Raw genomic sequence first — 72,089 nt, 5'->3', positions numbered from 1 at the left:
TCCCATATAGAAGAAAAAGGCAAAATGTTCCAGATTTTATCTTTTGCTAGAGAAGGGCTAACACACTGAACCATCTTAGATGATAACCCATGTTAAATAGAGCACATAGCCTGAGTTAGTGGCTAAACTCTTTCCCGTTCTGGGATTTGATTGTATTGGTAATTCAGAAAGAATAGCACACCATAAAACTCAGCCTAAACTTGATTGTTCTTATGATTAGTCTTCAAAGTTCCTATTGTCTTAGGTTCTTTTGGCCAAAAAAGACATGCCTGTTCTTTTGAAATATTGTCTGGAGCTAAATGAACCCACCTGCCAGCATGACTCAGAAATAATCACCCTGAATCCCAGTGCAGGATTTAGCACCCGACAGAGAGGCTACGCAGAACAGCCCAGCATTTCTATACAGAGTCTTAGTCTGCCACCCTTGTGTACAACACACTTTCCCTGGCTCCCAATTCTCTCTTAATGTTCATCCACATTTTCAGTTCAGGAAGTGGACAAATACAACAATCTCCCCAGCCTCTGGTACAATTGGTCCTGCAGTAAAGAGGCTGCAATAACCAGTGAAATGGCTCAAATCGTAGAACTGAGACACATCATTGGCAGAGCTGTGCAGAGTAGCTTGTAGTGTTAAGCAGCAACATGTCTAGCTGTCAATCCTTTACTTCTCTCAGCCTGAAACTCATCAACTATTCATAAAAGGGGCTGAATATCCCCTCCTGAGGAGAACCCACACAGGATAGGCAAAGGAGGAAGAAATCTCAAGATTTTCCTTCTGGAAGTTTTTCCTAAATTGTATCATTTTGGGAGTGGCATTTCTTGCTGCACAGAATAAGTCATGAGGCCAATCCTCAAATCTCCGAGATCTGTGTGCATCCTGGAGGAATAAGAGGAGGCCAGGATCATCCACACAGAAGCCTCATGCCTCCATGCTGACTGTGTCCTGGCACCCATTCTCGTCCCTGGCAGTGTGGGTCCAACGCAACTGTCCTACCACGGTTGCCCGGGATCCCCAATTCAGGGGAGGGAGGCATGGCAAATGAATACAGTTTATATTAAATTTCTTTTTGAGAATCTGCAAAAGGCCAGTGAGGAGCAATGCCCACTTGCTTCTCACTCTGCCCAGTTCACCCACTCCTGCCCCTTTGCTACTTTTAGATCCATGGCCTCCCCTCCCCTTTTCACATGGGCAGGATGTGACCCAAGAGTATGCCTCCTTTCCTCTCATAGAATATGGAAACCAAATAATCTATAAAGGTAAAAATATATATATTTAAAAGGGTTCTTAGACTCTGCCTTATTTGGCTTCCTGTGATTTCCATCCATCATGAGAACAAGGAAATGTTTCTTTTAAAAAGATAAAGAGGATTTATGGTGTTAGTTAACAAATGATTTAATAAATGTTTCAGCAAGTAAAGTGTTTTAACAAGCATTCACTGATTTCATGTACTATTCACTTATGATAACTGAGGTGTAAACAATATGTATTGTTTGGAAAAAAAAATGTAATTTGCTTACGCCAAACCAAAATATCTTTCTCAGGCAGAGCCAGAACACTTTTCTTTGCTACACTCCTGGTTGCAAGAGTGGTGAAACCTGCATTTAGAGCTTATCAACAATAATGGAGGCATGATGAAAAACCCAGGCTTTGACCTTTGTGGTCATTAAAGATCCTGTGGCACTGTTTGCAAGAGTTGTGGTGTTAACTCCAATGTCCTGCCCAAATTCCAATGCAGTAATAAGAATCTGCCTTCCAAACTAACCCCTGTATTTTCAGCTGAATGTGGGGTGAAACACTAGCCCAATTGAAGTCACTGGTACTTTTGCCATTGACTTCAATGGTGCTAGGATTTCGCCTATTGTATTCTAAAGGTGTAGTGTTGTGCAATATTAAACAGTTGTATTACAACCCAGATATAGCTGTGTATCATTGGTGGGTGAAACAATTCCAATACAACATAACTACTTACCTTCCAGGGGCAATGTGAACCTTACGATGGGATTTTCAAAAATACTCAGAGGCAGATTCTCAGTTGGTGTAAATTGTCATCGACCCTTTAACCTCAGTAGGCACATGACTGTTAACATCAGCTGAGAATCTGCCCTGAGCGCTGGAATGGGAGTTAAGCCAATGCTGAGTGATTTTGAAATTTCCACCCTTAATGTTTGTGAAACACTGTGAGATTTGTACATGAGAAGTGCTACACATTTATATTTTGGTGAAACTATTCTCACTGTACAAAAAATGTAAGTTTACATGTACATTGCACTGGAAATGTTATTAAAAATGAGAACTATTGAGAGAACTCATGAAATAGACCTTAAATGAGTGGGCAGTATAGCTTAACTTTTGCCTGAGTGGAGGGGAAGATTAAAAACAAGGAAACGAAGAGAATTTGTAAATATGAAAAGTGTGGCTTTGACACATGAAAAATGAGAACTAAAAAGGTATCACTTTCTACATTTATTCATCAACTGTAGATTAACGTTATGTTGGCAATTTCACAGGCAGCTTACAGTGCTATTCTGTAATAGGGTTTATGTCAAGAATTTTGTTGGAGGTCATTAGGTAGAAACTGGAGAATTATTAGTACTATTACCATAGTGCTTTAGTGCCCTAGTCATGGACAAGGCCTCTGTTGTGCTTGGTGCTGTACAAACACAGAACAAATGTAAAGAGATTCAAATTTCTGCTCTTTCCTTTTTCTTGACACCCCCTTCTCCCCCCCCCCCCCATCATTACTCTATACCAAAACAAGACACTCCATTGTATGCACTTCTCCCCCTGGGAAAAAGATGAGAGAACAAACTTGGGACAATGTTAGTCATATTGTTTAATTCACTACTAGAAAGTATGAGTATCTACAGTGAGGAGTGCAGTATAGGAACTTACAGAGAAAAGAAGAGAGTAGGGTGAAATCCTGGCTCTATAAAGTCAATAGCACAATTCTCATTGACTCCAATGCGGCAAGATTTACACACACACACTTTAAAGTAATTTTCCAAAGTTTAGTTTTGTCTCTGTTCCCAGCCCTTTACTCTGTATACTAGATAACAAGACTTTCAAAGCATTAATGTATTTAGCAAACCCCATAATGCAGTGTAGTTTTATCATTTCTATTTTATACATGATGAAACTAAAGCCCAGAGTTGCCCAAGATTATACATGAAGGGTGATCTAGAACCAGGAATAGAATACAGATCTCCTAACTCCCAGGCTTGTTCTTTAGCTCAAGGTCATCTTTTCCTGGTCCTTTGTTGAGGACTGCTACAAACTCTAAATCGTATTGAGCCTCTTCCATATCTGAGTATAACTGGAAAAAAGCCTTCATCTTTTCAAACACAAGCATCAGCAAGTTCAGTGCCAGTTAGTGTTCTGCAGCAAATCCAGCGGGCTGGCAGAATGCAAAGTACTGTGCTATATCTGCAATGACCTTCTGACTAGAGAAAATGGTGCTAGGGGCATGCTAACAGGAATGTGCCTATAGCTCTGGCTCAGCAAACCAATCTGATGGTGACAACAGCTGTCATTTAAAATGATACACCTCTTCTGCCATACATTTAAAAAACCAATTCAATGCACATAAAATGGGTCATCATCCATCTGCCATTTAAATGTACATGCCTTCCCCCCAGTTTTCATCTATTTTAATAAAAAAAATCTGCTCTTTTTGTTTTGGTACAATCAAACCTTAAAAAAAGGAAATGAGAAATGTAAAAATAAAATTTAAAAAAAAAAAAAAAAAAAAAAAAAAAGCCTCCATCTAACTGAGTACATTAGAAGCAAAGGTAGATTAGGGAATCTCTGTCTATCTCCTGCTAGGGTTTATATTAAGGTTCAACAGTTCAGGTTCGGCTTGACCAGGGATAGGACTTGGGTTTGTATTTAATGGCCCCAAAAACTTGAAGACATGAGATCAGTTTCTGTGAGAGAGTTCCACTGGTCTGGGCCAGAATTTTCTGAGAACACCAGTTCTCCTGAGATTTCTGCCACGGTGGGCTGTGTTCAGATAGGATCTTGGAAGTAGCATCTTCCCAGTCAGATCCAACATGGAACCTAACGCCACAGATTTGAGGTCGGAAATGGGCATTCAAATCTATCTCCTGCACTTCAGAATTTCAATGGGTTCATATCTGAGATTCCTGCTCAGGCCCATCTCTGATTACGAGAATTAGTTTTGTTTTTAAGTCAGGGTCTAAGTTACATGAACAAATTTTGCAGTCACTTAACCAGTTTTGTACACTGAAGTTCAGTGCTCTGCTTAGAAAATGTAACCTCATAATGAAGTACACTCAGTACCATTCCTCTTTCTCTGACAGACGTATCTACGGTTGGATGACCCAGCCCTAAAAACTACTAAATCACTATGTTTAAATCAGCTGTGGAGGAGCAATAACTGTTGCTTGCTTGCGTTTTTTCTGGATAGTATCAAAGCTTTTTGCCTCTATCCTGATATGGGTTCCTCCCAGACCTGAAGCCTCAGAAAGAGACAAGTTCAAACATACTCCTCACATTATTCCCAAAGCACCACTCTCAATCAGCCTATGAAACAATCACTGGAAAGGAGCTGTTTCCCCAACAAGAAAGGAGACCTCTAACTCGGATCAAAACCAAGGTATTTCTTTCTGTAATCAAAGCTGATCCCCTTTCTGAGCCGTGGATATGCTGAAAATTCCAGAAACATTCAAAAGTAGGCTCCAAGTGTCTGTGGGTGAGAGTTTAGGGGGACTATGACTGAAGATGAATATTTATGGTACAATATGGGCTCATTTCCTGTGTGTGCAAGAGACAGAGCTATCTCAGGGACTGATCCAGCACTGTGCAGTGAACTTCTGCGGGTTCTAAGAACCATCTCCGACCTCAGCCCTTTCCATTCCATGTCCAAGCTGCTTTCACTAACCACACACCACAGCAGACAAATACAAATTTGAAAAATTCACAGGCAATTTTCTCCCTAGGAAAGGAAGAGAGAAAGAAAATAAGCCCCACACATGACAAAAGTTAGTCACATCGCTTAATACACTGTTGGAAGGTGCTCAGATACCAGATGGGTGTGGTATAAGAATTCAAAGAGTGCTTTCTCATTTATTTCAATGGAAGCAGGATCAGGCCCTCCATATTACTTTGATAACTGATTATAGTAAAGCAATGTTTTCTTAACACACCACTTTAGGAGCCATCTGCACACTGATTCAAAGGAACGTTTCACATACCTTTCCCTCTAACATTATTTTCATTCCCCCTTTCCGTCAGGGAATTTTTTACATTTGAATAGAACAAAAGCCTCTAAGTGCAGCCTTAATGCTTTTAATCCTGTCATTGCCCATATGTGTTCAGCATACAGAAGTGGTTATCTGAATCATTCTCAGGTGATGATGTAATGCAATTTATGAGTTTCCTACATACTGCAGTGCCCTCAGCTACTATATCCCCAGAAGTGGTGATTCACAAGCATTGCAACTGATCATACTTATGGAGTTATGGTTCCAGATCTCACAGTGATAACAGACTCCGCTCCTGCCAAAAGGCTATTAAACTCTCCTACTCTCCATAAAACATAGTTGTGGCCCTGAAAGGTGTATACAATATATGACTGAAAATCATATACTGTTAATGTTGTAGATAGCAGACATACAGTTTGGCCTGGGTTAGTTTCTAGTAGTTAGGTATTCACATTTAAAAACCACTGTTACAACTGGCAGCCTTGTAAGGCAGCCTCAGAGAGGCTATAGGCTGAATGGCTATGAAGCCCAAGCCAACTTCTTACCCCGACAGGTGATAGCTGTAGTATTTGAGCATTTAGGTATGCTTCGAGCACAGACAGCTACACTCAGATTTTCAAAGAAATCATCTGCTACTGAGTTTATTTGGATAGGAGATTACCTAGTGCCATGAGGTAAGCGTTTATAAGCTAGACCTTCCCTTCTATTGCAGAGTAACACTGGGTGAAGAGACTAGACAGTAAACAAGTTACAGGAACAGTTTGTGTTTTGTAGGTAGAGAAGAGGAAACTCAAATCAATGGGGAGCCAATGGAGCCCTGCGTATATTAGAGACTCTTCAAAAATGTCCCATTACTGCTAAGAGCAGTTCAGATCCCGGGGTGTTAGCAATGTTGGGAGCCCTAGATCAACTGCCAGCTGTGGTCTAACAGCCACTGTTTTTAAGCAATGTGTTGATTTGACCTATCTTTTCATGGGTGCAAGTTCCCACAGGCGTACACATTTCAGGGTGCAAGAGGGAGCCAAAAGAGATTGTGATTTTCAAAGATGATGTCTCTTTGTATTGAAATGGGGTAGGGCAGTGGGATTGGTCTTCAGGCTAAGCACTCGTCTTCCCATCTCTTTTCAGAAATCACACCGAGTTCGCATATGCAAGATTTAATCAGAAAACTAGAGACTATCAAGAAACATTTGCTGCCTTCTAAACCTGTGATTTAAATGAAGAAAGTTACTGAAAAGGATTTTAAAATTCTACCTAGCTTTATAATAGAACACCCACATTCAATCAAGAGCAGTGATACTGCAGTCTGAAGTCTTCACATTTCTTATGCATGCTGTGACATTTCTCCTCAATTTTATGGCATTAATCCTACTTTGGAATTGCCTTAACTTGCTGCTGTGATGCTATTCTGCCCAGACTTTTGCTACAATTGAACATTAATATCTTGTGGTGCACAATGCTTGCAACTGTAGTATTGTTTTCGCTAAGTGCTTTTTAAAAATGAGAATTCTATGAATTGATTCTTTTCTGTTCCATTTTAATCTGTTGCTTTCTCTTGTGGCATGGCATATGCATTTAGGGAAGTGGGTGGGAACTGTGGCATACTTCAGTATGTGCTCCCATTTATTATATAAATTAAACTGCTATAATATATATTACTTAGGGCTGTGTCTGAACAAGTTGGTATGAATCATACATTTTCAGACTTCAGCTGCCCCACTTATCTTTTAGTCATCATTTTAACATCCTGGTCTGCTGGAGGAAAGCTTTCCCTCTTCCCTAACTCCAGGGGAAAGGATGTCAAGAGTAGGCCACATTCTGGTCTTAGTTATACCAGTGTAAATATGGACTTAGTAAAATTACTCCAAGTGCACTCAGTATTTGAGTGCAAGTGAAGGAAGCTGTGTGTGTTTGCTTTTTGGTGGTTTGATAGTGCTAACATTTAATTTCACATTAGCATCCCAATAGGTGCTATCTTGCTATCATTTTAGCCCACAGAACTACAGACTCCACAATATGGAGCATTGAATTAGGGTACGTTGCATAATGGAGACTGTATCTGCAAAACTATGCCAGCACAGCCCCGTAGCATAGACACAGCCTACACAGACAAAAGGAGTTTTTCTGTCAGTGTAGGAACATCATCTCCCTAAATAACATTGGCTATATCAAAGGAAGCGCTTTTCTATGGGCATAGCTTCGTCTACACCAGGGGTTGTCAGAACCACTATGTGGGACAAGAGGGTGGCTTTTCATACCCCTGATCGATGTAGCTATACTGATCTAGCTATACTGATCTTTAAACTTTCAAGTTTAAATCAAGCCCCAGAGCAAATGCCATCTTTCACAGCTATAATGGCTAGAAACCTTATTTTTCTTAGGCCTGGTCTACACTTAAGATTTAGATAGACCTAGCCACATTGCTCAGGGTTGTGAAAAATCCATACCCTGACTCCTGTAATTAAGATGGCCTAATCCCTGGCCTAAATGCAGCTAGGCTGACAGAAGAATTCTTCTGTCGACCGAGCTACTGTAGCTCAGGGAGGTGAATTACATACATTGATGGAAAAACCCTTCTATTACTGTAGAAAATGTTTATGCTATCTGGGCATAGCTGCAGCTGTGTAGCTGTAGCATTGACGTGGCTTAGACAAAAGTTCAGATACTGCAAGATATAGACAATTCTGCACCAAAACTCTGATTTGATTTTCAGAAATGCCCTCCACATTTTCAGCTACAACTTGTTGCAAGACTGTTTAGATTGTAAACTCTTGCGGGCATGGACTGGCTTTTTTATTATATGCTTATAAAGCACCTAACACAATTAAATCCCCATCTTGTTTGGTGCCTCTGTGCACAACATCTATAATAATAATAGCTTTGCAGTTCTAACCAACGGATCTGCAGTTACAGTCAAGTAGTACACGTGTAAATCATTTGAGCCATCAGTTAATAGGAGGCACAAAAGTGCAGACCAAGTTGACATCCTTATAAAAAAAATCAGTCCCTAAATCTGTAGGATTTTCATCTCACCAGTGGCCACTCCAAGGGAATGAATAAAAGCCCTTATTTAAGCAAAATTGCCATTGACTTCAATGAGAACTGCGATTAGGAACCACAGATACTGACAAACATTTCTGAGCTTTTGCTGGAAACAAATACAAGGAACTGATGAAGAAAGGCCAAAGTCTGTTCACTTACACTGGTGAAAATCTGGAGTAACTCCATAGACTTCACTGCATTTAACGTAGCCTTTCACTGGTGAATTGAAAACAGGATTTGGCTCATTGTCTGAGTCTTTCAATTACAAATTATTTTTGAAAATAGGGTCGCTTAATTTGTGCATTAGGAGAACATGGGTGAAAGCTAGTTGGAGCTGACACCTTTTATAAGATTACTTTAAACCATTGCTTCAGCACAGACAATATTTCATGAGGCAGAGTGTGTCAGATGTGTTTGCCTACTTACATGGCATACATCTGGTGAGCTGCACTGCCCTAGTTATCATGACATCCTCCAGTGAAGTTCTCAGTTTCTAAAGTTTGGCTGACAGCCAGTAAATCACTCAGTACAATTTTCTGCCCTTCAGCATTAGTAAATGTCTTAGTATTGTGTAGCTGGTTCCTCTAAAAGCAGCGCACTTTAGTATCAAAAGACCTCACTGGTATGAGACCGGAAGCTTGCTTTCCTGTATATTAGTTTAGTGATTCATTCATAGCAATAGCTGCTGTGTCAAATGACAATATGGAGCTGCATGTACATCCTTTTACTATGCCATGCTTTACACCAAACTGCTAACTGAAGAAGAGCAATATATTTAAGAGTCACATTGGCAAAATCATTGTCTGAATGAAGGAGTTGATTGTGGTAGACAGCAAATAGAGAGCATGATCTTGCAGTGCATTCACCCTTGCAAGGTGCTGAGTGCTCTCAGCCCACACTGATGCCAGTGAGAGCTGAGAGAGCTCAGGACCTTTCATAAAGCACCCAAGGCACTGCAGGTTTAGGCCCAGCCTGTTTTTCCTCCATTCAGGGTACAGGCTGCATTAAATGAATGGCAGATGGCATGCTACTTCCTTTGGTTTCATAAGGCAGAAACAAGTACCGGTCTGGGGGGCTTTATCATGCAAATTAAGGTTCTTGCTCAGACATATGTGGTCATTTTCTTGGACTGAAATGCATGGGCTGGAATCTTTTTGCAGTTTTTCTTGTTTGTTTAAAAAACCAGCCAGTGCTATTTATATTCACTTCTTAGCATAAGCTTCTAGCTCAAAACCACTAGATTTTATGCTCCATCCAAAGAATATACTAATTGCACAAAGTCCTATTTAAAAGATCTAGCAGTGAAAACATTTAAAAGGGCGAGGAAGTTGGTATGGCAAAACACAAGATTTCCTTGCCTGTCCTGATACCTAAAAAAATAATATTTAGCACTTCTATAGCACCTTTCATGTAAGGATCTCAAAGCATGTTATAAATATTAAGCCCTGCAACACTCATGTAAGGTAGATAGTTATACCTATTTACAGTTCAGGAAAATGAGGCATAGAGAGTTTAAGGAGTTAACTTTCAGGTTTTGCCTTCACTGGCAAAAAAAAAAAAAAAGGTGTTTTTATGAGATCATAGCTAACACAAGACCACTAGGATTTTACATTGAGATAGTTGAAACGAGGCACTATAGGTTTTACCTTCATATATGCAGTGTCACTGTAGCTGTCGATCCCAGGATATTAATGAGACAAGGTAGGTGACGTAATATCTTTTATTGGACTAACTTCTGTTGGCGAAGGAGAGCGTTCTCACCCACTTTGTCTCTCTAATTACCTTGTATAGTTAGTCAAAGTAAATACCAGGGAATAGAGAGGAGGGATAGTATAGGGTTGACCTCAGCTAGCTACGCTGAGGGCATGATCATCACTAAATACTACTGCAAGTCTGTCTTTAAGTGATTTTCTTATGGTTTCACAGCAGGTGACCAGCAGAGCTGGGAACAGAATCCTGGAGTCTTGGTTCCCAGTCTCCCTCTCCCCACACTTTAATCACACTCCCTGTGGTCACCTCTTCCCACTGCATTGGTAATTGCTGAGAGATCTGCTGTATGTTACACTTAAAGTAGTTTTCCAAAGCCACAAATTGTAGCACAGTACAAATATGTGGGCAGCTGCAGCTTCTCTTGTGCATAGATCAGAGTAATATCTATTATATAGCCGTTCACACAAATTGAATAGCAAGCTCCTTGCCTGGACATGACATTAATTTCTTTCTGTTCTGTAAAGACAAGAAAGAAAAACAAGAGCTAGAGCTTGATAACAGACATGATGCAGTACGTGTAGCTTTTTTCTTTTTTTAACCCACAGGACAAGGGGTGGGAGGAAGATTTGTGTGTGAATTTAGTGAGCTTAAAGGTGAAGACTAGGTAACTTGATGCAAAGACAATAATTGTAAAGGGCAAACCACTTAGATAAACTTTTCACACTTGATATACTGCTCCACAGAAGTATGTGCCATCCCTGAAGAGGATTAGCTACAACTGTCAGTACTTGTCTTGCGCCTTGAAGTGGGATTTTGCCACCTTCCTGAGTGCTAACGTTAGATCTAACCATGCCTATGAATGATTATTTCTTCAAATTGACAAAATACATCTACAAGCACCAATCTATGTACTGGATGTCCATCCCATAGGTTAAAACACAAAATACAACAGGACTGCCCATGAATATGCAGTAGAACCTCAGAGTTATGAACACCAAAGTTACAAACTGACAGGTCAACTACACACCTTATTTGGAACCAGAAGCACACAATCAGGCAGCTTCAGAGGGAGAGAGAGAGAGAAAAAAGTGAATACACTACAGTACTGTGTTAAACAAACTACTGGAAAAGGGAAAGCAGCATTTTTGTTCAGCATAGTAAAGTTTCAAACCTGTATTAAGTCAATATTCAGTAGTAAACTTTTGAAAGAACAACGATAATGTTTTGTTCAGAGTTACGAACATTTCAGAGTTACGACCAGCCTCCATTCCAAAGGTGTTCATAACTCTGAGGTTCTACTGTAACTAGTCTAACCCTCAGCCAGCTTCCTCCTCAAGAGCCTGACAAAATATGTTTTTTTGTAGCATGTTCAGAAGGTTAAAATTAAAAAGTTTAAATTGGTCCAAAGCAACACCCCAGACCAGAATGCCTTCCTGCTTTTTCTCTCAGACTTCCACCTCTTTAATTATTTACTATTATTGTTGTCAAGCAGCAGAAATACAGATGTGGTAGGCATAAGCCACTATACCTCTTAATCTGAGCACACTGATCTGTTTTTAAATGCCACCTTTGTGGTTGTAAAATTAAGGGGACAAACCAAAGTAGTGGCTTTCACTGGCAAGTGTGCACGTTATTGTCTGACAACTTGCATACTGTGCCTGGTGCTGTACAAACACCTATGACGAAGGAACAGTCACTGATCTGAAGAGTTCACAATCTTAAAAAAATACACCTGTGATGAAAATTATTTTCATTTTGGTGCCCAATATGACCGTTTGATTTGAGATCCCCACAGGCCAGACCTTAGTCTTCAGGAAATCATTTTAACTGATAAATAAATAATTCTCAGCATTTATATCATTTTACAAACGTTAACTAATTCACATATCATGTTAACCTTAGCAAACTGACCACAAATTTAGCACAACGTGGAATTGAACAGAAAGAAAAATCTTTTGCTTCTTCTCTGGTAAAGGAGCTCCTGTTAGTCTGGTATTTCCTGCAGTGAAACTCAAAGTGAAGCACTCTTTGACCTTTTTCAGTAGAACAAGCCACTTAGGTCATGTCTAAACTACAGAGTTAAGTTGACTTAAGTTATGTCGACGATCATATGTCGCTTTAATAACATAGATTGACCATATTCACACATCGCTCCTTTTGTTGGCTGAGCACATCCACAGTTGTTACTCTTGCATCAACAGAGACAGTGTTGCATCGTGGGTAGCTATCCCATTGTGCAACTCACCACCCTCTGCTGCTGGGAGGTATGGGAATGGATCAAGGTGAATCACGGGGATGTGCTTGCCATCCTCCAATGCAGTTTTTCTATCCCATCATTCCATGGGTTTCTGACTTAGTTTCTTGCCATTTTTCAGCAGCCCCTGTAAACTGTGTGTCTGCCATCTCTGCCTGACAACATGGCATGAATCCTAAGTGGCTGATCATTGTGGTGATGAGCGTTATGAAAACAATATGGCTGGTCCTGAAGTATTTCAGGAGCTGTGAGACAGAGAGTGATTTGGTGTTGCTTGCCCTGCTGTCTACCATGGAGACAAATAATTCAAGATTGCTGCTGGCATTCACACAACAGCTTGCCATGATGGACCGTCAGTACTGGGCTTGGGAAACAAGCATTAAGTGGAGATATTGCATCATGATGCATGTATGGAATGACGAATAGTGGCTGCAGAACTTTTGGATGTGCAAATCCACCTTCCTGGAACTGTGTGTGGCGCTCACCCCAGCACTACTGCACAAGGACACCAGAATGAGAGTTGTCCTCACTGTGGAAAGGTGAGTGGCAATTGCTGTGGGGAAGCTGGCAACTCCAGACTGCTACTGTTCAGTCATGAATCAGTTGGAGTTGGAAAGTCCACCGTGGGGGTTGCCATGATGCAACTGTGCAGGGCCATTAATTGCTTCCTGCTGCGAAGGACTGTGACTTTCAGTAATGTGCAGGAAATAATTGATGACTTTGAGGCAATGGGATTCCTTAACTGCAGAAGGGTAATAGATGGAACACATATCCCAATTTTGGCCCCTCATCATCTTGGGATGGAGTACATCAACTGAAAGGGCTACTTCTCCATGGTCTTGCAAGCAGCGGTGGATCACCAGGGCTGATTCATTGACATCAATGCTGAGTGGTCAGGGAAGGCATGCCTCCTTCAGAACACTGGACTGTATAGAAAGCTGCATGCTGGGCCTTTCTTTCCAGACCAGAAGATTCCAATGGGGGTTGTGGAAATGCCCATAGTGATCCTTGGGGACCATGCCTACCCTTGTTCCTGTGGCTCATGAAGCCTTACATCGGGAACCTAGACAGCAGCAAGGAGTGCTTCCACAACAGGCTCAGCAGGTGTCAAATGACGGTTGAATATGCTTTTGGGCGATCAAAAGGGCGCTGCTGTTACAAAAAATACTAACTAATTCTTGGATTCGGACCCCTTTCCTGCATCTAATCATCGGAGACAGGCTGGTCATTAAAACATTAGAACATTTATTGAGGGGAAACTAACAGTAAGGAAAGGGTCGCTCAGGATTAACAATAGCAGTAGGTATTAAACCAAGGTCCCATACCAAAACATAAACCAGGGATTAAGGATGAGAGCTGTACATCACCATTGGACCTTCTCCCCTGCACGGGGTGTTGGCTTTGACCAGACCAGCGAGGGTGGATCATGTAAGGACCTCGGAACCTGGAGGACGACAGTATCCAGTGAGCAATGGAAGATAGGTGGATCAGCCGGTACCGGTGAATGACAGAGGGTAGGTGTCAGCTAACACCATTACTGGAAGTACTGCAATGCCAGGCTGATGCGTGGAGTGGATGGAGCAAGCCCCTATTTCGTCTCCCTGTTTAAAAAATCCACTTAATAGAAAGTTCTCAAATCAAGAACATAGCAGATATTAAACTGATAAGAACAACAGACAGAGGGTCTCAGGCGGGTGAGTCTTCTTCAAATGACCGGAGGAGGTGTAGCCCTGAAGAGGACAGGAGTGTCCAAGTGTTTTATCAGCTCATAAATGATTTCAGCAAGTGATTTTGGCTTAGCTTGAGTGTTCCTCAGCTCTCTCTCTTCTTCTTCAGCTCCTCTCAACGATCCATGAAATTTGCCCTGCTTGCTGACTTTCTTCTGCCTTATATACAATTCTGTCTCTAGCCAGATTTTCATGTATCAATTTAGTTTTCCCGCTCCCAGCCTGAAAAGGCTGGAAAAGTGCCCAAGAAGAAGAGACATCGAGATGGAAGTGCTGGCACTCTGCCAAATAAAATGGCCTTTGCTCCTTCATAAGACACACTTAAAACTTTACAATTCAACACTGGTACTGTCTTTTTGGCCTGTTAGACCCCAATGAGAAAAATATTCCCATGGCCTTCTGCACTCTCCATAATATTTGCAAATCAAAGGTGGAAAAGTTGCCCCAGGGATGGACCACTGAGGCTGATCAGCTGGCTGAGTAGCCAGATACAAAGGCAATTACAGGGGTGCAGCAGGAGGCTATTCGAATCAGGGAGGCTTTGAAGGAGCATTTTGACAATGTCTTTCTGTGAGTCATTGGGCCATGCAGTGTTTACTTGCTGCCTCGATTTACCCCTGTAGTGCTTGCTTCCCGAGCATTAATTGTAATGAGTAAACATTCATACTATAGCCACTGTGTTTCAATGTTAGCACCGAGCGATGTATGTATCTCACACAGACTCATTTAGTTTCAAAGACTCACGTTTAATAACAGGGTCAAATAGGGGACATAACAAAGAAGAACAGTCTTGTGGTTAGGGCTCTCACAGCTGGGTGAGACTGCTGCTTACATTAGGAAACCCATCCTTAGGTGTGGAGTGCCCCGGGTACTGTGAGGGACTGGGAATACATGAGGAATGAGGTGGGGGAGTTTGATGAGGGCATGGGCTGGAGTTCTGGAGGGGCAGTCTGGAACAGATGTGCTCAGAGTGAGGAATAATGAGGGACTTGAGCATCTCTGTCTGGCCCTCCAGGAGCTTTATCATCCACTCCTGCCCCTGTGTTTTTTCCTGGCTATCCAGCCTGCATCTCTCATTGATTGTCTCCCTCCACGTTCTTGTTTCGCTTTGTGCTGCAGCTGTTGACTGCAGCACTTCATGAAACATATCTTCCTGATTCCTCCTGGTCTGTGCCTCATCTGTCGGAGGCGCTTCGCCAGTGTGGAGGAGTGGGTCTTCAAGGGCACATCTGCAGAAGGCAAAGTAAAACAATGGAACAGAGACAATATTCTGAGTGTGCTCACAGCTGTGAATCACAAAAGTTACACACACCTGACCCAGGGACCCTGTGAGGAGTAACCTCAAACTGTTTAGTCTGTGAGAGCTACTACCTTTCCTGGGTCACCTATCCTTGGCCCCACCGCTCATGGTCTGCTTCCTGGAACCGGGGCAAGGGCTCCCCCCTCACCGTGGGTCTTTCAGTTGCTGTGATCTTCCCCTGTTTGGGTGAGGTCACCCCACCTCAACTCCATTACTCAGTTGTTTGGGCAGCCAGGTCCTCCTTCAGGCCTCTGTGCCTATGACCCTTGGCCCTGCCCAGATGGGCTTCTCCTGAACTCCTGTACCTTGTGTTGTGGTAGCAACAGCAATCATTCCAAGTTGTTGTTTGTTTGTTTGTTTGTTTGTTTGTTTGTTTGTTTGTTTGTTTGTTGCATTGCACAGCAGCACCTCCTCTCAACTCCCTTTCAGCTGCCCCTATCTGCCTGACAGGGTGGCTTTTAACTGCTGGAGGCAAGCCCCTTGATTGGCCTCAGCTGGCTTAATGGCCTAATTGCCCTGGAGTAACCCCAGCTGAATCACCCAGGGAACAAGGATTTGTTGATCCTGAGGCTAATATATATACCCTCCAACACTCTCCTATAGCCATCAGGTCTGGTCCTGTCACAGTGGCTAGGGAGCCAATTCTGAATATTGGTACCCTTTTCCATGGGCTAGAGCAATCAAACCTTAAATCTCACTTCTAAGGGTAACCCAGGATACAAAAGTTCATCTCTTGCATGCATGTGGCTTCAGACCAGCTCCATTAGCTTAGGCTGACCATATTTCCCAAAGGGAATATGGGACATCACATGGGACTAGCATGTGTCATCTCCCCTCCTGGCTAGCCTGAGTCGCCTTCCCTCCTGGGTGGGGTTGACCCAAGCCACTTGCCCAATGACCTCCCCGCAGGGCTGGCCCTTGCCGCTCACCCAAACCCTGCCCCTGTCTCCCTGCACGGGGCTGGTGTTGCTTTTCATCCAAGCACTGCCTGCCCACCCCCCACACTGTTAACCCGAGGAGGGGTTAGAGAGTTTGGACCCCCACCATATCTATCACCAGACTTGTTCAGTGGTAAAACATAACAAATTTATTTAAGAAACCAAACACAACAGACTTAAATCACTAATTCAATTAACAATTAGGGATAAGTTGCTCGGGGTTTAACTACCATAAGAATCTGAAAGTCATTAACAAAAGTTTATCATGTCACCATTGTTCTTCTCCCCACGGGGTGCAGAGCACAGATTCCTGATGATGGAAGAGAACTACAGGAGCTGGATTTGATCGTGAAGCCGGACTGGATTGGAAACCATGACAGCCGGAACCAGGATTGTTGACCAGGTAAGTAGTGTTACTTGTCTTTGGTGGTGTGGCTGGATTGTTTCTTTACTTCAGGAGGCTGGAGATGTCTACGTGTGCATACACTGCCTCTCAGATGGACGCACCCACTGTCCTGCGCTGAGTACTTAAATAGCCTCACCCGGACCCAATCTTAGCCAATCATACACCTGGATTTTTCCCGCCTTTTGTCTGTTGCACACAGTACACGTTTTGCACTGCACATCTGCACACGGTACCAAAAGTCCAGTTCAAACTGGTTATCAGTTGTTTACCTCAGAAACCAAACAAAGGGGAGGGGCCACATCCAAGGAAGGATGTGTCTGAAATGCATCAGGTCTTAACAGAATGGGGCTGGCATTGTTGCTCACTTGAGCCCTGCCTGCCCCCCACGCGAGGCTGGGGCTGGCATCGCTGCTTATCCCCCTGCATGTTTCTCTGCACCCCACTTTTTTGACAAAAGGGGGCATTTGTCCTATTGTCCTCAAATAGGACAAATGCCCACTTTTGCCAAGAAAGTCGGGATCACCAGGACAGGGCTTCAAAAAGGTACCGTCCTAGCCAAAACAGGATGTATGGTCACCCTACAGATGTTACTCGCCTGTGTGCTGCTCTGGTCCCTGCAGAAATAATTGCTGGGTGGCACAGCAAAGTGTCCTACAGCGGGGAAGAGAAACAAGGCAGCTCTGCCAAGGAACCTTGGGCAGAGGATTGCAGAATACCTACAGGAAAGTTCCCTAGAGATCTCTATGGAGGATTCCCGGGACATCCCCATGTATTAACTAACTTTTCTGCCATGGCCCTACTGAATAGATGGACAGGCCCTGTTCTTAATTTCTGTCTCTTATCCTTCCTGTGCCATATAACAAAGTACATGAAAGCTCAAACTCCTCTCACCATGCAGTATCAAAGCAAAATGAGCACTTACTGGAGCGCCTCTCTCCTGCATCCTGCGCACTAGAGCCAGAGTGCTGGGACTGGGTAGACCCCTCTGGAGTAGAAAATGACCCTGACATGCTGTGCCACTGGGCGACTCTGCTATGTGTTCCACGTTGTCCTCCAGCTCCACTTCCTCATCCACCATGTCCATGTCTGGGTTGAGTCCACTGGTCACTGCCTCCAGTCCCCCCAAAGTATCCACAGGGCTCTAGGATGGCATGCAGCTCCTTATAGGAGTGGCATGTCTTCGCCGCCGCACCAGAGCGATGGTTGGCCTCCTTGCTCTGGTATGCCCGCCTCAGCTCCTTGATTTTAGCACGACACTGCTGAGTGTCTCTCTGATGCTCCTTCTCTTGCATGCCACTTGCAATCAGTCCACAGGTATCAAAATTCCTATGGCTGATGCAAAGCCATGACTGCACAGCCTCCTCTCCCCACATAGTCAGCAGATCCAAGAGGTCCGGTGTGTTCTATGCGGGAGGGTGTCGGGTGTGTACAGCTGACATGGTCAGCTGGGAAGATGCTGTGTGAACTGTGCACCCCAAGCAAACAGGAAGAAGAATTTCAAAAATTCCCAGGCCTTTAAACAGGAGAGGGGCACATACCTGTGTGCCTTCAGGGCAGCAGAGTTCAAACTGCTGACCAGAGCAGTCATGATGGGCGTTGTAGGACACCTCCTGGAATGGGTAGCACGTGACTCTTGTCTTTGGGGAGGCTGGGGAGTGCACTGGCACTCAGACCATGGCTCCACAGCCTATTCCACCCCTTCCCCAAAGGTCCCACCCACGTCCCCCCACTCTCTATATACCAACCCCCCACCTGCCACTGGCACCTCTGCCCCATTGTCAGCTCCTCAAGCCAATGCCTTGTCCCAGCTGAGTCAGGCTCATCCCTGCCCGGCTCCACTCAGCAGCCCAGCCTAGCAGCCAACAGGAACATGTTTTCCATTGGGGTCAGGCCAATGCATTGGCCCATCCACCAGCCGCAGCTCCGATCCCTCCCTAGCAGCAGCCGGGGGCTTGCCGGGGTTTAGCCCCCAGGCAATTGGGGGGTGGGGAAATCCCATGAAACTCCCCCTCTCACCTGGAAAGTTGAGGCATGGTTGGCCCCTTGGTGCGAGGGGAGCTGGGGGTGAGGATGGACTCTCCATGTGGGCAGCTCAGCCTACACGTCCTGGGAGAGGGGGAAGAGCTGCCCTCTCCACACTCCCAGGCCCCTGTGGGGCAGTGAGTCACGGGTAGGTCAAGACCGTGTGGGGTAGGGCGGGGTGGGGGGTGAGTGGGGGGGAGAGGCGGGGAGCCGAGACCAAGCCAAGCCACCAGCTGATTCACTGCTGGGACCTGCCACAGAAACAGGAGAGGTGCCGAAGGAAGTGCTCCAGGAGCAACAGCACTGCTGGGGAGTGACCTGAAGGCAGAGGTGCCAGCGCTGAATGCTTCCCTCAGCACCTCTCTTGCTCCTGCGGTGACTCCCAGCAGTAAATCGGGTGGTGGCCTCGGCTCCTCCCGCCCCGCCCTGTCTTGCCCTGCTCTGCCCAGCCACACCCCACAAGGTCCTGACCCGCTCCTGAGTCACCACCTCCCAGGGTCCTGTGAGCACGGAGCGCGGAGGGGGCAGCGCTTCACCATCTCCCTGGTGGCAGGCTGGGCTGGCTGCACTGCCTGCCCAGGTGGAGAGCCACTCCTCACCCCATAGCTCCATCCCTCCTCCCCTGCCCCAACTCTCGGCAGGGGAGGGCAAAGAGATGCAAGTGAGGAGGGTGAAGAATAGGCGGGGGAGCCTGGGCTGAAAGGGAATGGGACCTGGATCAGAGTGGAGGGTGGAGCGTGGGCGGAGTGGAAGCATCTAGCAGCAGTCTTAGCCTCCCCAGTCTTATTATACCCACCACCTATGCCTCCTGGAGGCCCATTAGGGCAACATAACCAAGTGCAATGTCTACACTAACAATGTGTTACTCTAACTGTTGCAAAAAGCTCTATGCTGCTTGTTGAGGTGGTTTTATTTTGTTGGTGTAGCAGGGGGAGTTACATCGGTGGGAGGACATTTCAGTGTGTACACCTCCCGTTTTGTCGACAAAAGCTGACTTCGGTTGACAAAACTGTTGCGTAGACAAAGCCTTATTCTGTTGCATATTCTTCCAAGTCTCAACTGCTTCTTGGAAGTGGGTTGAGGAGAAAAGTGGGGAAGAACTGATAGTAGTTAAGGTTAATGTTTTTCCTACCAAATATAGTTTTTCCAATATGCTAGACCATTAGATTACCCACCCGAAATGGATATGAATAAGATGTACAGGGGCCGAATTTTAAGACCAGGATGCCAAACATGGGGTCAACATCTGCATGTAGGAACTAAGAATACTGAAATACTGTACCCGCTTTATGTGCCCAAAAGCAGGACTTAGATGTCTTATGAAGACACCAGCATTAGAAAGCTGGCCTGCAGCAACCAGTTCATGATCACTGCCAAACATGGGCGATGAGTATAATAAGCTTGGAGAGGCTAAGCCTTCCCAAACAGTCGCTGCTGGAAGCTCCCCCTTCACCTCTCTGCCCTGCCCACGCTCCACCCCTGCTTTTCCCAAGCCCCCTCCCCTGAGAGGCATGAGTGGTTGGTGGGAAGGTCTTGGGGGAGGGGTCTCGAGACCCTCTGACCAAAGGTGCCTGGAGCCCGGCTTGCACCTGGCCTTAGTGGGGACTGGCGCTGGACGCTGAGGGATCACAAGGTGCCAACTGGCTGTGCAGGACCAGAGGAGCGTCCCACATGCTGCACACACACAAATGGAGAGAAAATAACTTCATGAAACGTAATATAGGAGTAACACATTTTGCATTATTAACTGCGTCTTTTCATTTAGGTTTTGGATTAGTCCCTGGGAGATTCATTGTAAAATAACTGATGTTGTGAACAAGGCAGCCGATTTCAGGATCGTGGCACTAATGGAGCTGATTGCAGAACTTGGCCTTTAGGACCTAATGCAAAAACCAATGATTCCAATGGAAGGTTTTTCAATGGACTTTGATTCTGCAATGTGATGTGCGCACATAGACTTGTGCGCCTGTGTAGAGCCCCACTGGGGGTCTACACAACAACTAGACACTTGCGGCTGGCCTATGCTCTGACTCAGGCTCGCGGGGCTCAGACTGCAGAGCTGTTTCATTGCTGTGTAGATTTCCAGGTTCAGGATGCAGCCTAAGCTCTGGGACCCTCCCCACCTTTCAGGGGGAGGTTACTCAAAATGAGCTATTTTGCATTTTTGCAACTAATGTGAATATAACCCTGAACTCTGTGGTTGGTTTTTTTTCAAATGGTGTGGATTTTGGGCTGGTCAGAGGCAGCCATGACTGAAGCTTTGGTTTATCTACAGGACCACAAGCTTCCCACACACAATGCCCTGCCAGCTTTGCCAGCTTTGATCTGGAGAGGAATTTCCCCTGGAGTAACAGGGGGAGTTCAGTCTCTGTGGCCCATGAAGTTCTTGGGCCATCTGCTGAGTCCTACCAATTAATGCAAAGTCACAGTGGGGCACATGTGATGTGTGAGCTGCAACCAAGACCCAAACTCCCATTTCCTACAGGAGCTGCCAAATATCCCTGAGATGGAACTACTTTGAATCCCTATTGAACTGGGTTAGATTCATAGTACTGACCTACCAGCAAAAGCTCTGAAGCTCATTAGCAATGTTTGACATCCAGTCCGCTACTAAGCACTGAAGTTACACCTTCCAGAGTGAAGTTTGTTTTCCTTGAAAGACAAGTTTATTAAATCATGCTTTGATGTCTCTATAGCTTATATAGGGAGGGTCTTCCAATCACTGGAGATAGGCAAAATCTCTCACACACTTCACTCAGGGCTTGTCTACCTTTGAAACGTTACAGTGGCACAGCTGCATCTGCTCCGCTGTTGCACTTCAACATCGACACATGGGAGGGACTCTCCCATGGGTAATCCATAAGTAATCCATCTCCCTGAGTGGTGGTAGTTAGAAGAATTCCTCCATCAACCTAGATCTGTCTACAGTGGGGGGGTAGGTCGACATAGCTACATCTCTCAGGGGTGTGGATTATTCACACCCTGGAGAGACAGTTTTGTCTATGTAAATTCCCAACCCATAATTAAGATGACCTCACCCTTAGTATAGACAGCAGCTATTGCCTCTTGAGGAAGTGGATTATCTACAGCACCAGGAGAACCCCTCCCATTGCTGTAGTGTCTACAATGAAGCACTATAGGAGGCCTAGCTGCGGCTGTAGCATTTTAAGTGTAGATACAGCCTCAGTCATAGTAACTATCCCGCCCTACTGAGCAATATCTAAAGTGTTTACCCCCAGTCTAACACCACATTGAAAGTCTATGGTATCATCTACTTGCAGAAGTGTCATTTCCTTGATGGAAAAGCAAAAGCAGTCTGTGTGTGGTGTGTGCATACAGACATCCAGAGCCTCAGCTGGTGCAAATCAGTGTAGCGCCATTGAAGTCCACATTGGATGACATGGCATGTGTAACATGATGGTCCAGATTGTGTGATGTATACAGAGCCTGTAGTGGTTGCACTGCCCTCAGCAGAGTCCTGGGAAAGATTGTACCTCAGGTGATACAATTCCCGCTGGATCTCGGCAGTGCACAGAGGGAGTGTGAGGTAGCGTAATCATCCTTGGCCACGCACCTTGCAGCTGTGTGTAATGTCTCTGGTATCCTTGACTGCAGTGCCTCCTGTGGCCAGTCTGCCTCTCACCAGGTCTTCCATGGCTCAGTCCTCCAGCCAAGTCATATGAAGCTCAAACCCCTTCCGGGGGCAACAGCAAGGGCCACACGAAAATCCAAACACCTCCAAATAATTCTTCTGCCCCTTTGGGCTACTGAAGTCTATTGTTTCCACTTACCAACCCTATCTCAGGACTCCTGCCCAGAGGAGCCTACTGTGTTCCCTGTGAGTCTCTTCCATCTGTTGTAGGCCCTAACTGAGGGCTTCCGCCCCAGAAGCCTACTCTGCCCTCTATGGATTTGTCTCCATAGAAGAGTCCTCCTTCCTCTGCGGTCTTCCTGTAGATCTTGCCTCCTTTCCAGAGCCTGCCACAGGGAACAATTCTGCCCCTATGACCTTCCTCACTCTGCCTATGCCAGGCTCTTCCTCCTTTCTCCTGGGTCTTCTCTCTCCACACCTGGGCTCCATCAGCTCCTTAGATAAAGCCTACCTCTGCCCCCTTTGGCCTGGAGGCAATCAATCAATCACTCCCCATGTGTGAAGCATGACTAACTGGGGTTCTTTGTCTTGCTTTGCAGATGATGGGGCTTAATCCCTTTCACAGGGAGGGACAGCTTTGCTGGTTGGTTCAGAGAGGAAGGGCAATGGACTGGTGGTCTGCCTCCTCCCTGCCTTTCCTCACTTCAGAGGGCACTACCAAGAAGCTGTCCCTGTGCTCATGGGAACACAAGGAGTGCAACTGCAGCTAGCCCCTGAGCGGGGGGTACAAGGAAGAGGGGAATCATCTTACTACTTCCCTGCCTGCCCACCCATGCAGAAGTCAAGCACAATCTAGGCTAAGAGGCCTACACTCCATGGAATGCTTTAGTCTAATGAATCACTGGTTTAAGCAGCATGAACTGAGGAGCTGCTAGCCCCCCCAAGGCTTCTTCTTGAATATTCACCCACTGTATGGTTATGTCAGTGAAATAGTTTCCTCTGCGTTACTAAGGAAACTGAGGTGCCATGCAGTTAATAAAGCCAACACCCACCACACCCTGCACAGTGGCTTTTTGTTTCCACTTCTTCTGCCAAGTTCTGAAAGACTTTGTACTATTTTTTTCTTCTTCGCAGTGGCATGACGTGCTCACTCTGATCACTGCAGAACTGGTCAGCGTGACTCACTGGCACTGCCTGAAGAGAAAACCTCCCGGCTCATGCTGTAACTCATGCTGTAAGGCAGGTAACTTGCAGGGAAGTCCTGCAAATGCTGATGCAGAAAGAAAGTATCAGCAGCACAAGGCTGTTTTCATTCTATAAACTGGCTGTTTAGTATTTTTAGAACTGACAGTTCAGAAAATAAGGACCAAAAGCTGAGAAAAATCAAACCTATCCATGGGTGAAACTGTAAAACAAAAGCAAGCTGGATTTGAATTATGGCACAATTATTTCTACAGTATTTTCAATCAAATATTTTTAAACTCTTCATTTCATTGCTGACGTGGAAACTACCAATGCACAGAAAGGCTTGGCCCCGGGCCCTGGGAAACCACTTGTCATGTACCTAATCAGAGTTTGCTCGTAACCCATCTTTCATCCTTTGTTTTTCTCTGGTCAAAAAGCGTTCCCAGCCCTTGATTTCCCCCAGCTCTGATTCTTGTGGTATTTACCCAGTTCCATGTATCAAGTCAACCTTGAAAGGTAGCCCAGAACACCTGCCTCCAATTTCACATGTCGAACACATCAATCATTTGGGAAGGATCCTTCGGATGGTGTATTCAGAGTTAGTAGCATAGGCCCAAGTTCAGTGTAATCATACTGGTATAAATAAGGACAGAATCTGGCCCTTCCTGATTAGTGTAGCTCTTATGAATGGGCAAATAGTTTGGAAATGCTGCCTTGGCCTAACTAGCCTTGTTTGAGGGCTGATCTACATTACAGACCTCTCTCAGTGTAACTACGTTGCTCTGGGGTGTGAAAAATCACAGCTGTACCGATGCAGGGTTTAAGTGTAGACTTGCCCTGAGCCTCCTGAACCAAATGAACCTGAGTTTGGGTGTGACAAACATAGCATTGCATATGCCATTATGTCACAATGTCACCATTAGAAGAACTTGCCCTTTTCATTCTTCCAGGGAAGGATATGAGATTTTAACTCTTCCCTCTTCTATTTTCTAACAAAAAGAGCATTATATTTGGCTACATACTCCTGATTTTAAAATGTGTGGGTGTCTTCTTGCCTAGTGTTGAAAAGAAGACATAAGCCAGTGGAAGCAGATTTATGGCCTTTTAGTAGATTTTTAAATTCAATTTTTATCTTCTCAGATTCAAGCAAAATAATTGTGTTTGTATGTATATGCACAGTATTATCTGCAAAGGGTGAGTTATGGTCAAATATCTCTCATTTGATTAACTGTGTCAGTGACAGATGTCTGGCCAAGAGGCTTTTGGGAACTACTGTCTATTGCTAGGTGTCTCAACACCATCTAATCTCTAACGTTTCATATATCTGCTAACTTCATCTATTGAATTTACTAGTCGCCATTACTTTCTTCTAGCCTCGCCACCACATTCACTGTCACATAGAAGTTTCTCAAAAGTCTAGAGAGTGAATTTTTTTTCCCCCTCCAAAACTTCCCAGAATAATTCTACCCAGAGCTCAGATGCAACCTGTACAATTTCAGAGGCACTGATTTCTTTTGAGAGAAGTGAGGGGTTACATGTATAGTGGAAGTTCCTTTGTATTTAATTGATTTCTCCTGGTGTAAAAATTGACACAATGTTTATATTAGTATAATTTTTCCCATTGTCCTATTTTGTACCTCTTCAACCACCCCCAACATCTGTCTGAGCTACTATTAGTAAATACCAGCTACTGACTCAGTGATGCGTGAAGAAGCTGGAAAGGACACCACCACCAAGATCCCATGGCCCTTACAGGTATGGAAAGGACTTGGTCAACTGTACTAACAATCTGAAAAAAGTAGTGTGTATAGTGATCCGCTTGAAATCTATGCAACACATCCTTATGAAACTTGGGTTACTTGGCTGGCAAGAGGAACCAAAAGGGTATGACATCCCTGGTGTTCCACCTTTTCTCTTCCACTCCTGCCCAAATCATTGTAATGTTCCAAGTACAGAGGCATTCTAACCTTCAAAGATTTCTGCTACTAGAATTTCTCCACTCTTTGCTCCATCTTTCTTCATTTTCAAAGACACGAAAACCAAGATTTGTTCTAATAAAATTTACATCCCTGAACATTGGATGACGACTTGCATCATATGCAAGTGCTCTCATTCAAAACGAGATGGATAGCAAACCCAAAATAATGTGTTAATATCAACTTAAACCTTGGGGAAGATGTGACTAGATGGCTACTAGAAACATGTGCTTTTATTTTTCCTAGCAAGATGTCCGCACATACTGGCAAAGAAGTGTCACCACTAGGTTGTAAGCTCTCTGGGGCAGAGATGTGCATGGGTTTGGTAAGTGATGTGACAGATAAAACCAGTTAAGTTTGATAAGTGATAATCTTTTTATTTAAGATGTAGCATTTTACATCATTCATATCTTTCAAGTAGCCACTTGTAACCACAATTTACCCAGTCCAGGGTTAGGATGCAGATGCTGCCTCAATTCCTCCTCATCTCCAATCAGAGCTGGCTTTCCCTTTGTGGAAAGAGTGATTTGACCCTCAAACCAAATCAATAACCTACTTTTCCAGGGTAAAACAAGAGTCCAGTTAAAACAGTCTTTCAGCCCCCTTTAGGCTGACCAGTCTCTTTCCTGTGGTCATCCTGGTCTTCCCAGCTTGATACAGGGGAGTGATGGGGAGCTTTCCCCCACCCTCTCCAGACCCCCTGGTCTTCTGCCCCTAATTAAAAACTGGTACTTTTCCCCCTCCTCTAGTTTTACCCCTCCCCAGGTACTTCTCTGTTCCACTTTTTCAAAGGCCTTTTTCACAGCCCCTGCTGAGCCTAGTGCTTCTCCAGCTTTCTTAGTAGAGAGACAGTGTTACCAACTCCCGTGATATTATTGCAAATCTCACACTATTGAATATATTTTTTAAAAACCCTAATTCTTGTAGGATGTTGATTATATGAGCTTGCATTAAAAAACCCAAGCAATTTTTAGCCCTCATGATTGCTGAGAAATTTGCAAATGTGATCCAAAGGCAACCTAAAGGCTCAGTGAACGGAGGTGAATAAAAAGAACCCAGAGAGTTTTGGGTTTTTTTTAATCTCATGATTTTCAAATGCTAGGGCTTGGCAATCCTGAGACCTCTGGTCCTCGCTGGTCTTTCACTGGGGCTCTGTGTAGAGTCATTTCTGCAACTTAACCAGCTCTCCAGGGATACAGCTGCACACCAATAAAAAACCCAGGGCACCAAGTCTCACAGCCTGAGTCAATTGACCCAGGCTTGCAGAGCTTGGGACGTGGGGCTGAAAATTGCAGTGCAGCCTTTCAGGCTCCGGCTGGCGCTCAGGCTCCAACATCCTCCTCCCCCAGGGAGTTTCTGGCCCTGGGCTCCAGCCCCAGCCTGAAGGTCTACACTGCCATTTTTAGCCCCACATCCTGAGCCCTGCGAGCCCACATCAGCTGACCGGGGACAGCCATAGCCATGCGGCAGATCTTTTATTGTGGTGTAGATTTAGCCCGTGAATCTCTCCCAGCCTGAGGCACAACCAGCTCTTTTGTAGATCTGCAGTCACATGACCTTCTAGAGACTTCAACTGCCTTAAATGGTCAGACTTATAATGGGCTGAGTTGGGCCCAGGCCTGCATTTAAATGGACAGCTCACCTTCCAACACCAATCCACAACAACTTCATGGGTAATGTTAACTTTTATTATAGTTCTTTACAGAATTGTTATATTGCACTAACAAATCCAGACTAGGGCGCCCCTTTGTATTTGTACAGCACCTAGCACAATGGGGCTTCAATCCTGATTGGTGCTCCCATAAGCACTGAATGAACAGAATCTTCCAACTTGTAGTGTAGTCAGTGACCCATTGAATGATGCTCAAACAGAGCCAGGATCTCAGCAGACCCTGTGTGAAAATGCTGTGCAGCGTAAACGGTCTTCTCCAGTCTGTGAGCCAGAGAGCTACGTGGGCCCACACCACAAATAAAGAATCCTTGTGTTTAGTTATCAAATGAGCTGCTATAAATGTTACATTAAAATAAGGTGAGATAAAAACCCACATTATAACTGGATTGAAGTTTGAGTTATTTCTTTTTGCCTGGCAGTAACATTCATTGGATCAATCTAACACAGCATCTCCCCAGCCAGCAGCAGTGATTATAGTGTTCTGAGCTCTTTTAGTCCAATTAAAAAAGAAACATTATGTTACGGAAGATGCAGTGCAAGCAAAGCAAAGCTCAATCAACTGGCTCATAAAATTGCACTTCTGGGCTCAAAAAGACCACTCAGATGTCAATTAAGGGTCTCAGGCGGGGGAAAGAAAAGGGAGACGAAAGTAAGGTCATAAAAGTCAGCTTGCAAGAGTGATTCCTGGTGATCAGTTACCAGCATTTCCAATAGAGCAGGTGTACTTTGTCATCACTGGACAGCAGGCAGGACACCTCAGCTTACAGGCACATTTAGTTCACTCATTTTTGGATAATAAATGCACCAGTTTATTGGTCAATTTATTGTGATATATTGGTTATTGCTCAGCACCATTGTCAGTGATATGAATCTATTTCACAACAATCAAATTTGCAGCATAAATATAATCTATACATGAAAATGGAGAAATGTGTGAGTAGTGGCATGCTGACATTTGGAAGCTCACTCACAGATTTCACATTTATTTGGGAACATCACATTTGTGGACAAATAACCAAAGCACGATTGCATCTAGGGGAAGAAAATACATTCTGTAATCAGCAGAGTAGTGGTGGTACATAGAGCTGAGATAATTATTCTCTTTGACCAATTTATTTGATGAATTTAGCTCCTTTTATTTCTCTCTCATTATCTGCAAATGGACTTTGATTTCTACAAATAGGTTTGTTATTAAAAATTATTTGGTGAATTGTTTGGGTGAATATTTCATCCTACTGTTGCTCACAAGTTATTCCTCATGACTATTGGCTATTCACACTGCAGGATTGGTCACCTACATCATATGGCATAATTTCTTCTCACTGATTAGATGATTACCAAATCCACAGATTTCAAATGGGCTGTGCAAATAGTTTCTGCAGCTCATGTGATGAATATACATTCACATGAGTATTCATGACACTTTCTGCAAATGTTTTTGCAAAAATATAATTAGTTTGTAGGAATGTTCATGGAAAAGGAATAAAGATCTTGAATATTATCTAAGCAAATCTGAAAGCTAAGAGTGGGATATAATGTGAGCATGTATATACATGGCAAAGCTTTTAAAGCTTGCCACCATTACAAAGCAAAGATTCAGTGAACACATGGTACTTGTGCACATAATTCTGGGACTAACCTATCAGAATTAAAAGCCGTAACAGTTGTCCGTAGAACAATAAAACTCTGAACCCAGGATTGCTGACCAGATCAAACTGATTCCTCAGTTCCAAAGATGCTTTTTGTAGCAGCATCGCATATAAAAAGACTTTAAAAACTAAAATTCAAAATGCTTTTCCAGTGTGCAAACTAACTTATTACCATATCTAATATGAATACTAGGCCCCAAACATAAGCCCCCAATTGTTTGTGAACACATCCATAGGAGAATGATGATTTACTCTTGTAAAACTACTGTTATGCTACAGAGGAGTGGTGAAGAAATGTAGTCATCTAAGGGTTAGTCTACACTTAAAACTTACAGCGGCACAGCTGTATTGGTACAACTGTGCCACGGTAAGAGCATTTGTGTAGCCACGTTATGTCGACAGGAGAGACCTCTTCTGCCAACATAATAAAACCACCTACACGAGCGGTGGTAGTGATGTTGGTGGGACATAGCACTGTCCACACAATACTTATGCCAGCAAAATTTATGTCATCCATGGGGTGTTTTTTCACACTCCTGAACCACAAACGTTTTGCCAGCATAAGTGCTAGTGTAAACAAGGCCTTTCAAATGTAAGTAGACAACAGTCTAGTGGCTAGAGCACTGAACGGGGAGCCAGGAACCTCCTGAGCTGTAATCTCAGTTCTGAGTTGACTTTTTGTGGCTTTTTAGCCAGGTCGCTTAACATCTTTGTAAGACAGATTCGACTCTCAGTTGCTTCAATGTAAATCCAGTGTAACTGCTGAATTTACACCATTTCAACTGAGAGCAGAATCCAGCCTAGTATTTAAGTTTCCCCCCTCTTTATAATGGGGATATTATTGCACTATATCAGTTAGCAGAGTACTTTTTGCCAACGTTGTTATGCTGATAAAAGCCTTAGTGTAGATGTGGTTAAACTGGTCTGAGTGCTTTACACAGGTTTAGCTTATTTTGCTTTACTGAATAATCCATACCACCAGTATAAACTTTTTCACACTAGAGGGGTTTTGCTGCTTTAACTATGCCAGCATAGTTGAAACAGCAAAACTTTGAAGTGGAGAGAAAGCCTAAGGGACTTTGCAAAGCTAATTAATATTTTTCACATGCTTTGATGAAGTTAGGTATTTATATTAATTATTATTATGAAAGAAATAAGAATAATCTTTTGGGAATTTATATCTTACTTTAGATTTTAGATAAAGGTTCCAGAATATGCATATAGGGACAATGTCGGTCCTTATTAATCTTTCACTCAGTCATACTCCCACTGAAGTCAACAATTGGACCTCAGTAACAAGGACAAGAAGTGAGGATGAAGAACTGCCACAAGAGACACTGAAGGAGTGGCTAGCGAGGTAGGAGAAGAATCAAGGGAGGAGAGTGGCTGGAAAGCAAGGGAACCCAAGTGGTCAAGAAGGAAGAAGGGATCAACGGTATCCCAAAGCAGTAGAGGAGCCAACAAAAGTGAGGCTAAAGCAGAGTCCCTGATGCCTGGTGAAAGCCTTGATGCTTGGTGAGAGCAGTTCCCTTAGCGAGAAGAGGGATGAAGCCAATTTGAAAGGGACCAAAGAGAAGTCAAAACGTGTGATGTAAATGGCTCGCTCAGTGAACTTAGGCCTGGTCTACACTAGCACTTATGCTGGTAAAACTTTTGTCACTCAGGAGTGTGAAAAAAACCACCCCTTTGAGCGACATAAGTTTTACTAGCACAAGTGCTTGTGTAGCCGCATTATGTCAACGAGAGTGGGCTCTCCCGCTGACATCATAAAACCACCTAAACGAGTGTCAGTAGCGATGTCAGCAGGAGAGCATCTCCCACGGACATAATGCTATCCACACAAGCGCTTATGCCGGCAACATTTATGTCGCTCAGGGTTTGTTTTTTTCATACCCCGGGTGACAGAAGTTTTGCCAGCATAAGTGCTAGTGTAGACAAGGCCTTAGGGGTGAAGAGACATGCACAAAAATAAGGGAGACAAAAAGAAACAGAGAAAGGAATATGAGCAGAAATATAACTGGTCCTAAAATTCAGCATGTTTCCTCACAGTGTGAGACTGAAGACTCTTAAAGTACTGACCAAAGAATCATAGAAGATTAGAGTTGGAAGGGACCTCAGGAGGTCATCTAGTCCAACCCCCTGCTCAAAGCAGGACCAACCCCAACTAAATTATCCCAGCCAGGGCTTTGTCAAGCTGGGCCTTAAAAACCTCTAAGGATGAAATTCCACCACCTCCCTAGGTAACCCAACTAACAATAACTAACAATTAAAGGTCTTGTTACTATTCTGATGCTGGCAGGCCAGTCTGCAGGCATAAGATAAGAACTAAAACTCATTGCTGGAAACCAGATCATTTCAGCTGTAGGTTAATTTTGCTCAAAAGAGGTATAAGTCTTATAAGAATGTGTTTAGACTCTATGAAATGCTTGTAAGTTGCTGCATGCATTAATCTCACTTGTAATGTTTGTATTCCAGGCTATAAGAAATTATGTAAGTCTTGCTTTATAGTTTTGAAAACGTTTGCTTTGGAACTTGTGTACTCAGGCACGGGAACTGTCCCCCACTCCCCATCCAGAAGGGCTATCAAAATCAGATGGGCCATTAAGGAACATTGCAATACAAAGGATTGGTCAATGGCCCGTTGCATGTAGCATTCCCTACATGGGATAGAAGCTCAGCCTGTGGGCTTGGAAGATGAATGAAGGAAATAAAACAAAACCACTGGATAAAGTTGTCCATGTTTTGGTGGTTTGAACTTTGAAGGGCTAGAGACTCCAAAATGAAGCCAGAGATCCCCAGGGGCTGTCTCCTGCGTCCACCCTGAAAGACTCATTGAGTTGACAGATCACTACAACTCTGTCAATTTTAGGATTAGATGGTAACTCATTTGTGTGCATATGTTTGTTTGCTTTAACCTTCAAATAATCTCATTTCTTTTTCCTAGTTAATAAACCTTTAGATTGTTTATTACAGGATTGGCTACGGGCATTGTCTTTGGTGTAAGATTCAGGGTACCAGTTGATCTGAGGTAAGTGACTGATCTCTTGGGACTGGAAGCAACCTGAATATGGTGTGATTTTTGGTGCAAGTGACCATTTATCACTAAGTCTAGTTTGTCTGAGTGGCAAAATGGACTGGAGACTCTAAGGATACTATCTGTAACTCCATGGTAAGACTGTTAGTGATCCAGGAGTTCACCTTTGTCACTGACTTGGTGAAATCTAATCACAGAACACACCACCAGTTTAGGGTGTCTGGCCTGTTTTTGACAGTCTGCCCTGAGCTAGGCATTCGCAGTCATGAGCTGCTTTAGACAGCATGAATGATAACTACAAAAAAGCTATATTCCAACTCTGGCTCTCTGTATCACCACCCTTTGACATCCTTGGGAGTCCTGCTGAGGCTTGAGGGGATCACAGAGTCCTGAATTTATACCGCCCCAACCTACTAACCATACTTCTCCAGTCCTTTCTGCCAAAGGAATTTGATGTCCCTGATGCAGACCTTACTGACTGATACAGCATATCATGCTAGTGATACATAACTATGGTGATAGATACCTCCTTATATTTCCACTGATATATATTTTATACCTAAAATTTCCAGTGGAGGAAACTAACAAATCTTATATTATAGGACAATCAGGGTTTGACTTAAACCCATCAAAATAATGACATAAGGGGCCAGATGTCCAGACTGGCCTCTGTTTTAGAGGCACAAATAACTGCAATTATTTAAGCCTTCCATATAGGATGTCTAGTTACATGTCTAAGGGCTTGTCTGCATAGGGAAAGTTTTGCTGAATCAACTAAAGGTAGGAAGTTAATCAGTATAAATTAAAGTGTGTTAAGCCCCCACCTTGCCTATGGACATGTCAAGTCAGGAGTAAAGTGTCTTTAGTTTGCTTTAACTTAAGCACATTGATTTCACAAATGTAGTTGATTTCCCTTAATTTTCCTAAATGTGCTTGTGTAGACATGGTCTAAGTGTCTGATTTGTAGGTACAAGCAGGGATTTAGACACCTAGAGACTTGTCTACATGGTGGGGTAATGCACTTTACACAGGTGCGGGTGGGATTTCTAAAGCACACTAGTGTGTTGTGCACTAATTGGTCTGTGTAGATGCTGTTGGTATGCTTAACATAGTGTTATTTGAAACAACACTATGTTAAAGCCACTAGGGAACCTTTGGTGCTCACTAGCAGGGTCCACATGGACCAATTAATGCAATACATGTTAGTATGCTTTGGAAATCTACCCCCTCTCCATAGAGCACATTACCCCACCGTGCAGACAACCGCTCAGTGGCCTAACTTGAAGGCACAATACAAAGTGATCACTATACAACAGGGCAAAATGGAGCCCAAAGTTACTTGTACTCACACTGAGGCCTGGTTATATCAGAGTTGAAAATTTCGTCCTTAATTTGCTTGCAATGAAAGTTACCCTGAATTTGCTGTATTGTAAATAGGAATTGTTACACACCTAGTAAATAACATGAAGCACTAATCTCAGACTCTGATGGCAATGCAACTGGGCAAGTTATGCCTCGTGAAGAAGATTTCATTCTCAACTTCCCAGCTTCCATGGATTTAGCTCCAGCTCTTACCAATTAATATAGCGCAAAATAATTTATTTTGATTAAAACAGGCATTATAATGCAAAGTAGCAGGAATTCTATGTTCTGAACAGAGAAACCATGATTGGAATCTCTTGCTTTTGTGCAATTCAGCTAGCTTCTATTATTAGAGAGAGCATGATATCAGCAATCCATTTTATCACACAAGCTTATCAAATAAAGTACTTTTTATGTCACCATTACAACTTCATTTCAAAAAGTGATTGGAACATAAAAGAGGCTGCATCAGTGTCAGTGGTGATCTACATTTTCTTCTTAGATATGTCATTAATCAAAAATACATTAGAAACAGACATGTAGAATGTGAGAGATTCAAAATCACTGAGAAATAAAATCCTCTTCCCTTTATCAAAGTAGTACAATTTCTTTTACATTACCTTAGCAGGAGCATCAGTGACAACCACTACATAGTTAAAGGTGGTCTAAGCATTTCCATTCTAACCCTTTGTTCTCAGTTATTTACAACTTTCAGAAATTTTCAGCCGTAAGGATGACATTTTCTAGCCTCACTCTCCCCTCTAAGGTGTGACTTTCCCAAATATTTGAACCAAAATAGCTCAACTGGTTTTGAGTAGGAGGAGATTAATAAATATTAACAACAACAATCAGGACTTTATAGGTGAGTAAGGGATGCAGAATCTGCTTGAGAATGAGAGGGGACATAGCCCACCAAACCCAGGAATAATTCAAGAGTCACAGATAATTCATGGGGATTTCAAAGCTTTTGGAAAGAACTGTGACAGGTGCATAGAGGGCTACCCCCACTTTGCTACTCTGCAGCTTCTCTGCCTTCCTTAGCAGTATGGACCAATGCTGCCACCACTTCCTTGCCCCAGCTGACCCTTAGCTCCCCTCCCAGTGGGACAGTAAGAGGGAATGATGGCCCTTTAAGGGCAAGACCCGAGTTAAGCACTCCTCTTACTGTCTTGAACCAAGACATTCTGCAGATTGTAATTCCTGGAGGGACTGATTGGAACTGCATGCTGTTCATAGAGTCAGAGTTTTAAGGTCAGAGCAGTCCTTTAGATCATCTAGTTGGCTTTCCTGTGTATCACAGGCCATTCAATTTCATCTGTATTGAACCCAATAACATGTGTTTGGCTAAAACATCAGCTGGTATTGCCAATCTCAAGAGAAAAAAAAAATCATGTCAGACCCTAAAAATCATAAGAGTGGCCCAAGAAATCATGAGATTTTTTTTAAAAAAAAGATTGCTTTTGGTCTGTCTGTTCATTGTTGATCTCCCCCTGCTCATACTCTTTGTGTGCATGTGTGTGTGAGCGAGAGCAAGACAGAATGTTCACTCTCCCAGATTTACTGGGAAAGGTGTCCCCTGCCCAGCTACTAATTCTGCCCCCCCCCATCAGTTTCAGTTCCCGCATCCATTAATTAAACCCCCTTTGAGCACTTCTACACTCACCTCTACTCTTCCTGGGATTCTTCAACTGCCCCTCTCCCATGGCTAGGTGGGAAGAGGGCTGTAAGGTGGTCCCTTCTGCCTCTCCCAGACTGGGGAAGGCAACTGCAGGTCTCTTCATACACACCCTTTCTCAAGCCAGATGCTGTAGTGGAAGAGGGGAGAACCAGAGGAACTGTCCTGCCCCCAATTGCTCACAGGGCTGGAAAGGGGGAGGAAAGCCACCTCAACAGCTTGGCTTTTTAACTCCCTCCTCCTGAGCAAATGGTTTTGGGTTGCTAAGGTAAGGGGGAGGGATAAAGAACTCTTCCTGTGGCAGCTGTGATTGGTTGCTCAACCCAGGGAGATGAGCAAGTGGGGTGGGCAATCAATCAGAGGGCTCAAATTCACTAGGGCTGGAGCTTCATTGCAAGACTAAGCTCTAGCCCTAGAGAAAAATCATGTCACCTGCAAAAAAAAAACAAAAACAAAAAACAAACAAACCAGGAGAGCTGGCCACACTGATTACTTGTTTGGCTAAAGCATATCTCTTAGAAAGATCACCAGCCTTGATTTAAAGACATCAAGGGTTGCAGAATCCATTGCTTCCTTTGGTAATTTGTTCCGGTGATCAATCATCCTCGCTGTTAAAAATGTGCTTTATTTCTAAATTTGAATCTGCCTGCCTTAGCTTCCAGCCTTGCTTCTTGTTATGCCTTTCCTTGCTAGACTGAAGGGCTCCTTAATGTACAAGTACCTTGATGGGGAGAAAATACTGAGTGCTAATCAAGTCACCTCTCAATCTTCTTTTTGATAAACTGAACAGATTGAGCTCTTCACATCTTTCATTTTCAGACATTTTCTCCAGCTCTTGAAAATGCTTTTTTTTTTCTTTTTTGGCATTTTTCTATAGTCTTTCAAAACTTTTTAAAAAATGTGCACACCAGAACTGTACACAGTATTATAGTGCGGGACTCACCAATGCTGTGTACAGAGGTGAAATCACCTCCCTACTCACTACTCCCCAGTTTATATATCCTAATGATCATATTAGCCCTTTTCACTACATCATTGCACCAAAATCTCATGTTGAGTTACTTGTCCACGATGATTCCGGAATTCTTTTCAGTCACTGTTTGCTAGGATACAGTTTCCTCTTCTGTAGGTATGGCGGCATTCCTTGTTCCTAGATGTATAGCTGCCTTTGGCTGTATTAAAATGCATTTGGTTGATTGGACCTAGCTTATGAAGCTATCCAGTTTGCTTTGGATGGCTGCCCTGTCTTTATCATTATTTACCATTCTGCAAATATTTGTGAGACAAGGTGGGTAAGGTAATGTCTTTTATTAGACCAACTTCTGTTGGTGAGAGAGACAAGCTTTTGAGCTACACAGAGCCCTTCTTCAGGTCTGGGAAGGGTACTGAGGCCTGGTCTACACCACAGAGTTAGGTCGATGCAAGGCATCTTATGTTGACCTAGTTGTGGAAGTGTCCACAGTTAAATTTGGCTCCCGCCGACTGTCCTGTTCTGCTGACTTAATAACTCCACCTCCACGAGCGGCATAGAGTCAAGGTCAATGTAGTTAGGTCAATGCAGTGTCCGTGTAAACATTGTGTTGCTTACTTCGACTGTTGCTGGCTTTCAGGAGCCATCCTACAATGTCCCGCACTGACAATACAACTGATACAAGTGCTCCTGGTGACATCATGCACCGCCAACCCAAGAAGCAAAGTGTTGACACGCACAAGTGATGTAATTACTGTGGTGGCTGTATGCTGATGTAAGGTAGGTTGACTTAATTTTGTAGTGTAGACATGGCCGAAATATATTACACCCACAGAACAACCTTTGTCAAGCAAATTTGTACTCTCATCAAAAAAATGAAATCAGATTTGTTTGAGAAGACCTATTTTCCATAAAACTATACTGTCTAGCATTAATTATATCCCTAGCCTTTAATTCTTTCTCAGTTGAATTCTGATTCTCCTTTTATATTATTTTGCCTGAGATTGATGCCAGGCTAACTGGCCTGTAGTTACCTGTTCTAGCTGTTGGCATTAATGCAATGCTCATTTCCACAACCAGAGGAGCAGATGGAGAGCATGGGAGATGGGGGAGGGGAAGGACATCTTGGCAGCTGCTTGTCTCCCTGAGAAGGCTTTGATGAGGTGATCACGCAGGCTGCATGCAGACATGGGGGAGTGGAGACAGCCGATGCAGGTTTTACTAGCTGTGGAATCCCTCTCTGCTGATTGGCAGTTCTGGAGCAGGATCACAAGCACAGCATGATGGGATCACATTGTCATGCAGCTTAAAAGCTTTGGTTTAAACTTCCTGCCTCTTCTTTATTTTCCAGACATGCACACAGCAGTGGACTGTGCGACCAAATACTTGATTAAAAACAAATACAGGCAGCAAATGTTAATAAAAGTGGCAAAAAAAAAAAAAAAGTGGCAAACCAAGAGTAAGGCCAGCCAGTGCAATGTCAAAGGCAATGGTATTGCTCATTACCTGCAGACTTATTCTCCTTCCCCTGCTGTTGTGTGGGGAGTTAGAGTGAACAGGAGTCATCTTCCCACACACACTTCCATTGCAGTGCATCGACTGGCTCATTCCCCATCCCCCGCCAGAACTGTCCAGTGGCTGCATTGGCTACAGGACATGGAACCATGGAGGAGAGACCCTTGGTGATACTGCACTGGGGACCTGGGCGGTCACTGGTGTCTATTTCCTGCTGGCCATCCGGCTAAGCAGCCACTCAAACTGTTCCCACTGCTGCTATTGGTTCAACTCTCTCATCGCCCTGTCATGCTCAATGTTCCGGTACTCTGCTACCATTCTCTCCTCATTCCCTGTCACTTGTCTCCTTCTCCCTGTCCTGCTCCAGCATCTCCCTCTGTGCTTCTAGCTGCTGGTCTCACCTGTGGCCAGAGTTCTTCTGCATGTTCCCCAGCAGATTGTCCCTGGCCCTTTTTCTTTTCCTCTGCTGTTTCAGGATCCCCACCCCAAGAAGTCTGGGTGGATGCCTTGGTCCAATAGAGAAAGAAGGCTCTGCAAGGCAATAAAAGAGCCTATTATGTTTTTATCCAGGGAAAGAAATAAAAGTTTCTGTCCTTTAACATTGCATGTCACAGCAAGGTCACAGGTTGCAACTATTATTTCTTTGGCGTGCCTTTATTCTATCTTTCTACGTTTGCCTGTTCAGAAGCAACTGAATCCCTGGTCACCAGTCCACCAAACAGTGATGGTCTTAATGTTATTGTGACCCATCCATGCCTACGGTAGCCCACCTGAAAATGCCAAGGTCAGGGCAGGTGCAAAAGGAGAGCAGATTCTCTCAAACTGGTGGTTAACACTGCAGTTAGATTCACCAACGAGTCACAAACAGTGCTTCTGTTCCCCTACACTAGTTATCAAGAAGCTAAAAACAAGAAGTTACACAGCCCCCTTTATTTCATTTCAGTCTCCGGTCCCCAAACAGCAGCTAGATCCAGTGAAGAGATAAGTTATTAAAACTCTATTCCCTTTACCAAAAATGTTCTCCTAATCCCTAAAGGGTCAGCCACATTACCAGACCAATATAAGTTTGGCTCTTGCCCAAAATATCATGCTGCCAGCCAATCCTTTGGTAAGTAAACTAAAGGTTTATTATAAAGGAAAGAAACAAATAAGAAGAGAGATGTTAAAATGATTAAAGAAATCAGATACATACAAATGACTTTAAAGTCCACATATATCAGATTCTCAGTAGAATTGTGGAGTTTGCAGGCTTGTAGAGTCGCTCTGGAGTACATCCAATACCTGGATGGGTCTCAGTCTTTTGTTTCAGCTGTAGATTTGTTGATCCAGAGGTAGGAAGCAGGAATGAAGACAAGATGGAGATGGTACAGCTGCCTTTTATGTCCCTTTGCCATGTGGCTTGTCCCAAACACAGCCACACAACACATGGCATGGAAAAGCCTCAGAGTCCCCTGTCCATAGGCATGTTCTTACATGTCCTGGTGACTGGATTCATTGTACATTTGAGTTCCCTTGATGAGCCATTAAGCAGGCTTAGTGCTGCTGCCATCCAGTCTTGGGGTGTCACCCAAAAACACAGCACAGTTTGAAATATAAATATACCATACATATTTAGAACTCATAATACAAAACTGATACATATATACAAACAATATTATTATACTTAGCAAATTATAACCTTTCCAATGGCACCTGACAATGCATATTTTATAAGATTCATTATAATTTTGCAATACTGATATCAATAATATTATAAATGATGTCTTATATTCCAGACAGCATCACAGTTATTTCAGGCAGTGGTGGCACTGAAAGATGTTAATTTGTTGGAGAGTCCAGACTGGAAGAGGGAACAACTTATCTAGGCCTCTGGTCGAAGACCACATCTCTGCGATATTTCATCAGCTGCTAACTGATAAGCAAGTCAATTACTTGAGAGTTAGTAAGCTATAGGGCAAGGCGGTGGGGGAACATGGGAAGTTCAGCCTGCCCAGGAATCTTATGAACCATCTTGGGTTCCTCTGGTACAAAAAATTATCAAGTATCATCAACCAGGATGTGACAAAAATTGGGGTGAACATAAAGCAAATGTTGAACTAGGATGCAGAAGCTTGCTTACAACTGAGATATCTATTGAACACCTCCCTCCCCCGCCCTGGACAGTGAACCAGCTGTACCAAGAGACTTTTCAAAGTGCTCTGCAGGCCATACAAAATGCCACAGGCCATACAGTCTTATAATCTACACAGATTCAGACAATGCTTTAATGCTAGCGCCAGCATGCAAAAAACCCCCAGAATGCAGTATATGTATAGATATGTACGTATGCTTGTGCTGTGTGCATCCCTGAATCTGTGGGCATTGCTTAGCTTTTTATCCCAGCTTTGAACACACATAACAGCGTGTGCTAGAATAAATCAGTATTTGCATGGTTATATCTGCCCTCCTCCACACCCCGTGCTTGGAATCCATTTTGGATTGCATGTGTTGGGGAGGAGGAGAGGAAAGGGAGCCAGGAGGAAATTATCTGGATTCTACCTTCAACTGAAGCAAATGCCACCCCATAACATATCATCTCCTCCATAACAATAATTAGTGCTCAAACTGGCAAAACCCTCCCCTTGTGTTGTAATTTCCCCCCTAACAATCACAAAAATGGCAACTGTTTCTTACCCACAGGTGGCTGTAGCTCTAGCCCTGATGCTGCTTCCTCTCTGGTTCGTTCCCCAGCCTCTCCCCATATCAGATTCATGCATTCCTGGCCTGGGATGTCCTCTAGTCCCTCAGTCCACAGGATCTGTGCTGGATCTGAATCTGTCCTAGCTCCTCTGTTCTCTCTGCTGCTGTGGTCATCTCTGCCCCTGATGGTCCCTCTGGTCCCATTCCAAAAATAATCCATTCAGCCTCCAAAGCCTGTCCAGCACAGAATGGGTTCTGTCCTTGGGGAGTGCCAACGAGCACCCTATCCGACTCCTGGCAGTAGGGCCAGGTTGATGGGGAGCTTCCAGACTTTCTATTGGCGTCTTTTGCCTGGCAGTGCATGGTCTTTACATTTTTTATTTCTCTCCTGCATTGAATTACCATCTGTTAAACCCTCTCCTTTACCAGTTTGTTGGAGATGTTCTCCTTAGGGATTCTGATTTTGTGTACTTTTCCCCAAATCATGGACCTTACTGGCCTCACACTACAGGTCCACCAGAACCTTGGTATGAACCTCTGGCCAGCTAGGAGCATGTTGGAGGGTATCTCTGTTCAAACACTGGTCAAGTGAACTGTGCAGAATGGAATGTGCGGTTTAGATGCTGACCTGGTGTATATAAACCGATAGGTGACTTCTGGAGCAGAATAAGGGAGTTGATAGAAAAGCAGGAAAAAGGCTTTTGGAGGACTACCAGCATCCAAGTTCTGGGTCCACATGTAGAGTAGGTGCCCACTTTACCTTAAAGCTAAACCTGGGTTCTAACCTATACCCACAGCCAGGCAAGCCAGTGAGGTAAAAGCCTGGGCTAACTGCAGTGAAGGTATACCCTGAGAGGCAGACAGCAGTTATAGGAAGTAGCCCAAGATGTGGTGGAGAAGGGAAAAGAAGTGACATGTGAATGGAGTGTTTGGGGCTGGAATGGACAGACATTTCATTCTTTAGAGCCCATGGCAGAAGGAGGACATGATTTGCCCTACGCATCAATACTGCCGCCACGAGGTGATGTTCTGATATACCTGTATAAAGAGGGGTGGATCCCTGCAATCAAGAGATGAAGGTCACACAGTTCCTCGGAGAGGCCTTGGTCCAGAGAGTGAACGTGGACAAAAGCTTTTTGTTTACCTGGAAGGGGTGGAGTTATTAGTTTGGCAGGAGAGCTAAACTATCCTGGACAGCAAGTGGGAGATTAGCTACCAGCAGGGAAATGGAGGGGTGGCTATAGGAGGTCTAATAACGTGCAGTGAGAACCCATGGAAATTAATGCTGGCAGGGCCCCATTATTTCCAGTGGGTGTTATTCCCTTACACAGCTCTGTGAGGTAGGGAAGTGCTATGATCCCCATTCTACAGATGGGGAACAGAGAATGACAGACTTGTCCAAGCTCCCAGAGGAATTTTTGGGCAGAGCAGAGAATTGATCCAAATCTTCAAAGTCCCAGGCTAATGTCCTAGCCACTGGACCATCATTCCTCTCAGATGCTGTTCCAGGTCCACACCCTTAAATGGGGAGGTCACAGAATATGTAATGTGCACAGTAATTTTTGCCACTTTTCCTGGTGTGAATCACCTAGGTTTCTCTGTGTAACATGCTATGCAGATTAGCATGTTCCCAGCTAGTTCCCCTGGGGCCTACTACACCTTCTGTGGCTACAGACTATTTCTGAGGTGTGTTATTGATAGGTGAGGCAATAAAGACAGAGGAACAAGCCACCTAAGCCCACCATGTAGCTCCTTGAATCCATTTGCATGGGATTGCCATTATTTTACTTTTCATTATCCAGTGGAGGGGATCACATTTATTTTTTCCGAGTTATAATAATGTACATTGTTACAGACATCTGGTTATTATTTATGACTTCATTCTGCACCTGATCTAGATACAGAATAAGCAATTTATAAATAAGAAAATGTTGCTCTTCAGCAGGAGCATCTGGAATACTTAAAAAATAGCCTCGTGCTCCAGGATCAAGAAAACTGGTCATCAACACAGCTCCACTAGCACAATGGGGTTGTCTATTGTCAGGGTGAAGTGTAAGGGTGAAGCTCACTTATGCATAGCCAGACTATCTCAGGGGCTGATTCAAGATGATGAGATGAATTTCCACCACTTTCCACTACAAATGCAAGGTGCACTTCTCCCTGGCTTTTATTAATAAAAGCACACACCAAAGGTGACCCTGGTTTTACCTGAACAGTTCTAGTTTTCCATGGACCATTTCTGAAGCTTCCTTGGCAATTCATGAAATGTCCAAATTTTGCATTTCATCATTCAAAACAGCTTGTTTTTTAAATAACTGCAAAATGCTGTGCATGAAGAATTCCTGGGCCCAGTAGAATTTGCTCTGTTTACCAAAAACTAGCAGTCCAATGAAATGAACGTTCAGTGGGCTGAACAGGTTAGAGTGAAGCAAAAAGGCTGAATTAATGTACAGGCTATTAAAGCTGTTCTTTTGCTCAATGAGAATTTTATCAACTCTAGTTCAATGTTGCACGATGTGCTCTAAAATTAGTTTAAGCCAACCATGAATTTGCACTTTCCTCTGAAGTATTTGATACTGACCACCATTAGACACTGAATGCTGGACAAGATGAATCACTAGTCAGGTGCAGTATGGCAGTTCCTGTGTTCTGTGTTTATATGGTACCTAGCATAATGGGTTCTTAGCTTAGATGGGATCTCTAGGTATGATGGTAATACTGTGACAGGGTGCTGGGAGCAGCCAGGCTGATTCAGTCCCCTGCCACTGGTGCACTAGCGGGTGGTGCTGTCAGCATATATCGATGACATGCTCCTCGTGGTCCAGGACCTGGGCGACCTGGTGTGGTAGGAGGCCTGCCAGGCTGTCTACTCGGCAGCCTCCTCCACCAGGGTCAACTGGGTCAAAGGCTCTGGCCTGATGGTCGGGGCTGGGTGGCAGGCAAGCTCCTTCCCACCCGCGCTTCAGGCAATCTGGTGGAGTGCGGGTCCGCTGCTCTATCTGGGTGTGTACCTTTCTGCCACCCATCCTTCTCCGCCAGAGAACTGGCAGGATTTGGAGGGCAGGGTGCCTGAGTGGCTGCGGAGATGGACAGGACTGCTCCAGTGCCTCTCCCTGCAGGGGAAGGCACTGATGCTTAACCAGTTGGTCCTGTCCATGCTCTGGCAGTGACTCAACACCCTGGTCCCTATCCCGAGTTTCCTGGTCAACCTCCGGAAGAAAATTCTGGAATTCTTCTGGCCAGGGCTGCACTGGGTCTCTGCAGGGATCCTGAGTCTCCCCCGGAGGAAGGCGGACAGGGCATGTGCTGTCTCCACAGTCAGGTCCACACCTTCCATCTCCAGGCTCTGCAGAGACTCCTTTATAGTGCAGGTAGTCTGGTGTGGAGCCACTTAGTGCACATCTTCCTCCGCCACCTCCGAGAGCTCTGATATGACTGGCAGCTCTTTTATCTCCACCTGAGGGGTCTTCCGCGAGACTTCTCCGAGCTGCTGGTCTTCTAACAGGACCTCCTCCAGACCTGGAGGCTGGTCTCGGCAACCAGGTCCATTGCAGCCGCCGAGGGGGCAGATCTCTTCACGGAGCCCCTGCTACACAACCCACATCTCAGTGTGCAGGTGACAGAGTCCTAATCGGTGTGCCAGAGGCTGGTCCTGGCAGGCGTCACCAAGATCAGAGACCTCCTGGACTACGACTGGGGGGACTGGGTGTATCCCCAAGCACTGGGGCGGCGCATGGGGCTCTCCACCCTTCAACCCCCCCCCGGTGCATACTCCAGGAGGTGAGGGCCTCAGCCTCAGCCTCCCTTGACCTGTGGCTGGAGCAGTGAGGCCCCAGGAGCTGTTAGGCCGGAGTGTATATTAGTGGATGGTGGTGGGATAAGTTTGTAAATAAAGAGCACTGCTGGGAGCATGAAGTGGATGTCTGTGCATGGTCTATGGGCGCAGAGGACCTGACCAGCAGGAGGGCCTGCGTGAACCTGCTACAAATAAAAATAAATAACTTGTATCCTCTGCTTTCTAAACTCTAATGATTTGAAATAGAGATCAAGAATGACGTTGAATTTATTTGGTTTAGAGATGGAAAACCAAGTCTAAGGGATGAATTGAAAGGTGTATTCAAAAGGAATTATTTTTGGGAAGTTCTGCAGCCTGTGTTATACCGGAGAGCAGACTAGATGATCAGAGTGGTCCCTTCTGGCCTGGGGATCTTTGAATGTGTGCACTAGAGTAAGCAAAACTCATATGCATTCTGTTTTGTGTATGCAATTCCTTGTACACACATATTTTCCATAGAGTTCAAGGCCAGAAGGGACCATTAGATAATCTAATCTGACCCAAATTGTAAATACAATTTAAACATGACAATTTGAAACAAAAAAAGAAAGCATGAATCATTTTGAAGTTAACTTTTTAATCTTGTACCACAACAGCTATGATTGCCTGAGTTACACTGTCTCAGTTATAGAAGAACACAGCTGTTCTGCAGCATCAGAAAGTATTCTCAGAGCAGCTGGGCTGCTGATCAAGTGACCAAGAGGACGCACTCCCCTAACCCCCAAAGGCAACATTGTCACTTTGTTGTTGGTTTTAAAATATGAGCATGTCTTATAATGGTAAAATATTTCTGAACATTATTTTTAGACTTTGTATAAACAAATATATTTTTCCTGGGCTTGTGAAGTTGATGCACTATTGAAAACATTTAATGGCTGCCTCTGAATTTCTGCATTGAAATGCAAATTTTTAAACATGAAATGTGTCCCTCAAATCTAGTAGGCCTCAGAAACATATGTTGCAACAATAACAGTTGCTCTACCAAAACTGTACTCTAATAGAGAAGGATTTTGTCCAACAGACCATCAGAGTAGGATCTATTTCCAGCTCAGCTGCTTTTATATGGCCTTGGCATTCATTAAACCTCACCGTGCCTCAGTGTGTCCCGTTGTAATATGGGAATAATAATACTTACTTACCTGAGGAGATTGGCGCAAGGCTAAAGCAAATGAAATTTGTAAAGTACCTACTACAAATCCACAGGGGAAAGACACTGTATAAGTGCTATCAAGTGGATGGTATTTTTGTGCCATTAGCTGTATCATTATAGTGCTCATATCATATTTTTTTCCTTTAACTACTTTGCGATGCAATGGTCCAGCATGACACATCAGAGTGGCATAAGAATGGCTTCAACAGAACTCTTGTACTGCAGTACAACTTTGTATCAAAGGGATCACAAGCTTCAATCCAAAAGAAAACATACTATTTAATGCACTATGGTGGGAAGAAAATAAATAAGTCTTTTTGACTCATCTATAATTTATAAATAAGCATTTGTACCAGTATAATATGACCAATGATTCATGCACAATTTAACATTGTATGCACAATTCCTATGTATATTACTCAGAAAACTTCAGGATTAACTGTTGAGTTTACTGTGTTATCTTCCATCCTCTTTCTCATAGGTTCTCCTATGAACATCTAAGTAAGCATAGGTAGACAAGACAGGAAGGGGCCATTTCTGCGTCATGTGACACAAATCCAGAACGAAATGCATTCCAACATGAGCCTAAAGTTGGGTGCATAAATTAATGCCGCAAGTGCACTGACTTGTTCTGTGGGTTTTTGATGTTTTAATTACTCTGTTCACCAACAACAAGCAAATACCATAGCAACCACCATTGCATAACTCTCCACACTTTTTCAATTTATTTCAAAGCAGACTCAAACTGTAGCTTATTTAAACAATTACATATTTCAGCCGTTAAAAATATAAAGCAAGAATGGATGGGCACTAACAGACACAAAGAGCCATCAAAAGCCCCAGTGAATGAGAGGGGTCTCTCCTCTGTTACTCCTGACAAGTAAAATCCAACCCCAGTAACAACTGCAACAATAATAATTATTTGCTCTTATTCAAGTATCTCAAAGCATTGAGCAAATATAAAGTAGGCTTCACAACACTCATGTCAGGTAGGAGTTATCCTCCTTCCACAGCTGAGTAATAAAGAGTGAAGTGGAGCTATGTAAATGTTATGACTATTTTCTCTCTTTGGCACCTTTAAATGTCTAAGGTCTTGTCTTCACACAAAAGTTGTAGCAATTTATTTATACTGGTATTTTTTGCAGAAATCTTTCATTTTATCAAAATGTGAAAAAAGGTAATTTTTTTGATTTTTGATTAAAAAAATTGTCAGAAATTGAAAAGTGTTATAAAAATGACTCTCCTAGATTTGGGGTTTAAAAATTCACACATTTCTAGTAAAAAATCATTGGTATTTCTCAAACAGCTCTACTGGAAATTTATTTTAAAAAATGCCTTTTCCCATTGGGCTTCAGATTGTGGCATATTCTCATTTTCTAAACTGGCAATTCAATGTTTGTACTTAAATCAACATTTCACATTGGAAACAGAGCAAATGTATTATAATTGAGGGAAGCACCTATTCATATTCCTAGTTTTCAAGGCCAGAAGGGACCATTATGATTATTTAGTCTGACCTCCTGTATAGCACAAGCCATAGAACTTCCCCAAAATAATTCCTAGAGCAGATCTTTTAGGAAAACATCCAATCTTGATTTAAAAATTGTCAGTGATTGAGAATCCACTAGAACCCATGGTCAATTGTTCCAATGGGTAATCACTCTCATTGTTAAAACTTTATGCCTTACATCCAGTTTCCCATTTGTCTTGCTTCAACTTCCAGCCACTGGATCGTGTTATACCTTTCTCCGCCAGATTGAAGAGTTCGTTGTTCCCCATGTAGATATTTTTAGAGACTGTAATCAAGTCATCCCCTTAACCTTCTCTTTGTTAACCTCAATAGATTGAGCTCTTTGAGTCTATCACTATAAGGCATGTTTTCTAATCCTTTAGTCATTCTCGTGGCTTTTCTCTGAATCCTCTCCAATTTATCAACATCCATCTTGAACTGTGGGCACCAGAACCTCACACCATATTCCAGCAGCAGTCGCACCAATGCAAATAGAAAGGTAAAATAACCTCTCTACTGTTACTTGAGATTCTCCTATTTATGCATCCCAAGATCACATTAGCTCTTGGCCACAGTGTCACACTGGGAGCTCATGTTCAACTGATTATTCACCATGACCCGCAAATCTTTTTCAGAATCACTGCTTGCCAGGATACAGTCTCCCATTCTTGTTCCTAGATGTATACATTTACATTTAGCTGTATTAAAACACATTGTTTGCTTGTGCCCAAATCACCAAGTGATCCACTTTGCTCTGAATCAGTGATCTAGCCTCTTCACTATTTACCATCCCCCCAATTTTTGTCATCTGCAAGCTTTATCAGGGATGATTGTGTGTGTTCTTCCAAGTCATTGATAAAAATATTAATAGCATAGAATCAAGAGCTAATTGCTTCAGGACCCGACTGGAAACAGCTCAGTGATGGTTCCCCATTTACAGTTACATTTTGAGACCTATCAGTTAACCACTTTTTAATCCATTTAATGTGTGTCATGTCAATCAGTCTATTTTTTAAAATCAAACTATCATGCAGTACCAAGTCAAATGCTTCCAAAAGCCTAAGTATATTACGTCAACACTATTACCTTTTCCAACCAAACTTGTAATAGCGTAAAAAAAAATCAAGTTTATTTGACAGGATCTTTTTTCCATAAACCCATGTTGATTTGCATTTATTATCCTCCCTTAATTCTTCATTAATTGAGTCCCATATCAGCAGCTCCATTGTCTTGTCCAGGATTGATGTCAAGCTAACAAGCCTATAATTACTCAGATCATTCTGTTTACCCTTTTTAAAAATTGGCACATTACCTTTCTTCCAGTCTTCTGGAACATCCCCAATGCTTCAAGACTTATTGAAAATCAACATTAATGATCCAGTGTGGTCCTCAGGCAGCTCTTTTAAAACTCTAGTGTGCAAGTGATCAGGACCTGATGATTTATAAATTTCTGACTTCAGTAACGTCTGTTTAACATCCTCTGGAGATACTAGTGCTACCATTCCTATGTCTTTCTGTGCATTGGAAAGTGCTACCATATTTTGGTTCCCACTGTAATCTAATTAATAGTAATGTACATGGCTATCTCAAACTAATGTTTTAGTTAGTGATATATGGGATGAAAACTGGTCTTATTAAGGCACTGGGCTGGAAATCTGGAGATCTTGGTTCTATTCCTAGTCCTGCTACAGACTCCCTATATGAATTTGGAAAAGTCAGTTAATTTCTCTAGCCCAGATCCCCTTAGGTATTTAGGCATCTAATTCTCATTGAAATCAATTGGTGTTAGGTGCCTAAATAGCTTTGAGGATCTGGACATCTATGCCTCACTTTCCACATCTGTAAAATAAGGATTACATTATTTACTTTATGGGCCGTTGTGGGTCTTATTACATCAATGCTTTGATGTCTTCTGATGGAAAAAATGACAGTAGTGCAATTGATCGTTTTCAATTCTGGATTCTTTTTGGTAAATAGTCTTATTGGCCAGACCCTAAAACTCTTTGTATCAAACTGGTATGATACCAGTAGAGAAATTAGAAATAGTAGAAAGAAGATGCGTGTGATTTAACATTTGCATGAAAGAGAGAGCTTCTTCTTACAAGAGGTGAGAGTCCTTATGTTGAATTACACAACAAAAGGGTGTGGTGAGACTATAGTGATAGCAGCTGCAGATAAGTGTGTACTAGTATAACTAGAGTGACATACACCTAAATTTAACTGTCAAAGCAGATGTTATTTCATTTGCATGTTTCTCCTACTCTTTGTCCTTCTGGCACAGCGGTGGGCAATAATTTTTGCAGAGGGGCCACTCCACAAATTCTGGTAAGTCGTCGCGGGCCTGGGCCATTTCCGGCTTCCAGTCACATGACTGGAAGCAGGAAGTTCAGGAAGCGACCGGCCCAAGAAACTAAACCGCCCAATGCTCCAGTTACTTTGGCAACTGGAGCATCAGGCAGCATAGTGATTCTCGGTCGTCACTTCCTAAATTTTCCTGCTTCCGGTCATGTGACAGGAAGCCGGAAGTTCAGGTAGCGACCGGCCGAAAGCTGCCTGACGCTCCAGAAGAGCGCTCCTGCATGGCGGGCCAGACAGAAATGTTAGACAGGCTGATCTGGCCCATGAGCTGTATTTTGCCCACCCCTGTTCTAGCAGGTTTTTCAAGTGAACTAAATTCCATGAGTGAGAAATCTTGTGCATGTGTGTATGAAGTATATGTAAACTTGACCATAACAAAGGACACAAACCAAATGTATCCCTACTGTAACCTCTGTAACAGGATATACTTCTCTAGCACCCCTGGGGGAGAGGGTGGGCACTGCTCCTGTCTCGGAGTCCAGAGCACAGTCATCTGGCTATGCTACTCAGAGCATCTGCCCCCTTAGAGGGGCTAAAGTGGTCCAAACAGAAATCCTATCTGCTTCAGAAGCCCACAAAAGGCAGAGTCCTTCAGTAAGCCCATGAGAAAAAGAAAAGAACTGGCCCCTCTCCTTTCTGAGAAGGCTGGAGTGGCCACAGCTCTAAAGCCATTTCCCCAGTCAAAGCAAATTCTGCTGCCAGGGAGCTCTGAGTTACAGCCCTACTGTTTCAGAATGCTCCTCTGCATGAGTAGGGATCTTCCCTTTTAAGGATCTGCCCAACTCTGGGCTTGATAAGCCTCATAGGTGCCTGGGTTGGGGCTGACTGTGCCCAGGAAGTTCTTTAACATCTTCTTGACGGGGCCGGGGAGAGGGGGAATCACAACTCCACTGGCATCATAGAGAGTTCAGTGGAATCACATCAATGGAGTTACATCAGGGATGAATTTAGCTCTAGAAGTCCATTTCTATTTTCCTTCAGTAGCTCAATGTACATCCAACTATTCCTAATCCAACTTTGACACATTTCATACTATACTTCACTTAGATCCCTTTTAGCCCTTGCTAATCAGTCTCTTGTAGTTCAGAATAATTATACAATTGCTCAGCAGATATGTTTAATTATATTTATTCTCCTTGCAAAGTCAGTCAGAAAATGTCAGTCTTTTAGTTTTTCCAATAACTGACACCCGATTGAAGAATCTCTTTTTTCTTTCATGTCTATAACAGTGATGCCTGGCATAACAGAAATATTACCCTGAACTATTAACTTCCATCATGTTAAAAATAAAATCTTAAAAATTGTATCTGATGGTTAGATAGGAAAAAAATAATCCTTTTTAAATCCACCCTGCTCCATTAGACCAAGATAGCCAATTTCCCTCATAAAAGGGATGGCAATTTTATACTCAGAGGAAAAAAATTACAGTAACATCCAGGATTTTCACTTGTAGAGGTCTGGGTGGCTGAAGGGAGAAATTGGATATGATCACTCATGTTTTCCATACACTAAGAGTAGAATGTGTAATTTCAGCCTCAATTACTTTTATTTTAGATCAACGGAAAGAAAAACAAAACAAAACACAAACACACATATAATATCTCCATGCAAGAGAAAGCAGGGCATGACTCTCACTCTGTGTGAGATCCTCCCTCTCAAATCCTCTCACAGCCCTTGCCCTCTAGCAGGAATGCAGACTCCCTGAGCCGAATTTATCCCTGCTGTAACACCATTAAAGTCAATGGAGTTATTCCACAGTTGGAGCTGGCCCCATGAGTTTAAGGAGCCACACACAGAATCATAGCTACATGGCCCTGACAACTTAGTACAATTTATAAAATTACAAGGCAACTGATGCCCTTCAATTTTCCCATTTAGTCGACTGAGTCAAACAGTGTGCATGAGAGGTACCAGCTGGCATCATTTTCTTCAGAATTATCTCTGTTGTTTAATGATGTAGAGAACTTGTTAGGGCTCCAGAGGTGGGAAAATAATGAGGTGTAGAACAACAACATACAGCTGACATCCTACTGTGCTGTTGGGTTATGGTTACTTGCCACATTCTCTTTTTTGCTACCACCAATTATACAGCTGACATACTTTACAGAGTGCCATACATTTGCATTTCTGTACTAGCTAGCAGCTATTTCTCACAATGGCTCTTGTGAGCCAAAACGGCCAAGAGGCTTTTTTGGTGTCAAAGCAGGAAAATTCCTTGAGTCCAATTTGCGTTTTCTGATTCAAGACTCGCAGATTTTTCTTGCTGTTACTGCATTTCCATAAAGCAGGAAAACGGCAGCTCAGAAGAGAAATGACGAATAAAGTCTTGAAACCACTTTTTATTTTAGCCCAGCTGTTGTTGGTCTCTTTGCTTTGGGGCTACTTATTTCTCACCGCTTCCTTTTCTTTTGCAGCATATGAAGCTGCTATAAAACTACACCAGAGACTGGGCCAATGCAGAACTGACTCCAGGGCGTAGGGGTGTGAACTGGTCTTTTGCACCCCCACTCCTCAGCAGTGTCCAGGACTCCTTTGGGGCAGCTCAGAAGCTGGCCCTAAAGTCTACTGGAAGATCTTTATATAGGGAATGCTAAGGGGTATGAAAGGTTCGCCTCCCTCTGGCTCACCTTCATTAGCCATGCAGGTTCCATCAGCCTGAGGAGAGGCTGTTCCAAGGTTGTTTCTGAACCAAGGTCGAACAGGGGACGATCCTTAGCCGGTGTCAATTGTCAGAGCTCCTGCAATGCAGTGAGGACCTGCCTCAGTGTAAACACTTTAAATTATGGTGCATCTTTTGAATAGTGTAACAATTGCTGTGTCTATGTAGCTTCATAGGCATATATCTTAACTTTTACCTTATCATGGGTCTGCTTGCACTGAAGTCAATAATAATGCTAATGAGAATTATGGAGACACATCTTAATCTGCTACACTTGCCAGTCTAGCCTCCCCTAGAGGGGCTCGGATTACTCAGACAGCAGCTTCTCACGTATTAGAATGTTTAACAATATCGATAGCCCAGTCTACTGCAAACAACTGTTTACAAAAGGGAATAAGGGAGATGATACTGGCACCACATTAGAGTACAAACAAAGCTGTTTAAAATCAAGTTACAATTTTGTATTTTTAAAGTAGCTAAGCGAGGAAAAAACATTTAACATTTATTGTTAACTATTTATTGGCTAGAAATCTGCATACTTTGAGCTCTGCTGCAGATCATTTTAATAACATCTGATTTTTAATAAGATACTTAGCAACTGGGGATAGCTGTGTAATGACTTCAGCGTATGCACTAGAAAAGGAGGTAGCTTTCGATTATACTAAGCGATTAACATTGAAAAACAAGCTCTGTCAGTGTCTGCCCTACTAAATAAAACCTGAATGCTGTGCAATCCCTGTGACCTTTTTGTATACTCCATTACCACTAGTGTTGTTGTCTTGACATTGTTGTTAAGTATTATTTAGCTTATTTTACTTATGCTATTAGGAGAGCCTTACAAAAGGATTTTCTATTCAGGAAAAAGTTAATTTAGTGGTCCAAACCCAGTTAAATTTATGGTTCAAATTATTTTATTAGTGAATACAGTAGTAATAAATGACAGGACAATATACCTGGAAAAAAGAAGCTGTTATTCAGGTAAAATCTATACCAAACTGGATGCATTTTCATAGAAAGTGCGTGTGTATATAAAAACCTAAATATTATGGATTTTTGAAGAATGGATGAACTAAATCTTTGGACATAAAACACGTAGATTTTTACCTCTAAAGTGCTAGTTTTTAATTCAGTGCAGGTAGTAGCACCTGAAAGATATTATTTTCAGATGGTTTGTGGTGGACTATGTGAAATGAGTTTTCTGATTCCGGTCCAGTTCCCAGTGGACATACGTTTACATTGCAAAAACTGCTACTGCAATGGACACAGTTCTCACTAGGTGAGCCAAATATTAAGTGGGCACTGGAAATGAAACTCCCCTCGCGGGGTTAGTCCCTACAAGTCAGGAATAAGCATATTGCTGGAGCAGGCTGAGGCAGCCTGAATTGCTTGTGCTGGATATGTTCTGGGGCTAAACAAGAGGACGTAGCCAAATCCTTAGCTGGTGTAAATCAGCAGAGTGCCACTGATTTCAATAGAGGAATACTGACTTGCACCAGCTGAGGCTCTGGCTTTTTGCCTCTTTTTGCCTCTAAGAAATCTCTAAGAAATCCAGAAATCTTCAGAAGATGCTAAATTCTCACACATAAGATTTTTTAGCACTGACACACACATTTGGATTCTCATGAAGTCACAGGTCAAATGCAAGACCCACAGGGGAAGTTACCTTTCAAGTTAATAGTCCAGGGCCAGCTCCTCAACTGATGTAAATCAACATTGCTCCACTGAAGTCAATGGAGCTACACCAATTTACACCATCTTAGGATCTGGCCTGTATTCTGAGTTCATATTCGATTGTTCAGATACACACAGGATTAATTCAGATTCACACATTATTTTATAAACCTGAAATTGACATAATATCTGGAAATGCTCAGAACATTATCACTTTACAGAAAATGAAGGATAACCTAGGTTATTCCTCAAAACATTAATTTGGAAGCTTTCATTTGAAAATTCCCATCCTGTTCTGACAGTGCCATCACACGGCTATAGTAAAAGCTCTGGGAAGTTTTAGATCCTGGCTTTGAGGAAGGCCACCATCCATTTGGTGGGGAAGTTGTTTTGCAGATCAACCCCCCTGTAAAATAAAAATGAATTGCACCATGATGAGGAGTTGCAGAGATGGCTACGAGCTGAAGAGTTCGTGTCAAGATCCTGCTGCATCAGTTGTTCTAAAATAAATTGTTAATCCTATTGTGAAAAAAGCAATTCTAGCCTGGGCTCAGTTTTCAGAGCATGTGAAAGTGTTTCACACTTCAGTATGTGATTTCCTCAAAACCAGACAGAAGATACGGGATTTTCCAGACAGATTCAGGCCTGGTAATACTTTCCTCAGGAATGCCTTACAAGTTCTTACAAATAAAACTGAAAGTGGGCACCGTCATATTCCCAGCCTGTGATGGGGCGTCTGCTTCACACTGGCACTGAAGGGGTTAAAAAAAGCCTAGGGAGGCTGCTCCGGAAATGGCCAATAGGAGAGGGGCTGGGAAAAACAACCAATCAGGGCCCAGAGGTCCATATAAAAAAGGCAGAGCAAAGCAGTCACTGGCTGGAGCCCAAGGAGGGAAAGCTGTGTTGCTTGAAGCACCTGAGAAAAAGCTTCTGCTGGCAGGTACTGGGGAGTCAAAGGATCTCCTGGCTGGCTGGCTGCTGAGAGTGGGTAGTAGCAGGCCCTGAGGATGTGTGAAGATGCTAGGGCTGGGGGGAAGTGGCCCAGGGAAACAGAAGCAGGGAGAGGAATTTGAGGTGCAGCAGGAGGCTGTGATCTACAGTGTCCCTGGGCCAGGACCTGGAGTAGTGGCTGGGGAAGTGGTAGAATATGTTGTTGTAGGTGCCACTGAGGAAATAGCCTGACAAGGTCCTGTGGCTGACCTATGGAGGAACCAAACCTCCCCTGGAAGAGGGGAACATGGATTATGGCTTGGCTGAAGGGCTGACTCATGAAGAGGCTGCTGAGGGTCCTGACAGCTGTGAGAAGGACTTCAGGTGAACTGGGAGAAAAGGTGGTGATGCACAGACTGCAGATGGGGGTGTCGGCCTGGAGCCAATCCCCAGATGACCAGGAGGAGGTGCCAGTCTGGTGGTGAATGGTGCAAACCTGTCATAGCCAAAAATAAAATAATTCTGAAGTGTGGTGTTTGCAGGAAAGAGACTGCTAACACAGGTGAGTCTGAATTAACTCTTTCCCCATGCACTGACTAGCTCTACTCCTATGGGATTTTCCTGTTGGCTTCCTAGTCTTTCCAAGACACATTGAAGCCCCACTGCAGATGCATAGGATGAGCTGTGTGCACTGGGATATTGGGTATGTGTGGGTTTCAGATCAGAAATAAATCTCATGGATTATTCTGGTTTTTTTTAACTGGTTTTTGCACACTTGGTTTTGGCAATACTAGCACTGCCAAAGAGGACAGGAGTACAATATTGGACTACTATATCTTTCAGAGCCAGCTCTATCCTTATCTAGCCACTTGGTTGGCAATGGCAAAACTCCCGTTGAGTTCAGTGGTGTAGGAGCAGGCCCTAAATAGGTGATGCAGGCAGGTAATGGAGGAAGAAACATTGAAATGGTCTTTCTCCTGCTATTTCCTTATTTCCACATACATTTGTCTCTGAAGTCAGTGTGTTTGTGTGCACTGACCAAACTTTTCTAAACCTTAAAGTTTGGATCTGCTTGAATTTGGGGTGCAGGCTCAGCTTGGTTTATTGCCTTATCCAGTTTTGTTGCTCACCTCTATTATCAATATCTGTGGAACTAAAGAGATAGGAAGGGTTGAAAACAATTCCTGCTATTGCATCAAGTAAAGCTTTCTAGCTAATATTCATTTTGGCCTAAATTATTTGGGCTCTAATTCAGCAAAGCAATACCAATGAAAATTCAACAGGACTTAGGCCTGTGTACGTGTAAAAAATTCAATCAATCTACCTACATCACTCAGGACTGCAAAAAATTTTCACCCTGAGTGTCATGGTTAGGTTGACCTAACCCTGGCATAGACACAAAGGTTGAAGGAAGAATTCTTCTGTTGATCTCGCTTCTGCCTCTCAGAAGTGGATTACCTACATCAGTGGAAAAACCCCTTCTGTCACTGTAGGACGCATCTATGCTACAGTGGGGTAGCTGCAGCTATGCTGCTATAGCACTTACAGTGTAGCCATAGCTTTAAATACTTGCTTAAATTTAAGTATGTATGGGCATAAGGGTTTTGCTAAATGAGATCTAAGATCCTCACTCATAGTTTATCCAGGAATAACTATCATTGAAGTCACTGAGAAAGGGCATCAGGATTTGACACTGTATTTCCCTTCCTCTTAATTTTTTTCTTTGAATACGGCAGTATGCATTTATCAGAAAAGCCCTTTATTATTGGCTTTGACTCATGAGTTCAACTTCCCTAATTGACTGTGGTGTAATTGTTAAAACTATCACTTTAAACTGCACGTTTTAAAACGTCGTTCTTGGAAGCATGTAATCCCAGTATTGTGAAGCTATAGCATGTAATCCCAATATTGTGAAGTTTTGAGTACGTGGAGGAGTTCACACTGGAAATTGAAGAGGTCTGTTATTATGGGTAGCTCCTAGTGTATAATCTGGGTAGATTGGGAGAAAAAGGAAACTTCTGTTTGATGCTTCTGAAGCAGAGGAAGAATAAATATATATCACGTGAATAATTACAAAATTAAAGCTGGTTGAACTATTCATTACAAGACGTATTCCACACAAATTGAGCCCCTCCTTGGCTAGTAAATAGTGAACCAACTGATTTTCCTCAAATATATTCATTACTCACATATCTGCTTTGCAGATATTGGATGAATGAATAATTTTGAGTCGACTGGTCCCAGATTGTTCACTTTATTGATCTCTGGTGCATGGTGCACCTAAGACAATTGACCTATGTAGATTTACATTAGTTGAGGATGTGGCCATGGTATTTTTACTGCCAAAACATTTTAAACAAGAGGATAAATGATCAGTGAATTAAGGTTTTTACTAAAATTAGTGAAACTTTTGGATTTGAAACCATTTTCATTAATATCCTGTGACTATCTGACTATTTCTGTATAATATAGCCCCATGACAGCAAACTGCACTCAGCACCTTTACTCAGGGTTGCTGAAACAATTTTTATAGTGAGGGTGATGAGAGCCATTGAACCAAACTGTAAACCCTGTATGTGATGGAAACCACGTCAAGCCAGCACTCCTAGTTCCAGCACCTATGCCTTTACTCACAGGCCAGTTTACTCCCCCATCCCCAAACTATTCCATCATCCTATGAAACAGTCTACTAAATACAATGTCTTGGATGGGGAGAAGAACAAGAATTATTTACTGTAAGGGAGGGAACTGGAAATTCCCTCTGTCTTTCCAAGACAATTGCGCTCCGTTTGAATGAGACTCTATCATTTCATCCCATGACTCAACTGTTCAGTGTAAATATTTGTAATTCGTGTGGTGCTAGTTAGCTATTCGAGTCGTGTCCTCTGGCTTCTATTCTCTAAATGTGTCTCATATCACTTAAAAATGTGGAAATTTTACAGCCAAAAACTCTTGGAAATTTATATTTAATGGTAACATTTGCATTTCATATGTTTTCACACTGATAAAGATCAAGCATTCACAGGAAGCCAACAGGAAAGTTATGAACACACCAAATCAAAACTCAATTCTGAATTTGCAAAAATCATTCCATTTTGTCAGCTCTAATGAAAACCACAGCTCATTAAATACGCTAAGGGATAACTCTCCTTTGAGTGCAATCTGAATTTGACACACTATTTAAATACCACCAAAGCTATTGTAAGAACAGCTCTGAATCTGGCTTCTCTCAAATTTTACTCTGACCTCATATTTAATACTGTATAGATGATATTACTGAATAGCAGCAAAAAGTACCTAATATTTGTGCCTGCAAACAAAACCTCTCAGGCCATGCCAACTCTTCCAGAGGAAAGGCTAATTGGGCTGAAATGTCTACAGTATAAACCTATTACTATAATATATATAGAGAAGCCTGAACTAGAGTCTTAGATCTGACCATTGCAAGCCAGGCCTATTTCTGATATTTAAGTACTGAAACTTTGACTGCTTGTTGGATTTCCTAGATCATATTACTGGATACAAAACTCTAACTACTCCTTTATCTGACTGCATTATTCAGAACATAAAGTGCAGGGCTTAGGCTGTGACCTCATGCTAACATTAATTTTAGAAGGGGAGGTTAAAACTCAGTTTACATAACATTTTTTCAGATCCCAAAAGTATGCGATAATGTGTTGTATAAATAAGACACCTCATTATCATGTCTGTATAAATGACTATCTATCTTCAGTAAACACCAATTATGCCATTGGGGGAGTTAGGAAGGGAATCTCATAACTGCAGTTAAGTCTAATAGCTGTGTGTGTAATTAAAATCTTTCTGACTCTGGTTGCTAGCTTTCTCTTGCCTCCTCCTCTTAGCCTGCTTCTCTCGATAGCCCTGGGTGCACTGGGTGCCCTAGGTGCATGTCAACTCTTAGAGCGCTCAAAAAACAAAAACTGCACATACTTCCTTTGAAAATGTCTGAACTATTCCTACTAGTTTGTCTCCTGACAGTTTGTTAAAAAACTTGATACAGAAGTAACAGACAATTAATGGGTTGGCTTATCTATGATGAACAGGCTCTTAAACTATGTAGCCTGGATAGGTGCTGTAGATATAGTGAATTCAAGATACTAGGTCATGGGGTAGTTTTTATTTTCTACCAGGAAAGGCTCCAACTGAGGGAACTGCAATGCAGTCTGGTTTTGTACTATAGTTTTTTAAGCCACAATTAATGTGATATTCTGTTGGCCTCTTACGCTGAGTAATAAACTAGACTATAATTATTAATGCACATGAATTAGGGATTAACATTGTTATAACAATCCTGAAATCCTTGGCACAAGAGTTGTGTGGCTATAGCCACCTTAATTCTTCACTGTATTAATGAGCCACGCGTGCCTGTGCCCCTTCACACAGTCAGTGTAGCACAGTTGGTAAAATATTCACCCCACCTGGACTTACTGATAGACACAAACATAAATGCTAGACAAAGAAGAAGGCAGGTGTGGGGCAGTGCAGTTGAAGAGGAAGAGGTGACTTGAGCATTGTCTTCCTCAGAGTGCCATGTGTTCCCTGTCCAATACTTGCGATACTTCCTTCAGAACTGCTCCAAGTGGTTTCTGAGGACGCTAACTATCGCTTGGAGTATACAAGGTTTATGCTCAGCAAGGTTATATCTCAGTCCCAACCGTTTCAGCCAGGACTATTACTGTGTCGGTATGAATAATACTAATTGCATTGGTTCAACTAGTCCTGCCTCTGCTGTCCCACAGTGCATTAGTGCATTCTGGGAGATTTCAAAAGGCCACCATGTGGGATTGTGACTGAGATGGTTGAAGACAGTGTTACAGCTGTGGGGGGAAGCATGCAAGGTTTTTAACGTGACTGAGCAAGACTAGCATGGCCACACGGAACCATTTGTGCTTATAACAATCAAATACAATTGGTTAAATTACAAATGGTTCAGTTCTGTAGTGCAGATAAGGCCTATAGAGGATGCCAGCTTACCAGATAGGAATGGGGTCAGAAAGAAAGAGGCAGAGCATGAACACAAGTTTGGCTTTGAAGAGTACCAGGAAAGCTCTAATACTCCAAAATACAGTTCCTTGGTTTAGCATGTCTTCCCAGAGCTAGCACTCCCAGTATACTATGGCTTCAGAACCGACAGACGGAACATGTCTAGGTTTAAGCTTGAGGGCCTGATTCTCCACTGCCTTGCTTCTCCTTATGACCTTCTGCTCAAAACACCCAAAGATGTGAGCCACTATTACCCCTCTGCCTCAGTGAGTGAGAACTTTGCTGCTGCTAGGGTGTGTCAGCCCCCCCTCCCCCACTCCAGCCTATCTGCCTTGCCAGAAAACTCCTGAAGACTCTACCAGTCTAAACCATGCAGATAACAATCAGTGAAGACCCCAGTTCCCAAGTTCCCCAGAGATGTCGCCCTGCAAATCCAGTCCCTCCCAATGGACACTCAAAGAAGTCATTAAGTTTGTTGCTTGCAGGATGGTCTCATGTATCTCACATCAATGGGAGGAAAGAAATCAATGATTCTAATGTAATGGAGAGGGAGCCATAAAGAGAAAACAAATTTACTCATGAAAAGGATCCATCTAGCTATACAGCATCTAATCTACTCATTCTGTCCTAAATTACCATTTCCATCTGGGCAGTGAGAAATAAGTCGTGTAACCACTCGGTGGGTGGGTCTTTATCTCTGCAGTGTTTTAAGTGCTTCTAGTCTCTTTGCTTATTTTGAGTGAGTCTGATGTACCGCTTAGGGTGAGTAAGGTCTTACTCCTCCAAGGGTCCCACTGAATCCCACAGGTCTACCTGCAGAGTATGACTTTATTCAATGAGTAAAGAGATTAGTACCTGGCCCTTTATAGTGGAATTTTGGATTCTGCTTCCCAGATTCTTTCTCCTTTGGTGGCTTCAAATATTATGCTCTCCCTATTGTCCTTCCCAAGGAATAACTTGGACTAAAGAGATGTGTGTAGTCATTTGAAAACAATTCAATATGAGCTCCATAAACATGCACTGCACTAAAAGTCATACAAACATAGATTGTTTCTCTTACATGGCAGAGGGATGTATTACTGTAACTTTTCAGAGATGGTCTGAGCTCCAGGATGGTGGGGTTCTTTTTAGGCTACCCAGTTATTTTCCAGATGCAACGTTAAAGGGTAAGATTTGCCCCGTTAACTCAGTGCGGTGTTCATACAGTGAAAGTTCCCATTGTGAAGATCATTTCCCTGCCGTTCTTTGGTTTAGAGTGGGAAACGTACTTGGGAATAAAACTGTTAATTAGAATGAGCTCTTCTACCGCTAGTAGTAGCGGTCATGCTAAGAAAGAGAGGTTGAGGTGCAGTTGGGCTGCATAAAGTGTTTGGCTGGCTCTGTCCTTAGAAAGCCCTATAGCTCAAAGGGTGTAAAGGAACTATTTCCCTTTTTGGAAAGGAAATGTAACCAATCCCTCTCTTCCAAGTGTAATTTAACTTCTCTCTACCTAAGAGCCAGGGACTAGTCCTTTCTCCTGACATAGCTTCTTCCACAGATTACTCCAAAGAGCTTTTGCTGGGATCCTGACTGGATTAAAGCTCTTCCAGCTGTGGCCATGCAATATCTCTAAAATCAGGCAGTTTCCTTCCAGCAAGATGTTTTAACCCCTTGTTGCCCAGCCTTAGGTGGGATGTATTCTTATATAACCTGGGGGTGGAGCTTTTCCTGTCCTCACTAATACTTGCTCCAGCCCCAGCCAAACTTACATGACTAGGGAAAAGTTATGAGAGTTGGTAACTCTGCATTGAAGTGGCTCTTAGCCCCCCCTCTCCCTCGCCAAGTTTTCTTTTTTAAATAGAATAATTTCATGGATTTTAAATAAACCTGCTGTACTGGTATATTCTAAAATAATTAAATTCCAGTTAACGTAAAATGCACAGCATCTGGAGGCTGCCATATTGACAGGAAGGGACAATAAGTGGAAAAGGAACTCACTTTGCACACAATAAATAGGAACAGCAGAAAAATATTGAGCCTGATTCTCTATTCATTGCTTTCCCCCTTGGGCAGTCATTTACACCAGTGCACAGTGGGTGTGAAACATTACCACATCAGAATCCATGTTTTACACTCTCCCACTGGGTGCTCCTATAAATAGCTACACAAGGTACAGGGCAGTGGAGAATCAGGTCTGGTAAATTAAGTGTCATCTTGGCTAAAAATAACCCATGTAGCTGCAACAGCACAGGCTTCTGCCAGGGCTGAACAACCACACCAGGGACTTGGGCTGTTGCCAACCCATGCTGAAACTGAATCTCATGCCCTTGGGTCTACACTGCTCTTGTTAGCTACACCGGTGGAGATAAGTCTACTCATGCCACAGTCACATCTTGGTTGCAACTATGAAGATTCTCATTCCCTGTATAAGCCCAACAGCAGCCCTAACTCAGCAACTGGTGGCTATCAATCAGTGCAGCTGGACTGGCGCTGATCCCAAGTTAACTAAGTGTAGAGAAGGACATACAAAAGTGTGCCTTTGAGCAAATGAAACAAACCATGAGTAACTCAACCCAGGCTGCACTCAGGGGCCAGAGCTGGTGCAGCTACACCACTTGCTGACTGGGGGCTGTATGATCCACACTCACCACTCGTGCCCCTCCTTGGGTCGGGGTACAAGGTTGCAGGGTTTTCATCCCTGGTGTCCCTGCAGGTGGTCAGTCTTTGAGGACCACTCAGCCCTCTAGCTGAGAAGCCGCTAGTCAAACCTCTTTCCAGTTCCAGGTGTAATTTCAAATAATTAATATAACCTCCAAGCAGTGTGCTCAACCCTTTCCTGGGGTTCCACTGCTTTCCCCCAAATGACCTGCCCAACCTAATCCCTCCTGAGGCTGTCAGCAGTCTGATGCTTCAGCCCTTCATAGGAACCAATCTTCCTGTCTGCTCCCCATGGCTTCTTCCCTAGACTGAATTCTCTCAGCCTATTTAGAAAGCTCAGGTGACTGTTATTTGATCCTTCTTTATTTCCACCCTCTTTGGTTGACAAGTGATTAACACCCAGGTGGACTGAATGTGTCTTACTGGCCTTTAACCCTTTCTCATCTGTGATGAGTGTTCAGGCCTAAGGGAGTATGGTAAGAGCCACAGACAAGCTTCTAAGGGCTCCATTGCATAGCCTGGACTGAAGTCAGTGCAAGTATGTAGCTAAGTTAGGTGTTTGGGTGGCACTCATATAAACAAAAAGACCACCTGCTTTTCCTGTTCACTGCAGGCAGGAAATGATGCAAAATTGACTAAAGAGAAAGTTACTCTGGACTATGTGACTACTGATTCCTGTAGAAATATTGAGGGTATTGGAGGACAGATATTGCTCAAAACAAAATTTATCCGTAGGCTTGATTTCTAGACTCACCAGAGTTTCATTTTTAAGAGCACCTAAGTGATTTAGGTGCCTAAGTTCTATTAAGTTTTCCATTGAGTAAGTCACTTAGGTGCTCTTGAAAATTTGACCCTGAGTCTCTCTCTTTTTTTGCACATTTGTTATCGATTTCTCTCTGTAAAGGGAAATTTTGTATTGGCTTATCTCAAGAACTAAGTCCTAATTACAAAACTTTTGCCTTTATACACTTTGTTCCATAGAGATAATACTTATCTACCTCACAAAGGTGCTGGGAGGCTTGGTTAGATTGTCTTTGTAAATCACTTTGCGGTTATAAAGCCCTACAGCATCTGAGTACTAAATAGTAGTTATAATAATACAGTATTAACGTGTCTTTTAAATCAACCGAGGTAAACAGGATATGACTTCTTTAACTACTGTCTTATCTCACCATTTTGCAGGGAATGAAATTGGAATAGCCATCAAAACTTCCTCACTCTAAAAGGACACTGGCAATTTCATAGCCAAGGCCATTTGCTGAAATGGATATTAAGGGCCTGATTCTGCTGTCAGTTACACCCATGTAGATCAGGGTATAACTTCACTGATGTCCCTGGATTCACTGTGGTGTAAAAGTCAGGATCAGTGAGATCAGAATCTGTCCCACTGTTACAAAGAATGCATGCTCTATCCAAACCCATTGAAAACATGGATTAACAGCTTTTATCTTGTCACCTAATAAACAGAATCATTCATAGAAACGTAGGGCTGGAAGGGACCTTCAGATGTCAGGCCCAACCCTCTGTGCTGAGGCAGGACCAGGTAAACGACCATTCCTGACAGGTGTTTGTCCAGCCTTTTCTTAAAAACCTCCAATGATGGGGATTCCGCAACCTCCCTAGGAAGCCTAGTTCAGAATTAATTACAGTCACACTTAGAATGTTTTCCTAATATCTAACCTAAATCACCTTTGCTGCAAATTGAGTCCCTTCTTGTCCTACCTTCACTGGACATGGAGAACAATTGATCACCATCCTCTTTACAACAGCCCTTAACACATTGAAGACTGTTGTCAGATCTCTTCTAGTCGTCTTCTCTCAAGACTAAACATGCCCAGTTTTATTAACCTTTCCTTATAGCTCAGGTTTTCTAAACCTTTTATCCTTTTTGTTGCTCTCCTCTGGGCTCTCTCCAATTTGTCCACATCTTTCCTGAAGAGTGGCAACAGACTTGGACACAGACAGTACTCCACTGAGCACAGAGATTCACCAGTGCTGAAAAGAGCAGGACAATTACCTCCCGGGTATTATATACGACACTCCTGTTAATACACCCCCAAATGATATTAGCCTTTTTTCACAACTGTATCACATTGACTCATATTCGACTTGTGATCCACTATAACCCTTCTCAGCAGTACCACCATCTCACCAATTATTCCCCATTTTGTAGTAGTACATTTGATTTTTTTCCTTCCTAAGTGAAGTACTTTGCACTTGACAGTATTGAATTTCATCTTGTGGATGTCAGACCAATTCTCCAATTTATCAAGGTAGTTCTGAATTCTAATCCTGTCTTCCAAAGTTCTTGAAACCCCTCCTAACTTGGTGTCATCAGCAAATGTTGTTAGTACGCTCTCCATTCAACTGTCCAAACCATTAATGAAAATATTGACTAGTACTGTACCCAGGACTGACACCTGTGGGACCTCACTACATACACCCTTCCAGTTTGACAGCAAGTCATAGATAATTACTCTTTGAATAGTCTTTCAACCAATTGTGCATCCACCTTATAACTTATCTAGACCACATTTCCCTAGTTTACTTATGAGAATGTTATGGGGGACTGTCTTGAAACCCTTACTAAAATCAAGATATAGCATGTCTATTACATCTCCTCCATTAGACCTGTAACTCTTTCAAAGAAGGAAATTATGTTCGTTTGGGATGATTTGACAAATCCATGCTAGCTATTCCTTAACTCTATTACCCTCTAGGTGCTTACAAATTGATTGTTCAATAATTTGTTCCAGTATTTTTCCAGGTATCAAAGTTAGGCTGACTGATCTATAATTTCCCAGGTCCTCTGTGTTCTTTTTAAACATAGGTACAATGTTTGCCCTTCCCCAGTCCCCTGGGACCTCACCCATCCTTTGAGTTCTTGAAGATAACTGCTAATGGTTCCAAGATTGCTTCAGCTAGTTCCTTAAATGCTCTAGGATGAAATTCATCAGGTCCTGCTGACCTCAATAAAACAAGTTTATCTAAATATTCTTTAACTGGTTCTTTCCCTGTTTTGGCTTGTATTCCTTCCCCCTTGTTGTCAATTGTGGTGAGAATCTGGTCACCATTAATCTTTAATGAAGACTGCAGCAAAATAAGCATTGAACATGTTAGCCTTCTTGATGTCATCTGTTGTGAGCTCTCCTTCCACTCAAAGTAGAGGACCTATACTTTCCTTCATTTTTCTCTTGCTCCTAAAGTATTTAAAGAACCTTCTCTCATTGCTTTTTATGTCCCTTGCTAGGTGTAACTCATTTTGTGCCTAGCCTTTCTGACTTTATTCCTACATACATGTGCTATTCTTTTATATTCTTTAGCAATATGTCCATATTTCCACTTTTGTAGGCTTTCTTTTTGATTTTTTCAGATCATTAAAGAGCTCCTGATGGAGCTATGTTAGGAAGTATAGTAAGTAGCTATCTTCCCTTCACTTGGGGATAGTTTGCAGTTGTGCCTTTAATATTGTCTCCTTGAGAAACTGCTGGATCTCTTTATCCTTAGATTATCTCCTCAGAGGACTACAAGTTCTTTGAGTTTATTAGTCTTTTTTAAAAGTCCATTGGCCTTATTCTGCTGCTCTCACTCGCTCCTTTCTTTAGAGCAATGAAATAATTTCATTTCATGATCACTTTTACCCAAGTTGCCTTCCACCTTCAGATTCACCATCAATTCCCTGTTGGTCATACTCAAGTCTAAAATGGCTAACCCCTTAGTTACTTATGCCACTTTCTGAAACAAAAAGTTGTCTCAAATACAGTCCAAAAACTTACCAGAAATTTTGTGTTTTGCCATATTACTTTTCCAACAGATATCCAGTAGTTATCATATAGATGCAATTAAATAGTGCATTTAATATATGCATATTTACATTGCTTTTTTCCTCTTAATACAAATGATAAGGTAAATCATTCCCTTGTATTTTTTTCCTTCGCCTTCCATGCATTTCAGCCACTCAGAGTGATGGGTTAATTTGTATGACTCACTCATACGTGTGTCATTTTGCTGGGTCCATCCGCTTCAGTCCCCATGGAAGTGACTGCAGGGAATTCCAGAATGCAAGTATTAGAATCCTATTTTGCTGCAAACAAAAACCCACTATATACTCAAAATAAATCACAAAATAAATTCTGTATGATGTTTGTCTTTCCCAGTTCCTTCCCCTCTTTGGGCCATGGTCAGACAGTGAAGACACCAAGCTGTAAACAACATTTTTCCAGCAACAGCTGGCTCCATAAGTGGCTATTCTGGCTGCATTGTAGCAGGTTTTATTATGCAATTAGGCTGATGAGCTAAGTGCTTGTCTGGACTTTCCAAAATTCCTCTGCAGAGGAATTACACATTAATGAAAAATAAAAATAAAGAAAATAACAATCCTTTTGTGAATTGGAGGTGAATCAGATGGGGACCCCTGCCCACCCAATGTTCCAAATGGCCCTGTCATTTAGGTCACAAGTCCTTTTTCCTCAAGGTTTTAGTCTTGGGGGACTGTCCCCCAAGACTAAAACCTTGAGGAAAAAGGACTTGTGACCTAAATGACAGGGCCAATTGGAGCCACGAACATTTTCATCTGACCTTGATAGTCTAGCTTCTCTGCATTCCCTCTGATGCATGTGGGGAGGTGGAAGAGAGCAAGCTGGCTGAAGCTCTTCATGGACAATACAGAAGTGGTGCTGGGTAGCAGGGCTACACTCAGAAGGAATAGGCAAACGTAATGCCTGATATCACATTTCACCAACCTGATTCAGACAAGGGGATGTACATGATTCACTGGAGCATCTGGATTCCTAGACAGTGGTACACAATGGCCCAGATGGCAAGGGAACTAGAGCCCCTCCTTCAAGTCTTACTGTAGTGACCTAGATCCTTGGTTATCAACTCTATACTTGAAAGTTGTTTTATTAGTATAACAATTTTGGTTGGGAGCATGATTTTTTTTACCATTCAAGGTACAAAGTTGAATGTGGATGCAGTTTAACTGGTCTAAAAGTGCCATACAGCCAGCGTAGCTTATTCCACTTCCCATACAGGAATACGTACACTGGTATAAAGCTCTTTTTAACTGCATCTGTGCTAAGGGAATTATACCATTATAACTATATTGGTTTAGTTAGTGGCACAACATTCTAGTGTAGACAAGCTCTCTGTCCCTTTGAGGCTAGATCAATGCAATGCATTGGGCTTTTTTGGTGTGTCAAAAAGAGTTTTGATGTCAATACTTTTTTAAAAAAGAAAACAAAAGGTTTTTCATTTGGAATGGTGGCGGGGGGAAGGAGGGAGGAGGAGGAGAAATTCCCACTTCCACAACTTTTTTCCACTTCTTACAGTGGGGAAAAACAAACCATGAAAGAGAGGGTCTTTTCTCTGATTCTGATTGTCTTATTATGTGCCGTGGCGTGCAGAAACTGAGACATCTATAAGGTTATTCAGTCTCTGCCAACTGGAGGATGTCATGCTACAGGGGTCAGAATAGCCAAGCAAGCAACTGAAGCTATGCTAGGCCTGTAGGACAGTGGTCAAGCAACTCAAATTGTACTGAGCCTCCAACATTCCCCACTCTCTCTCTCTCTCCCCCTACCCCTCAGTCTGTACTAGACAGCTGTTTGTGATTATTGCTCTTTTCTGAAATTTAGAATGCCACAATATCTTTATCAAGTTTGAGAGAGTGTGTAAATAGCATTTTTGATGCCAAACTTCAACCTATATGACATCTAACGCAGAATAATTGCTTGATCAGATATAAATGTTTTAGCAGAAAAATCAATGTCCTTTAACTAGAATATAAATTTTAAAGTTTAAATGATTTGGTTCCAATAACTAGGCACAGTCCCCAAAGTAATCTGCCTTCTCTTGATGCTGTTCACACTGGCTTATTTAAGCAATACGCCAGGTAAGTAACAAAAGCAACACTAAGTGGGCTGGCATACTGAATTTGTAGAGTGGTGAGACTCAGAATAGCTTTTTATTTAGTACAATATGAAAGTTATAAGTACCTTGTCTGTAAGAGAGAAGCTATTGTAAGTTATACCTATGCCAAGAGTTTCACTTAAAACTGACATTCTCCTCTTTTCAATGGATTTTGTCATTTTTGACATTCAGCTTTTACTAAAATGAAATTGGAAGCTTGAAATTCCTTTTGATTTAGCAATTTATTAAATTAGACAGGTTTGTGCTGCTGCTGTGCAACATTAGCCCTTCTGTAAAGATACGTACAGGTACAAGTACCATGCCAGGAGGTTTTGGCACTATGTACTTTGGCATTTTGCTAGCTAATCCTGAAGCGATTAAGAGTGACATGGCTGTGTAAACTGGTACAGTAAAAGCAGTAATTCAGTGGAAGGCGTGTGTAATATCTGATCCAAAATGTTGCATTTGTAATAAAAGCAAAGAAACTTATAGAGATGTGGAATCTCTACAAAAAAAACAGCAGCCATGTTGGCAAAGAGTTGCTTCTATAAATGGTCAGATTTTAAAAAGATAAATATGGCCACTTCTTAGGGAACCCACACTGGAGAAGGAGGTGGGTGTGTGTGTGAGATGCTAATAATGGCTTTGACCAACTAAAACAGCTAACCTTTTTTTTAAATCAAATGATTTTAGGTCCCATGAACTTCTCTCAACAACCAACTGGAATGTTTGGCAATCCAACCATGTCATAAATATGTACAGAACTATACTAGAAAATACTTAGAGCAACATGAAAATGTTTTGTGTGTAGTTTTGCAAGGCTTGGATTAATATAAAAGGATAAACTCAACAGCTCTAATTCATTTCTAAAACAAAACTCATTTACAAGAAAAGGGCATATTCCATGTACAGGTAGCACAAGCTTTTGTTTTGGATGTGAATCTGCACCTTCATCTCAAGAATGAAATTTTTCACTAGGAGATGAAATTGAGGATATCCGTTTAACCTATAAGAACCAGGTTTGGATCTTGGATAAGTCAGAGGCTGCCACTTTCCTAATGTGATACTGTAGCAGTGGAATTTGGCAGCAGTTCTGCAGAAAAGGACCTGGGGATTACAGTGGACAAGAAGCTGGATATGAGTCAACAGTGTGCCCTTATTGACAAGAAGGCTAACGGCATATTGGGCTGCATTAGAAGGAGCATTGCCAGTAGATCGAGGGAAGTGATTATTCCCCTCTATTCAGCACTGGTAAGGCCCCATTTGAAGTATTGTGTCCAGTTTTGGGCCCCTCACTACAGAAAAAATGTGGACAAATTTGAGAGAGTCCAGCAGAGGGCAATAAAAATGATTAGGGGGCTGGAGCACATGACTTATGAGGAGAGGCTTGTTTAGTCTTCAGAAAAGAAGAGGGAGGGGGATTTGATAGCAGCCTTTAACTACCTGAAAGTGGGTTCCAGGGAGGATGGAGCGAGGTTGTTCTCAGTGGTAGTAGATGACAGAACTAGGAGCAATGGTCTCAAGTTGCAGTGGGGGAGGTCTAGGTTGGATATTAGGAAAAAAGTTTTCACCAGGAGGGTGGTGAAGCACTGGAATGAGTTAACTAGGCAGGTGGTGGAATCTCCATCCTTAGAGGTTTTTAAGGGGGTTGGACTAGATGACCTCCTGAGGTTCCTTCTAACCCTAATCTTCTATGAGTCTATGAGATGCAGATTGCTGTTAGCTTGGGCTTTAAAGATGGTGGCAAGGAAAAGCGGGGATAACGGGCACTTTAATTGTGGGATCAAATGTCTGTTTACCAGCTGTTTCTTGCCCCACATCAAGTAAAGGATGCCAAATTCTGACAGTGGTAGACCCTTAAAGGCTGCAAATTCCATCAAGAATATGCTGTTGTCCTTCCCCAGGGACCATCAGCAGAAACTTGACCCAACATTGAACTGAATGTGAGTCAACAGGAGTTGGATCATTGAATGTGATTTCAGTGGGAGCTGGTCAGGCCACAGGAACACTCCAGCTGACTACAACATCCATGACCCAATGGGGCACAGGGGAGACCTGGGATCTAAAATACCTGCATTTTGAAACCTATACTTTGCACAAACATCAAATTATCGCTGGGTTTCACTAGCTTTTTGGCAGCCGTCAGGAAGCAGGACAGCTGGTGGCAGAATACCTGCTGCGTGGGAGGTTGCAGCGATGTCTGTATCCCCTCCATTACCAGGTGAAGGGGATGCAAGTGGCATCTTGGAAAGGGAGTGGTGCTGGCCAGGAAGATGGATCACTAAGGAATATGAGGAATCAGCACAACCACTTAGGCTTCTCCAGAAATACTTGACATCTCCCCATACCAGCTGGTGTCTGACTGGCCTGTAGCATTAATTTAGATGAGGTATTTCTGCTCTGTATTCCTTGTATGTTTGCTATGGGATCAAACAAGTATCCAATCCTGCAAGGTCCTGACTGCCCTCCCCTCCCACTAACTAATAGGCAGGGTGGCCATCAGCACCTTACATCCTCATCTATTTCATCAGCATTTTTACCCTTCATACTCTCGGGCTTTACTCGTCAAGTTCTTTTTTTAATAATCAGTCATCTGAACAGTCCTGATCTCCGTAGGATGCGACCGGAGTGGTGAAGGGGGATGGATTGCATGAAGTGTCAGAAGGAGGCCTTCCTCCCCAGGGCAGCCCTTGGCTTGAGTATTTTACAGACCATGTCAAAGACAGTTCCACTGCCAAATTCCATAGATGCACACTGTGGAAGTGTTTTACAGGCCAGCATGAGAATGGATTCCTTCACAGGCCCCAGCTGAAGTGAAGCAAAGATGTGGGGGGGAAGGGCAACAACAGGGCAAATTCAGTGGTTAACTGAATGGAGTTCTAAGTTTGTCCAACTCCCACACAGAGGGGAGCTGATGGAAAGTATCACACCTGCTTAGGCACCATTAAACTCACACCCACTTATTGACCTGTAACTTGCCTCCTTTTCAACCATCACCGCTGAATCGGGCCCTCTGAGCCTGAGGTTGTGTAACTCCCGTGCCAAGGAACTAGAAGGGAGGTGGGTAGTGGGAAAGCAACAGACAAGAACATTTAAGAATATGTCAATGAAAGCAGGACATTGCCTACTTTACATACAACTTCCACCTGAGTCCTCAACATGTACATTATTACCTATTACTATTTGTCTACTCTGCCACTGGATGTGTGCTTCCCAGGGTGGGCAGACAAACACATATTAACTAGTTCCGCTCATGTTAGCGTGCTAAAACTAGCAGTGTGGATGCGGCAGCATGGGTGGCAACTTGGGCTAGCTGCCAGAGTACAAACCCACCCAGACCTCCTGGACACGTTCTCAGGCACTTAACACAAGCAGAGCTAGAATGTCTGTCTATCTCTGCTGGGAAGTACACTCCCAGCTGCAGTGTAGACATACTCAGACTTTCTGGGCCTGAGTCTCCTCTCAGTTCTACTAGTGTAAATCTGATGCAACTTCACACGTGTATCTGAGAGCCAATATTGGTCCCTTTGCACCTACTAGCACCCACTTATGCAGCATCTTTGAATTTGGCCTGGTAAACATAATTGCTAAATACTTGCAGCACAGCAGAGCCACTAGAAGGCGGTCAAAGTGACCTTAGCAGAGATCTGTGGATCAAAGTAGTTTTGGAACTTAATAGGGTGCATGCGCATGCATGTGTGTTCCTGTGGGTGATAGGGAGCTAGAGAATGATACTGAGATGGAGTTAGTGCTGTGAGAGGTGAGCCAGGACTGCTGGAGTAACACTGATGTAATATCAGTGTTGGTGAGGGAGAATCCAGCCCTGTGGCTCTCACAGCTTTGAAACCTCAGAGACTCGCAGAGGGAAAAGTCAGTGTATAATTCACATACATGACCTAGATGGCGGCATGTGAACTGGGCCATATTATGACACTGAAGAAGCAAAATAAGGTCAGGCTGTGTCAGCAGTGTTCTGAGGAGTTCTTATTGTGTAATAGCATCAGAACTAGGGCAATGAATTAACCTCCCTGAGAGCCTTGGGTATGGTGCTTAGTTGACGATGAATAAGGAAAACTAATTTTGAAGGGCGTGCCTGCTTATAATGAGAGTGAGATCTGATATCAGCTCTGGTACTGACACTGCTGGGTGAGGCAGTATTAGGCAGCTGATATGTCTTCACTGCAGAAGTGACTCAGGCTCTCAGTTGGGTGTTGCCTCAACCTCCCTCCCCCGTTCACACAAAACCCTCTCACAGGAGTTTGGTGGTGCTTTAAATCCAGACTAACTGGCCCAACTGGGGTATAGGTGAGGGCTTGGGTGCTGCTTTCACTCAGACAGGTAACCACCCATCTTATTGTGAGGATGCAGGCAAAAATCACTGGAGCACTGGTAGTCCTCTAATGATGTTTTTGTCTTCCCCCAGTTCCCTACTCTTATGTGCCCAGAAGGAGATACAATTCTCCCACTGGTGGCGGGGGTGAGGGAAAGAGAAGA

At 43.0% G+C, this 72,089-nt stretch overlaps 2 long non-coding RNA genes and 1 pseudogene across 3 annotated transcripts; 1 reads left to right on the top strand and 2 right to left on the bottom strand.

Moving 5' to 3' along the window:
• Window positions 1-13,750: 13,750 nt before the first annotated feature.
• Window positions 13,751-13,955, bottom strand: LOC137150864 (U2 spliceosomal RNA; annotated as a pseudogene).
• Window positions 13,956-14,857: 902 nt separating this feature from the next.
• Window positions 14,858-34,942, bottom strand: LOC137150834 (uncharacterized). Of its 2 annotated transcripts, none has more exons than XR_010919085.1 (2): window positions 34,756-34,942; window positions 14,858-15,185 (listed from the first exon to the last, which is right to left on the bottom strand). It is a non-coding gene; the product is annotated as an uncharacterized lncRNA (long non-coding RNA). The 2 variants fall into 2 exon arrangements; XR_010919086.1 differs by lacking the exon at window positions 34,756-34,942 and adding an exon at window positions 15,562-15,680.
• LOC137150836 (uncharacterized) lies at window positions 25,647-36,448 on the top strand. The gene is made up of 3 exons (XR_010919087.1): window positions 25,647-25,700; window positions 31,670-31,724; window positions 36,378-36,448. It is a non-coding gene; the product is annotated as an uncharacterized lncRNA (long non-coding RNA).
• Window positions 36,449-72,089: the final 35,641 nt, after the last annotated feature.

This window comes from Emydura macquarii, unplaced genomic scaffold, assembly GCF_026122565.2.
Source record: "Emydura macquarii macquarii isolate MOO-44397 ecotype Brisbane River unplaced genomic scaffold, CSIRO-AGI_Emac_v2 contig_1027, whole genome shotgun sequence".
Lineage (NCBI taxonomy): Eukaryota > Metazoa > Chordata > Testudines > Chelidae > Emydura > Emydura macquarii.
Note: the sequence above shows the minus strand (reverse complement) of the source record. Positions and strands in the feature narration are given on the sequence as shown.